The following is a 72,089-nucleotide window of genomic DNA, read 5'->3' as shown; positions in this document are numbered from 1 at the left end:
GCTTAAATGGCATGTGCGCATCTAGGAAGCGACGTTCCTTGATGGAATTCAACATCTACCAAGGCATGTGCCCATCATTCGTGGCGTGTGTGCAATCAGCTTGGCAACATTTGTATCGGCCAACGTCAGGAAGATTCAGCTAGGCTTGTGTACTTTGGGAAAGCGACATTTTCCAACAACAAGTACCATCCACCAAGGCCTGCACGCATCATCCATGACGTGTACGCATTGATATGGTGATTTTGGTTTTGGCCAACGGAAGCCAACATCAGCCAAGGCCTTTGTGCTTTGGGCATGGGATATCGACCGATGTCAAGCGATATCGTCCAGGCGACATTGGTCGTGGACTACCTCATCGGCTGTTGCCTATGCACTTCGCTCAGTCAACGTCGGGCATGGACCAACAGCATTGACCTTGTGCTGTGCACATCACTCAGCAGTTTTTGGGATTGACCTTCGCGTATCGCCCTTGTTCTACCCACAATGTCTAGCCGATATCGGACATGGGGTGCTAGCACCGGCCGTAGCCTACATCTTGCTTAGTCGATGTCGAACGTGGACTACTCGCATCGGTATTGGCTTCAATATATCACTCAATCGTTGTTAGGCGTGGACGGGCTGCATCGCCCTTGTCTTGTACACTACAGTTAGGAAACATCATGCATTGCCTTTCCCCATCGCCTTTGGCATGCACAATAGTCAGTCAACATTGAGTGTGGTCTTCCCGCATCACCTTTGGCCTACTCAAAATGGATAGAAAACATCAGAAGTGATATTCTCGCATCGCCTTTGGCCTAAAAACAATGGTCAGCCACATCGATTGTGGCTTCCCCGCACTGCCTTTTTCATGCAAACAATGGTCAATCAACTTTGGACGAGGGCTGCAACTATAATCCGTGGACTGTGCACATCACTTAGCTATCGTTAGGCTTGGAATTCCTGCATCCCCCTTGGCCTGCACACAGCCACTAGCCGACGTCAGATATGGGATTCCCTAATTAGTCGTAGCCTGCACAATGCTCAACCGACTTTGGTGTGGACTACCCAAATTTGTCTTCTTTTGTCCACATCGCTCAGTCATCATCGGGTGTGGAATTCCCACATCTCCCTTGACTTGCAAACTACGATCAGGCAATATCAGGCGTTTCCCGCCCCCATATCCTTTGGCCTGCACATTGATCAACCGACGACGAGCGTGGACTTCCCACTTCGCTTTTGGACTTCACAAAATAGACTGTCGACGTTGGATGTGGCCTTTATACATCACCTTTGGCCTACACACAATGATCAGCTTTTATGGGATGAAGCCTGCCCGCATCTCCATTTTCATGAACAAAACGGTCGGCCAACTTCGGATGTGGGCTGCAACTATCATCCGTGGTCTTCACACATCGGTCAATTAATGTCAAACGTGTCCTTCTAGCATCGTCCATAGTCTTCACACATCTCTCTGCTGACGTCAGACTTGGCCTACCAATATTGTGTGTAGCCTACATACATTGGTCAACCAACGTCAAATGTGGCCTAGCCGCATCACTTATACCCATCATATTCGGTCTATTGACATCGCATGTGCCTACCTGAATCATTGTTGGCTTGCACTTGGTAGACGAGCAATGTCGCATGCGACAAAATTGTTCGAGGTCTAGTAAAAAACATGCAGATGTACATGCCGTACAAAAATCAAAACAGTAAGAAACACCGATCTTGTAAAACAACATATTCATGTATTTTCCATCATTTATTCTCAACGTTTCTATCGTGCGTGGTTCATTCGTACTAATTACATTTTATTTACGATTCTTACAATATTAAAACATCTCTTATTCGTACAAATATGTACTCCAACATAAGTTTCACATGTTTAGAAGTATTTTTGAACATTTTCTTATTTTTCCAATTTTTCCCTTTTTATGACATATTATAAAAATTAAAATCTATGAAATTGTTAAATTTAATGTTACTATATTTATTTGTAAATCTTTTGCTTTAATTTTTTAATTTTTTCAAAATTTTCTATTATTGATTAATAAATTACCCATTCACGGGGTTTACCAAACAAAAATAAAAATTTAAAAATCATTGAAATTGTTGAATTAAGATTACTATATCTATTTGTGAATTTTTGTCATTAATTTATTATGTATTTTTAATATTTTTCCTTATTTTTTATCAATAAATTACCCATTTTGCAAGATTAACCAAAAAAATAAAAATCTTAAAAAATTGTTGAAAATGGTGAATTTAAGGTTAATATATTTATTTGTGAATTTTTAATGTAGGTCTTTTTTCCTTATTTTTTCCTTTTTTATTCACGAATTATTCATTTTATAGATTTACCAAACAAAAATTAAATTTTACAAAAATCAGGGAAATTGTTGAATTTATGGTTATTATATTTATTTGTCAATTTTTGGCGTTAATTTTATATTTTGTCATATTTTTCTTAATTATCATACATCAATTATTCATTTTCACAAAAATAGAAATTAAAAAAAAATTGTTGATGTTGAATTTAAGGTTACTATATATATGTATTTGTGAATTTTCGACATTATTAATCAATTAAATATTTTCGGGATAAACCCAAAAAATACTAAAAATATTGTTCAAAACTATTTTTATATATGCAAAAAAGTTATTTGTGGATGCTAGTGTATGTTTGTACCTTAGAACGTGCATCTTTTGGTTTTACATGTTCATTATGAATTTTTTTAAAAAAACGATGTCAACTCCTCAATGTTAGAATCAAGAGATCCAACTAATTACGCATCTCATATGGCATGTGGGAATTGGGCAAGTGATGTCCGTAACCTACAGGAGATATCAACAAAGGCTTGCACGCATCAGACGTGGCACATGTGCATCTGGCAAGCGAGATCGGCGTCGACCAACAGTAGGCAACATCATTCTTAGCTAGTGAATATCAAGGAAACAATATCGACCAACGACAGGCAGCATAAACCAAGGCTTGCACACATTACATGTGGCTTGTACACATCGGGTAGACGACATCACCCTCGCGAACCGACAGGCAACATCAGCCAAGACATGTGCGCTTCGGGAAACCGACGTCAACTAACGCCAAGAGGCATAAGCTAGACAACATTGGTCATCGACTACCCACATCAGTCGTGGCATGTGCACATAGCTCTACTGATGTTTGTTGTGGGTTGCCCTCATCGTCCTTAGCTTGCGCATGTTGCCCAATATTTATTGAGCGTGGATAGCTCGCATCGCCTTGGTCTGCACACAACAATTAGCCAACGTGGGGCATTGCCTTCTTGCATCACCTTTGGCATGCACACAATGGTCAGCCGATGCCTGGCGTGGCCTGTCCGCATCGCCTTTTGCCTTCACGCATTGGTCAGTTGACATCCGACGTGGTATGCTCGAATCTCCTTTGTCCTGCACACAACGGTTGGCCGACATCAGAAATGGGCTGCAAGCATTGTCTGCAGCCTGCACACATCAGTCTGTCGACGTTGAACGTGGCCGCACAACATCGTCTGTATCCTGCACACACCTGTCTACGGACATCAAATGTTTCCTGCCAACAGCTTCTTTAGCCTGCACACATCGTTCTGCAAACATTGGATGTGCACTGTTTATATCGTCCGTAGCCTGCACACATCGGTCTTCAAATATCGGCCAACAGCATCCACCATCAGCCAAGGATTGCACACATCTGGTATGGCATGTGCACATCTTTCAAGCTACGTTATCCAATGACATACGACTTCCGCCAATTCCTGCACACACGCACATGAAATATGTGTATCTGGCAAGTGACGTCGTGAAATGGCATTCACATCAAACAACGGCCTGCATGCACGGATGTGGCATGTGTGCATCTTCCAAAGCATTGTCGGCTAACAGAATGAAACATCAGCAAAGGCCTCCACGTATCAACCATGTCGTGTGCACATCAACTGGGCGACATCAGTAGCAGTTTGAGCGCATCAAATAGGCAACATAGGTTAATCTGCATAGGCCAAACGACATTTTCCAACGAGATGCATCAACATCAAAGATCTATACAAATCAGTCGTGGCGTGTGTGCATCAACTCGCCGACATCGGTCGTGGCCTGCGCATTTGCGAGGCGACATCTACCAGTGACATGCTGCTTTATCCAAGGCATGCACGCATCAGTCATGGCGTGTGCGTAACAATTAGGAGACATCGATCGTGGCTAATATGCATCAGCCAGTCGATATCAGCAAATGACATACATCAACCAAGGTCTTCACACATATAAAGGGCTTTATTCAAATCTAGAAAGAGACATCAGACAACGTCAGGCAACATCATCCAAGGAATTGATGCATAACACGTGGAATGTGTGCTTGGCTGAGCGATATCGACTTCAGCCAATGGCAGGCACCATCAGCCAAGACTTTTGGTCTTAGGGAAAACGAGTTCGGCCAACAAAAGGCATCATCAGTCAAGGCCTACACACATCTGACTTGACATGTGTGCATCTAGAAAGTGACGTTAACCAATAGAATGCATCATCATCAGAGTTATGCACACATCGTTCATGGATTGTGTGCGTCGGCTAGGCGACAATTGCACTGGCCAACGTCGGGCAGCGTCAGCCAAGACATGTGCGCTTTGGGCAAGTAACATTGGCCAATGGCAAACATCATCATCAAGAGCCTGCAATCCTCAGTCGTTCTGTGTGCACATCAGCAAGAAGAAATCCGCGTCAGCCAACGGTAGTCACCTTCAGCCAAGGGATTTATGCATCAGGCAAGAGTCATCAGCAAATGACAAGCGACATCGGCCAGAAGATATTGGTCATGGACTGCCGCATCGGTCATGGCCTTGTTATATCACTCGTTTGTATCATCCATGGCCTATGCAAATCACTTATTGTTCGTCGGTCTTGGACTTCGCACATCACTCTTGGTCTGCACACAATAAAAATCCAATATCGGACGTGGGCTGCCCGCATCGACCATAGTATGCACATTTCTCAGTCGGCTTCAGTCGTTGACTTGCTGCATCAAACATGGCTTGTGCACATCTCTATGATAGCGTCAGACAACAGAAGGAAACATCATTCGTCGCTAGTGCGAATTAAACAAGTGACATTTGTAAACGACATGGAACATTAGCCAAGGCCTATATGCATGAGTCATGGTGTGTATGCATCGACTGGGCGACATCACTATCGGGGAACGATAGGGAGTATCTTTATAGGAAAGTACACTTAGGGCAAGTGATGTTGGCCAACTACAAGCGGCATCATCCAGGTGACATTAGACATTGACCGCCCGCATCGGTCGTGCCTTGTGCATGTCGCTCAATTGATATTGACTTTGGACTTCTCACATCGGTCGTGACTTGTGAACATTGCCCAGTCATTGTCAGGCATGGACTACCCGTATCTCCCTTGACCTATATATGATTGTAAATAAAAATTGTGTGTTTCCTACTCGTATTTCCTTTGTCCTGCACACACTGATCAGCCGATGTAGACCATGGCCTTCCTATATCGCTTTTAGCCTGCACAAAATGGTCAGCCTACGTCGAATGTGGTATTCCCTAATTGCCTTTGGAATGCACACAATGGTCAGTCGATGTTGGACGTGGGATGCAACTATCGCCCACAGCCTACACACAATGATATGCCGTCGTTGAATGGTTCCTAAACACATCGTCCGCAGCGTGCACTCATTGGTCTTCCGAGTGGCATCCAAACATCATCGTAGCTTTCGCATATCTATCAAGCGATGTCAGATGTGGCCTGCTTGCATTGTATGTAGCTTGCACACATTGGTTTGCTGATGTCAGCCAAGGGCAGGTCGTATCAGCCAAGGACTGCACGCAGCAAACCGACATGTGGGCATCATGCAAGGGACGTCGACTAATATCATGCGACCTTAGCCAAGTCCTTCAAGCACATACGTGGAATGTGTGTATCCCGCAAGCAACGTCGGCCAATGGCATGCAGAATCAGCCAAGGCTTCAATGCATGGACATGGCTTGTACGCATCTTGCAAGTGATGTCGTCCTATGATATGCAACATCAGCCAAGGCCTGCACGCATCGGCTATGCCGTGTGCACATCGACAAGGTGATATCGGCGTGATCCTATGGAAGGCAGCAACAGCCAAGGCTTCTATGCTTTGAGCATGCAACATCAGCAAATTGCAAGTGACATCAACCAGGCAACATTTGTCGTGGACTACCGCATCAGCTGTGGCATGTGCACATCTCTGAGTATAGGTCGAGCGTGGACCTGTTGCCTCGGCCATGGGTTGTGCACATGACCCTTTTCCTTGAAACGATGGCCAGTCAAAGTAGAATATGCGATACCTGCAACGGATGTAGCCTACATATTGCTCAGTCAATGTCATCCGTGGACTGCCCACATCGGTCAAGCTTGTGCATATTGCTCAACCGTCATCAAGAGTGGACGGCACGTATCACCCTTGTCTTACAAAGAATGGTCAGCCAATGGGGGAAAGCAACATCTGGCATGGCCTTACCGCATCGCCTTTGTTCTGCACCAGAATGATAGCCAACGCTGAACATTGCCTTCCCGCATCTCCTTTGGACTAGATACTATGATCATCCGCATCGGCTATGGCTTGTGCACATCACTCAGCATCGTCCATCTTGGATTTCCCCCTCGCCCTTGGCCTGGACTCAACGGCAAGCCAACATCAAATGTGGGTTACCCTCATCAGTTGTAGCCTACACACTACTCAGCCAATATCGATCGTGGACTGCACGCATCTGCTGTTGTTTGTCAATGTTAGTCATCGTCAAGTGTTGACTGCTCGCATCTGCCTTCTCATGCAAACGGAAATTTTTCCTATAACACAGTCACACGAGGTCACACGTTTCCTGCCTCATCACTTTTTGCTTGAATAATGGTCAGTCAATGTCGAGCATGGCCTTCCCGTATCACCTTCTTCTTGAACATAACGGTCAGCTAACTTCAGACGTGGCCTTCAAGGATCACCTTTAACTTGCACACAATGGTCAATTGGTGGCGTGCATGTATTTCCTGGGCGACATCGACGTCAAAAAATGATAGGCAACATCAACCGAGGCTTGTGCACTTCAGGCAAGCAATGTCAGCCAATGGCATGAAACATATGCCAAGGCTTGCACACATCTTACATGGCATGTGTGCATCTAGCAAGCAATGTTGGCCAACGGAATGCAACATCATACAATGCATACGTGCATCAGTCATGGAGTATGTGCATAAGTCTGGAAACATTTGCATCCGCCAACGTTAGGCAGCATCTGTCAAGGCCCGTGTGCTATGGACAAGCAACGGTATAATAACATAGTCATCTATTTTTCATCATGTATTGTCAACATTTCCATCTCACATGGTTCATTCGTACTAATTTTATCACGTTTATGGTTCGTATGATATTGAAACATCTGTTATATGTAAAAATATGTAAGTTATCATTAGTTTCACATGTTTTGAAGTATTTTCGAGCATTTTTATATTGCTTAGCCAGGACACATCAATCTGTCAATGTCTAACATATCCTACCACAATCATTCATAGCATGTACACATTGGTCTGGCGACATTGGATGTACCCTCCGAACATCGTCCATAGCATGAACACATCGGTATGCAGATATCGGCAAATGGCAAGAAGCATCAGCAAAGGACTGCATGCATCTGGTGTGGCATATGCGCATCTAGAAAGAGACGTTAGATAATGGTGCAACTTTAGCAAAGGCCTACACGCACGGATGTGCAATGTTCGTATCCAGAAAGCGTATTGGCCAAAGGCATGCGGCATAAACAAAGGCCTGCATGCACATACATGACATGTGCGCATCTAGAAATTGACATCGGCGAAGGACATGCAGCATCATCAAAGCTTGCAGGCATCATCTGTGTCATGTGCTCATCAGATGTACAACTTATATTGTCATCTAAGCACATCAGGCTAGGAGACATTAGTTGTGGAACGCACATCGGCCAAGCCACATCGGCCAACAGAGAGTTGCATCGGCTAGGCGACATTAGCCGTGGACTGCCGCATTTGTCCAAGCCTGTGCACATCACTCAGGCGAAATTGCGCATTGACCAGCCGGATCAGTCGTGGACTGTGCACATCACTCAGTGGTCATCAGGTTTGGTCTTCCTGTATCACCCTTGTCCAGCAAACAACAATAAGCCGACGTTGGACGTGGGCGGCCACCATCATTCATAGCTGGCGTCGCGCGTAGACTACCCGCATCTACCGTGGCTTGTGCACATCGCTCCGCATCGTTGGGCATGGACTTCGTGCATCACCCATGGCCTGCAAACAACAGTCTGGCAACATCCGGCATTGCCTATCCTTTTTGCGTTTGGCCTGCACACAACAGTCAGCCCACGTGAAACACTGCTTTCCAGCATCGTCCACATTCTGAAGACATCGGTATGTCGAGGTCGAAAATTACCTGACAGCGTCGTCCGTAGCCTACACATATCGGTCTACCTACGTCGAACATGGCCTACCAGCATCGTTCATAGCCTTCACACATTAGTCTACTGACATTGAATGTTGCTTGCCAGCATCGTGCATAGCCTGCACAGATAAGTATGAAGATGTTGGCCAAAACAGAAAACATCATCCAAGACTTGCATGCATCTGGCTAGGCATGTGCGTATCTGGCAAGCGACGACGGCCAATGGCATACAGCTTCAGCCAAGACCTTCACGCACAAATGTGGAATGTGAGTATTTGGCAAGTGACGTCCGCCAATGGCATGAAGTATCAACCAAGGCATGCATGCAAACGTGGCATGTGTGCATCTTGCAAGCGATGTCGGCCAAATGCATGAAGCATCAGCCAAGGCCTGCACGCACCAACCATGTCTTGTGCACATCGACTGGGCGACTTAAGCTGTCTGCTATGCGCATCGACCTTGCATCATTGCATGTAGTTTGCGCGAATAAGCCAAGAGACATCAGCTAATAGGAGGAAACAACACCCAAGGTCTACAGGCATCAGCCATGGCATGTGCGTATTTACTTAACGATATCGGTCTTGACCTACGCATTATAGAAAGGCAACATCAACCAATTACAAGAACCATCAGTCAAGGACTGCACACATATGTCGAGGCATTTCCGCATTGACTGGGTGACATCGGTCGTGGCCTGCATACATCGCCCAGGCGACGTCGTATAATTACAGGAAGCACCAGCCAAGGTCTTCATGCATCTGACGTTGTTTGTGCACATTTATCAAGCGAAGTATGACAATGAACAACTTTATCATCCAAAGGTATGCACGCATAATCTTTGGCATATGTACATCGGTTGAGCGACATAAACGTTAGCCAGTGGCATGCACCATCAGCCAAAGATTGTGCGCTTCAGGGAAGGGACGTCAACCAACAACAGGCAACATCAGCCATCGATAGAACACCTCTTAAATGGCATGTGTGCATCCAAGAAGCGATGTTCCCCAATGGAATGCAACATTTGCCAAGGCATGCACCCATCATTCATGGAGTGTGTGCAATTGGCTCGGCGATATTTGCATCGACCAATGTCAGGAAGCATAAGCCAGACTTCTGCACTTTTGGCTAGCGACGTTGTCCAACAACAAGTACTATCCGCCAAGTCCTACACACATTACCCATTATGTGTATGCACCGATATGGTGATATCGGTGTTGGCCAATGGAATTCAACATCAGCCAAGGCCTCTGTGCTTCGTGCATGGGATATCGGCAAATGGAAAGCGACATCCGCCAGGCGACATTAGTCATGTACTACCGCATCGCAAGTGGCTTGCATTTGGTAGATGAGCAACATCGCATGCGGCGACATTTATCGAGCTCTAGTAAAAAACATGCATATGTTCATGCCGTACAAAAATCAAAAGAGTATGAAACACTCTTCATGTAAAATATCATATTCATGTAATTTCCATCAATTATTTGCAATGTTTCTGTTTCACATGGTTCATTCGTACCAATTTCATTTTGTATACGGTTTGTAAAATATACAATTATATTTTATTTGTACAAATATTTACTCCAACATAACTTTCACATGTTTAGAAGCTTTTTGAGCATTTTCTTATTTTTCCAACTTTAATCATTTTCTAAAATTTATTTTATGGTTTTTTTATTTTTATATCACATTTTAAAAGTTAAAATATATGAAATTGTAAAATTTAAGGTTACTGTATTTATTTATGAATTTTTTACTTTAATTTTATAATTTTTTTAACTATTTTGATTAATTAATTACCCATTTACGGGGTTCACCAAACATAAATAAAAATTTAAAAATTGTTGAATTTAAGAATACTATATCTAATAGTGAATTTTTGTCATTAATTTAATATGTTTTTTCATTTTTTTTGTATTAATAAATTACCCATTTTGAAGATTAACCAAAACAATAAAAATTTAAAAAAATTGTTGAAATTGGTGGATTTATGGTTAGTATATTTATTTGTGAGTTTTTTACGGTGGTTTTTTCCATATTTTTCAGTTTTGTTATTTTTGAACTATACATTTTTAAGGATTTACCAAACATCTTAAAGTGACAGGATACTTCAGCCAATGCATGTGCGCATCAGTCGTGGCGTGTGCACAACGATTGGGCAACATCAATCGTGGCCTACATGTATCAGCCCGTTGACATCAGCAAATGGCAGGCAACATCAGCCAAGGTCTTCACTCATTTAATGTGCTTTGTGCGAATCTAGAAAGCAACGTCGGACAATGCCAAATAACATAATCCATGACATGGACGGATAACACGTCGCGTGTGTACTTGGTTGAGCGACATCGACTACAGCTAACGACATGCATCATCAGCCAAGACTTTTAGCCTTCTGTCAAACGACGTTGGCCAACAACAGGCAGACTCAGTTAAGGATTGCACACATCTTATTTGACATGTGCACATCTAAAAAGTGACGTTGGCCAATGGAATGCAACATCAGCTAAGTAATGGACGCATCAGTCACGACTTGTATGCATCGTCTAGGCGACTTTTTCACCGGCCAACATCAGGCAACGTCAGCCAAGGCATGTGCGCATTGGGCAAGTGACGTTGGACAACGACAAGCATCATCACGAAGGGTCCGCAAACCTCAACCGTGGTGTGTGCACATCAGCAAGGAGACATCCATGTCTGCCAATAGTAGGCACCTTCAGCCAAGGGCTTTGTGTTTTAGGCAAGCATCACCGGCCAAAAACAAGCGACATCGGCAAGACGATATTTGTTATAGACAGCGACATCTGTAATACTCTGAAAGTCTAAAGCCTAATCTGGAGCCTAACATGAAATTCTAAGGGTTGTAGAACCGTTTTCCGGTCAAATACACTATATATAAGTCATTAAGGAAGTTTTAGAATCAAAGCATCAAGAAATGTCTATGACGTCCGAAAACTAGTTCAAGAGGTGCTAGTATACCTTAGCCTATTTGATAAGGTTTCAGTAGTTGCGATTCAATGAAATTTGGTGGTGATGTGTCTAACACGTATTAGAGTTAGTTTATAGTTGAAACGTTTGGGTACGACTCCCTAAGGACCAACCAAATGGTCCTTGGGGAGGACCATTGCAATTTGGTAAAAAGTTGTCAATTCGACAGTGCTCACGTACGACCTCAATTGACGGGGCGTGGTAGGATGGATGGAGCATCAATTCCTACGTTGACCAACACTTAGAGAATTTGTACAAGGGCACATTAGCAATCTCTGTCACTAACCACGGATGTGCAGGACGGCAGGGGGCAAGTGCGTAGGTTGACCTACGAACCGTTGATCGAGGTCTTGTAGGTCCTGCCACTGTTTTGCTGCCATGGTTTAGATTAGTTAATTAAATTAATTAGGTGATTGTTTAATTAGTTAGGGGTTAAGTAAGTTATAATTAAGTTATTTAATGACCTATATAAAAACCCCAACCTAATTAAAATAACCCAACCCTCATAATTACCAAAACACAAATTTCTCTTCCTTCTCTCTTCTTTCTCTCTCCCAAATAGAAGAACTCCATTGAAGGCTAGGTCAAGGTATAAGGGCTGCAAGAAGGGGGATTTTTTCCATCAAACTTCATCAATTAGAAAGGTATGGTATTCCTTTCACCTTTGGGATCTCTTTCCCGAAAGGGTTCCTCCATATTGATTGCAAAAAAAAGAGTTCCAAGTGGGTTTTCTTCTATTACATATTTGACATTCTACATTTCCTTGTTTAGGGTTTTTTAGATATTTATGATTATATTATGATGTATTGTAATTCATTATGCTAGTTCTTGATTAATTATCCTATGTTGTGAAGTAGATCATGAATTTGACTTAAATCCCTAACCCTAGGCTATGAAATAGTGATGAATTGTTGGGTAATGATTCAATTGACTTTATTATTTTGTTGATTACTATTGTATGATTATATTACTCCCTTTAGTGGGTTGAATTGGACGGTTGATGGTAAAACCTTGATGATGGCTTGTGAAGGAGATTGGGTAAGTCTTGTGATCTCAATCCTTTACTTAAATTATGATTTATTATATTTCATTATGAAGTTATATTGAAGTATACCTTATGAGAAGATTAATTAGGGTTGGTATAATGTTGAATTGTAATGTCTTGAATTATGGTTTGTGAATTGTTGGCTAAGATGTAAATGTTATAAGGATGGTGATAACTTACCAATGTGTTTTATTATAATGTGATATGTAAATGTGCTAATCTACATGTGTAAATTGAAATGAAACAAAAATACTCAGGAAATTCCTATTGAGCTATTATGATTATTATATATGGGATAGACCCTATTACCTAAACTAAGATATGATAATTAACAAAGTCTTAAAGACATTTCAAAAGGGACTCTAGCTTATCACTGAGTGAACTAGAAGTGAGGAGTGTCCTTTCCCACATAGGGAAGGTAGGATCACTATGGTACTCATGAGATAGGAGACTATAATGCATATAGCATAAAGAGGGTCCCAAATACATCTCCTATTTCTTGAACTATGTTGCCCCAATAGGAATACTAGTTAGTGGATCCACATAGATGTTATGTTTATGTTTTGGTACTACCATGGTAAGTAGTCCTCCTTCTTTTGGTATAGGGTCCATGACATCGGATTCCACATGAGCTCATGTGGTCTATGTCGGTTAAGGCAGGATGTTCCAAAAAGGTAAAATGAAGTTATGAAGTGAACTGCAAGTAGGATGAGCTAACAGTTTTAGCTTATTCTAGGTATGAGTATGGAAATCTACCTATACATTGAACTAGTTAGGCTTGAAGGATGTTCTTATGCCTATAAATGTAAATGATGTGTATGCGATGATCTTACATATCAATAACACTATGTGATGTTGGTTTCACTTATGAACATGTGTTTGTTCTCTATTGCTAAAGTATGATGATGTTTACTTTTAAAGATATAGTATGTGAAGTTGGGCATTTCTTATGGTTCTTGTTGGGTCTACTTTGTTGAGTGAGGTTATGGGGCCTTACTTAACCATTGCACTAGTGGACTTAATAGGGGTTCATAAGTAATGATATTGCTTTGGTTATGATGTTAGAAACTCTTATACATGCTTGTTGATATTATAACTTGATGATAGAGTTGTCTTGATTATGTACTCAATTATGTTGATATGCATGTTGACTTAACTAGACTTAGTACTGTTGGTCCTATGATGTACATGTTCTTGACTTAATAAATATGTAATATTGACTTGTATTGGTTCTTGAATGTGCATAAGGATTTTTCAAGAAAATTTGCATGCTTTAATGAAATGTCCCTTTTTATAATGATTTCTATGTTGTATGTGCATCTGGTCCTATACTTAGAACAAGAGATGTGCTAACCCCATTTCTCCCTTTTCCCCCAACTTTTTAGGTTCCGCTATTTGAAGTGTTCGTGACAACTTTTGAAGGAAGACTTGGATTTTCATTCTCCAAGTTGGGTAGGTCCTCACCACTTTGAGGACAATGCCACTTTCTAGCATTGAATGTTAATTAGTCTTAAAGACAATTTGTTCATTCTTTTTCATTTGACTACCAAGATTATATAGCCTATATGTGGATTTTATTGTATTGATATATGAGATATGCCCAATTGCTATACTATTAATTAGAATATGTTATCTTCGTATACGGAGGGTCTATGTATACTCGATATAAATATATTATGTGTATGAAAGAGGTCTATATAATCCTCATTATTGATATAGAAGAAAAGTTTTAAATTTTCCGCTTTTTTAACCTATTAATGTAATGATGAATGCTAAAAGACTAGTCCTAGTCCTCTCCACGGCCGCTGCCGCTTGTTACGTCTAGGGGGTACTTTCCGGATGTGACAGCATTGGTCGTGAACTGGGAAAATCGCTCAGCCGTATTAGCCATGTCATGTGCACATCACTTATTGTTCGTCGGTCTTTACATTCCTGCATCACTCTTGGTATTCACACAACAACAATCCAATGTCGGACATGGGTTGCCCGCATCGACTGTAGCCTGCACATTGCTTAGTCGGCATCAATTGTGAACTAGCTGCAAACAACAGGAAACATTAGCCAAGGCCTATGCACATGAGCCGTAGCGTGTGTGCATCGACTGGGAGACATCAACATCAAGTAACGATAGGGAGTATCTGAATAGGAATGTGCAATTCGAGCAAAAAATGTCGGCCAACGGCAAGCGGCATCATCCAGGTGACATTAGTCATTGACCGCCCACATATTTTGTGCATTGTGTATCTCGCTCAGTTTATATTGACTGTGGACTTCTCACATCAGTTGTGACTTGTGAACAGCGCTAATTCATTGTCAGGCTTTGACTACTCGTATATCCCTTGGCCTGCATACGACCATCAATTGAAATTGGGCATTGCCTGCTCGTAAAGCCTTTCTCCTGCACACATTGGTCAGTCGACGTGGAGCATGGCATGCCTGCATTGCCTTTGGCCTGTACACAATGGTCAGCCTATGTCGGATGTTGTCTTCCCGCATTGCCATTGGAATGAACACAATGGTCAGCCGATGTCGGACGTGGGCAACAACCATCGCCCGCAGCCCGCACACATCGGTCTACCGACGTTGAACGGTGCTCGACCGCATCGTTTGTAGCCTGAACTCATTGGTGTTCAACCGTCTAACGTGGACTCCAAACATCATCCTAGCTTTTGTATAGCGGTCTAAGTACGTCGGATGTGGCCTTCTTGCATTGTCAGTATCTTGCACACTTTGGTTTGCTGATTTCATCCAAACAAAGCTAGTATTGGCCAAGGACTGCATGCATCTGGTGTGACATGTGGGCATCTGGCAAGCAATGTAGACCAATGGTATGTGGCTTCAGCCAAGTAATGCAAAAACAAACGAGGTATGTGTGTATCCCGCAAGCAACCTCAGCCAATGGCATGCGGAATCAGCGAATGCCTCCATGCACGGACATGGCATGTGCGCATTTGGAAAGTGACATCAGCCAATGACATGCAACATCACCCAAGGCATGCACACATCGGACATGGCGTATGTACATCGATAGGGTGATATCGGCGTCGTCCAACAAAAGGCAGCATCATCCAAGGCCTCTATGCTTTCAGCATGCGACATCGACCTATGGCAAGCGACATCAACCAAGAAACATTGGTCGTGGAGTACCGCATCAGTTGTGGCCTGTGCACATCGCTCAATAGATGTCGAGCGTGGACCGGTTGCATCTGCCGTGGGTTGTGCACATTACATAGTGGTCATCGGGCTTGACCTTCCTGCATATCCCTTGTTCTGCACACAACGACAAGACGGCATAGAATGTTAGATGCCTGCACTGGACGTAGCCTGCATATTGCTCAGTCGACGTCGTTTGTGGACTACCCGCATCAGTCGAGGCTTGTGCATATCGCTCAACTTGTCATCAAGCGTGGACGGCCCGCATCGCCCTTGGGTTGCAAACTATGGACAGGTGAAATCAGGCATTGCCTTCCCCCATTGCCTTTGCCCTACACATCGGTAAGCCGACGACGGTCATGGCCTTACCGCATTGCCTTTGTCCTGCACCAATATGATAGCCCACATTGAAGGTGGCCTTCCCACATCTCCTTTGGACTCAACACAATTATCAGATGCATCAGCCCTGGCCTGTGCACATAACTCAGCTTTGTCCATCTTGGCTTTCCGACATCGGCCTTGGCCAGCACACGATGTCAAACTAACATCAAATGCGGGCTACCCGCATCACTACAATATAAAAGGGATTTAGAGGCAAATAAAAAAGGCATTATCTTCTATTACTATTGCTATAGAGCCATTAACAACCAATGTACTTTTGCCACTATATCAAGGCTCGGCAAAGGGTTTTGCGGCCTTTTGCACAAAAGATGGTATAGCAAAGCTCTTTTTCCGTTAAAACTAATTTGAATTAGTGGAAATTTGATGTGGGAATTTATAAGTATGCTAAATCCAATACTAAGCAGTTAGTTATTCTCATGTAGGGTCCATTTGTATAGCCGGTACAAACAACTAAATTTCCAGCAAAACACATATGTTTTAGAGGAATTTTAGATGGTAGTTAAATCCAATAAAATAGTTAGTCTAATTAGGTTAAGGTATTTATATAGGTTGTTACTTAACTTAATTAGACCTCCCCTAACCGTTGTTATATCAACAAAACTTATAGATAGAACTAACAACACATCAACTGTTGGAAGCAATTTGAGATAACATTCAAGTGATGTAAAGGCATCAACATGAGTACTCTCAATTGAAAAATGCAAAAACATTTATGGAAGTTATGTTTTAAGAAGAATAGACTTTGGATTGAATATATTCATGCCTACAACATCAAAGATATGAATATATCGAATATTATCTCAAGACAAGGCTAATGGTTTGTTATTACAATTCTCACAGCTAAGGATTACTTCACTGCTATTGCATTACATATGAGTAGGTGATGCATATTGAAAACTTCTCTATAGAGTATATTTTCATGAGAATCAGATGGAAGCTTTCTAAAGGTTCCATGGAAAAAACTTTTCTGTAATAATCTTGTATGTCCTAACCGTCTAATACGCCGAGGTTTGGAATACACTTAAGGATTACGTAGATGACTCACATTGGGTGCATAAAGTGACTAGATTATGGTTATGTTCCACGAACCTGCGACAATTTAGCAACCTTTTTTTAAAAAAATCAAAGATATAGTATCATTTGGTATTGACTTTTCTAAGATGCGTGAAAGTTTTCCAAATGTCTATTTGCTAGTAAAATAAGGATAATTGGGCGTTACAAAATTCTAGAAGAAGTTCTATTTAAGTTGAAATCTTAATTATATTAGTAACAGATTGTGTTTACCATTTATTGTTTAAAGAAACCATAAAGTGAAAGCTTGTAAATTAAAGACTTTTTTTAGAAGGGTTGCTCAAAACATTCATGTTCGAGAAGAAATTGCAAAACCTACTGCAATTTGTAGTGGCTCCTACTTTCACATTCAAACATTTGTTAGTTAACCATACAGAGCTTCTCATTGTAATAGACTTAAGGCTTACGTAGATGGCTAAAGTGGGGTGTAAAAACTAACGTGATTGTGACATGATTATATGTTATGTACTAGAAACCAGAGACAATCGAGAACCTTTTCTAAAAGTTCCAATATACTTCTATCATTTGGCCTCAACTTCTATGATGTCTAAGAGTATTCAAAATGTTTATGGGTTGGTCTGGAGGCTAGTTGTCCTATAAAAATTTCTATAAGCAGTTTTGTTTGAGTTGAAATCTTACTTACTAGAAGATTATATCTACCATTTTAGTTTTAAAAAAAACATTTAGGTATAACTTGCATAGTAAAGAATATTCTAAGAGAGGTTGTTCAAGATATTCATATACAAAGAGAGATTACACAAACCACATATTATTTTGTAGCTCCTACTTACAAATTTAAGCTTCTTAATGTTCAAGTATTCAATTATTTTTATTGAAATAAACTTAAGGCTTACCTAGGAAACTGAAATAGGATGTAAAATGTGACCTGATTGTGTGTGATATAGAAGGAACCTGAGATTATGTCATTGCCATGCAACTCAAATATACAGAATGATTTTAACATGTAATTTTTGTGCTTATGGAAAAAAAGGAAACATTGGTGTTTTGGTGGAATTTCAACTCCTAACCACTCGCTCAAGCTAAATGTTTGTTCAGTATGTTTTGTTAGTCCAACCACTCTTATTTGAATAGTTCTACTTCTTTCTTTGATTCTATTAGCTCTTTAACTTCAGAAAAAAGATAAGGCTTCAAAAATAATGGAGATACACGTTTATGAATAGTTGATGGATAGTTTCTCTAGGTTGGGGAGTCTAAGTAGACTAAGGAAAAAACCTTGATTCACATACTAGAAAAGGAAGAGACAATAAGAAGGCAGGGGACTTAGCAACCATTGAAATAGTAACTCTAGATTATATTGGTGAAGCTACAGAAAAATTGAAGCAGTGATATTTTATGTGGTTGGTACAGAACCAACGATTGCTGCCCTTGAATGGTTTATATCTTCCCAGTGGAATTTCACAGCAAAACAAGAGATTTACTATCACAATGTCCGCTACTTTATTGTGCTATTTGACAGCATGGAAGACAGGAATGAAGTCATATACTCTTTCAAGTATACTATGAATAATAGACCTATCATTGTTAAACTGTAGGCTGCTCAATTCGATTTCTATGGTGAGGGCTTTAAAACTATCCTGTTATGAGTCCAATTCCCAAATTTACCACTGAATTGTGGGTCTAAGAAGATACTTTGTAAGGTTGTTGAATATGATTGGATACCACTATATTACAATGATTGGTTGAAGGTGGGACAAAACTGTGGTAAGGCTATGTAGGAAGGAATAATTAAATTACACAAATCATATCCAACTAAGAAGATAATAGCATCACCTAAGAAGATATCACATAAACAAAAAACCAAGCAGTGGCGACATAAGAAGGATAAAAAACCAAAACATATTAAAGGGCAAGTTGTTCACATTAAGGAGCTCAGATCTAATGGGGTACCTTCCAACACCGATATATACAGGATTGAAGAAAGTGAAAGATAGAACAACCAGTAATGGAGATATAACTCCTCCTAAAGATGGGGTAAGCATTACGACCACTAACGGATTTACTATCTTAACCACGGGAGGACAAACTAAAATGGAAGTCTGACAAGGAAGTGGCCAGTATGGAGATGATGGAGGAAAAAACGCTCACTCACCTAAACGTCTATAAATATACTAAGGATACGGCCAATGGAGAAGCTGGCTACAAAACATAAGGCTTCAGAAATAATGGAGGCAACATAAGAAACGACTCAAGCTAGTGAAAACAAAGTTAGAGGGATCTTCTAGCAACCATGTCCTAAGGTGTTTCTGATGTTCTATTGAACATTTTCCATGGATAATATTTATGAAGATCCTAATGTCACATAATACATAACATCATATCAATAGGTTGCCTAGTCTACTGTTTTTTAACATTCATGTATTTTTAATTTGTTTCGCGATGTATTCAGATTTAGCTACTTGTGTATCTTGTGTTTCAAAGTAGCGGGTTTGTTTTATTAAATACCCCCCCCCCCTTCTTCAATGGGATATAACCTATAACTAGATGATGATTTGGTCTACAAACTTGTTGCCTTTTAACTATAAGCAGATCATAGATACTCCAAGGTGTACTCTTTCATTCGTTGTATGGTAATGTTTCATATTTTATGGACAAAAAAATTTCTAATAACCTTTTAATAGAAAATTAAATGAACAACAATGTATTAAACAGATGAATCAAGGACAAATGATAAACCTACTAAAAAAAACAGACCAGAAGGCTTAAAAGTGCTTTCATTACAAACAATCTAAATAACCGAGTGATCCTTGAGTCAAAATTTTTTTTTTGTACTAACATGACTTTACACAATAGTGAATCTATGTATCCTGAACTGGATAAATAGATCTTAATTATTCTCTTCACAATAGAAATTTCGAATGATAATAAGTTACAGATGAACGAAAAACCGCCCGCCCTAATATATTAATAGCCACACACCTTAATATAAGAACCATACCCTTTAAAGTATATTAACAAATAAATCGATTCATTAAATTGCAATAAAAATAAGAGCAGCTAGAGTTTACAAACACAAAAACATCACTTTTACGAATCTCAAATCACTTAGAAATCATAGCTAATACCTAAATATTGATTAGTTCGTCATGTGTATTTTATGTTTTCTTCTTAGTTAATGCGTGAATATTGATTAATAAACATAATAGATAATAAATATTAGGGTTAAATTCACAACTAGGATGTACATATCAACAAGGGTTACATAACTTGATACAAATAGAGGAATGTAGATAATTGACCTACAGACCTGTAAAGTTCGTTTTTCCTGGACATATTTCCTGCTGGAAGTCGTTGATGGATGTCGCTGTTGGTAGAAGTCGTTGCTGCTAGAAGTCGCTGCTATGAAAGAATGTATGGTTCATAGTGTGCAACTCTAATTGATTTGGGATGAAGAATCCTTATGTGTGTGAGAAATATTTTCAGGAAAATTTTCTTTATTAGCAGCGTATAAAGGGTTCTGTTCATAGTAATGTTTTCTTTATTTCTTAGGAATTCTTTTTTTTTTCAGAATTTGGAGAATGGCGGAGAAAAATATTTAGAGAAAGTTTGAGCTTTTAATTTTAGAAATAAAAAGGTTTTTTGGCGGCTATTGTTTGGAATTGCTACTAAAAGTGTACTTTTTACTGGCCATTATACATTAGCCGCTAATAAATTGCCTCAAATGAATACATTAGCGGCAATTTTTCTATTGCCGCAAATCAACTGTCGCTAAAGTTCATTTTTGTAGTAGTGCATCAGCCGTAGCCTGCACATTGCTTAGCCAATATCGGTTATGGACTGCCCGCATCGCCCGTGGTTTGTCAACATCGCTTAGTCGTCATCGGTGTGGACTGCCCACATCTCCCTTCTCATGCAAATGACTTTCAAGGACATTGGATGTTTCCTTCGCCCATCAACTTTGGACTACAAAACGACCACAAGACGTCGCACATTTCCTGCCCCATCACCTTTGGCTTTCATAATGGTCAGCCTACGTCGAGCATGACCTTCCCGAATCGCCTTCTTCGTGCACATAATGTTTAGCCAACGGTGGATGTGGACTTTAGGGATGACCTTTGGCCTACACACCACAGTCAACTTGTGGCGTGTATGCATTAACTGTCGAATTGACATCAAAAAAATACATGCAGTATCAGTAGAGGCTTGTGCACTTTAGGAAAGCAATGTCAGCAAATGACATGCAGAATCAGCCAAGGCTTGCATGCATCAGACATGGCATGTGCGCATCAGGAAAGTGACGTTGGCCATTGGAATGCAACATCATCCAATGCCTGCGTGCACCAGTCATGGCGTGTGTGCATCGGTTGGGAAACATATGCATCGGCCAACGTCAAGCAGCATCTGCCAAGGCCCGTGCACTACAGTAAAGTAACGGTTGCCAAAGACATGCATCATCATCCAAGACCTGCGCGCATCAGCCGTGGTGTGTGAGAATCTACATGAAAACATCGGCGTCGACAAACAAAAGACAACATCATCCAAGTCCTAAGTGCTTCGAAAAAGCAACATTAGCCAATGACAAGAGGCTTTAGAAAGGCGATGTTGAACGTTGACTATCCCATATATCGTGGCCTATGTACATCGCTCAATCCATGTTGGGCATGGAGTAGTCGAATCGGCCTTGGGCTGTGTAAATCACCCAGTGGTTATCAGACTTGGGCTAACCAAATTGCCCTTGGCCTAGATACTTAGGGCAGCCGACTTCAGACATGGTCTAACTTCATCGATTATATCCTGCATATTTCTCAACCTACGTTGACTGTAGATTGCCTGCAGCGGTTGTGGCTTGTTCACATCACTAAGACACCGTCAGGTGTGGACTGCCCACATCACCCTTTGTAAGACCCCCAAAATGAGTTAGGTTTTCTAGAGCCTAATATGTTAGTATTAATGTTCTATGGTCCTAAAATGACTTATAATATGGTTTAGAGTTAGTGTATAAATTTTGATGTGATTTGGAAGTCAAACGTCAAGGGTCGGCCGAAATGTTCGACGATTAAGTCACTTAAATGCCTCGTATGTGGTTCGATGTGATTATGTGTGATGCATGAGATTATGAAGTCTTAATGTTATATAATTATGTAAAATTTTAGTATATGAAGTTTATTTTGTTTGGAGGTCAAACGTCCAAGAACGTCAAAGACGTTCGAAAGATAGCCTAGAGACATGTATGTGTCTGTCTAGATGGGGCCTTGCTTGTTTAGACGAATTGTAGGTGTTTTTTGGGTGAAACTTTTGTGGAATGCTAAAACATGTGAAGGCTTGTATTTACGTTGGAAACGTCAAGGTACAACCTCTAAAGTGCCCCGCAAAAGGGCCCACAGGAAGGACCAAAAGTTAGCCGAGACACTACCTTTGGAGTGTCAATCGACGGACCAAACGACGGCCAGTTGGTCAACCAACGGCCCGTTGGTGAGGTCTTGTCAATTGGTACTTAGCTTTAGCAGGTCTCAAGACAAAAATTGGCTAAGTACCATACGACAGAACCCCAGGCATGGCCAGTCGACTAACCTACGTCAAGTAGGTTGGTCTATCGATGGTGGCATGTGAACTGAAGCCTGTGCACAATTTTGTTAAAGGGGTGAATGGAAAATTCACCCCACGTCCTAAACCAACTCTAATTAGATTATTTAATTTTGGGAGTATATAAGTCATTCAAAAGGTGATCAACCCATTCCAAACCCCATACACACGTAAGAAATGTTCACTCTAAAAACCTTCTCCCTAGAGACCACCATTGTTGGTGAAGCTCAAGAGATGCTTGGATCTTTGATTTACGTGGATTAATCATCAGGTTTTAAAGGTCTTCATGAATATTAAGGTATGGTGATCTTCATCTCTAGTTATATTTTCATCTAGAGAGTCAATCTCTAAGATTTCAAACAAGAAAAATATGATCAAACAATGTCTTCTTCAATAAGCCATGGGTTCTTTCTAAAAAGGTTTTGAAAGATTTAATCATTATTCATTGAAGTTATTATAGAGGTTTTAATGTGAATTTTACTCCAATTGCATGATGAACCCATGCTCCATCGCCCAAATGTTTTAGCCTTGCATGTGCTTTGAGATCTTGAAATGCTATCGATTAAATTATGATTCTATTACGTTGAAATGGTTGTATCTACTATTATTTGCATGAATTAATGTTTTATTGATGATGAAATATCCATGAGGAACAATGTATGAAGATTTCAACATGATTACTATATGATCTATGTGTTCATGGCAAGGTTGCCCTTATGTCGATTGTAAGACTTGAATCGTGTTAGGTTGGTTGTATCTGCTGTTTTGGTTTAGTATCATGATTAAATTATGGATATGAATCATGTATGATTGTATTAAAGATGGCTTATGTGAATTGATCTAATCTTTTCTAACCTATCGATTGATAATACTATGAATATAACGTGATCTTGAATTATGGATAGATGAAGCATGTTTCCTTTGATGTATTGATCTAACTAGCTTCTGCCTAACATGTACATTATTGTTAATATATGATTGATGATCAAGGCCTTAGATAATCAATAGTGTTAGTTAATTCCCTCTCCATACTCTAGCAAATTGACAAGTCTAATGCCTATGTTGTAGCTTGATCTTTAAGTGCTTTAAGCATGATTTTTTATGATTAAATATATGATTATCTACTGCATTAGAGATTATTTGTGATATATGACCTATAATCAATGCAATGAAATTGGCTAATGGTCTATGTTCTTCTACCTTCTAGTATGCTAAGGTGTTTTGCTAGTTTATAGTAAAAACTGTTAGTAGCTTATGCATGACTTTGTATATGATTAGTATGTTTTAGATACTGCCTTATACTTTAATTATTTATGAAAGAGTAGTAAAGGTTAATGATGACCCAAGACTAAAGGGTTGGTAAGAATTGCTCTATTCTTCTACTTCTCTATTCTTCTATAATAATGTTGATGAATCCTTGTATGGTATTGTGTGGTATGGTCCACTTATGGTGGCGATTTTTACTTTATGTAATTATATTTGTGTGACCATGGCCTTGAAGGCAATTTGATTAATATATGAAGGAGTGTTTATGATGACTACTTTATGTGTAACTTTTGCCTAGTCTTCTATTATAGTTGTGAATCTAGGTTATGTTTCCATTGTTTTGTGAATCTAGGTTATGTTTCCATTGTAATGAGCATGCCAAGGGTTGTGTAATATCCAGTGTAGGTACTGCTATGTCTTAGTGATAATGGTTGATCATCCCTACCCATGTAGCCCTATGTGAATGTAAAAATAGGTAATGATAGGAGTCTTAAAGTGTTCTATGAAGTTAACTTGTCTCCTATGCTATTGTGTGTTGTATTGTCTATGCTTGAAGAGTGTTCTGGTCTAAGAGGGTGGCTGCCTCAATGAATTGTTGATAGCTATCGTTTGATCATGTTGACCAATGTACACACACTCACACTTCATGCATGCTTACAATGTAGTAAATGTTCATAGTGCGTAAATGAAAGGTTGTTCTCATATTCACTAGTGTCTACTATTATACATCTAAAGTATATGTATGTGAAGCATGTTATGTATAACTTTACTAGGATGTCTTGTTAGGTGTACTAGTATGGGAAAGGGTACGGGATTTTGTCTATGCATTGCACATGTGCACCTTGATAGGATAGTTCCTAGGTATGGTTTCTATGTGCATGAATATGAATGTATGCTCATGTGTGGTCGTAATGTGTTATGTGAAAGGTTTGCTAACATATATGTATACACACACATGGATGATGATCTAGTAAATGAGAGGGGCCTTGATAGAGGTATCAAAGATTACTCTAATTCTAGATAGCTGCTTGAATATGCTATAAGCATATGTGGAATGAGTATCTCAAGCCTATGTTTTACAAAAATATAATTAAAGGCTTTTCAATAAAGGAAACTTATCTTAGCACCGAGTGAACTTGACATTAAGAGATGTTGACTTTCTCTTGAGGAAAGATTCACCATATGTCCCTTATAGAGTGTTTACTTCCCATTGAGGAATATTCACCTATGGACCTACATGAGGTGTTGACTTCCCTTGAGGAAGGGATCACCCATGTTTTCTCATGAGATGAGGCCCCAAATACCAAATGGTATGCAAAGGGAATACCTATCTCTTAGTTCCATAAACTATGCTTGCCATATAGGATCTAGAAAAGTGAATTCACTTAGGATGCTAGGATATATGTTAATGTTCTACCTTGGCTAGGTAGGGACACATTCCATTGGTGAAAATCTCTACAACACCAAATTTCATGTTTAGCACCCATGGTCTTAGTGTCGGTGAAGGCTATAATTTCCCTAAAGTAAAAATGAACAATGGAAGTAAAGGAATAGGATCCTAACTAGGAGGACCTAAGGTAAGTTACTTAGGATAGGTGGAAGTAATGAACCCATCTAGACATTGCACAAGTGGCTCCTTAGGAAGTCATAGGAAGGTGACCTAATGTGTATGATTATGTTTATGTCCATATGAATGACTTTGTAGTATTGTACTACTTGTTATGAAGATGTGATTGATTGAATATATATGATGTCATCTATCCTTATGTGCACTCTGTTGGTCTAAATGACTATATGATGAAGGTCTTGTATTGACATAAATGAAGTTGTCTTTACTTGTGGCGTTGATGTATGAAGTGGTAAGGTTGTGGTCTCATGAAGAGTCTACTAAGTATGTGTGACGTTATGGGGATTCACATGTACATTGCACTAGTATATTACGTCTAGGATTATGAGTAAGGTCTTATAAGGTACCATGTGAAGTAAAATAAGTGTATGTGCATAATGACTAACAGTTCACTGTATTGTCCTTTATAGTTTGGCTTAAATATGTCTATGTTGTACTATACTTCTATGATGGTATGTGTTGCCTTGTATATATTATATGTATGTTTTTCCTTGTGTCCTTAAGGTGATGCATTGCACCAAGTATCATTAGAGGTTACTTGGAAAGTTGATGAGTAAAAAGGAAAAAGGGTTCACTGTTAAGGTAAAGGTAGCTTACTGTAAAATGGCATAAAATGTAATAAATCCTATATGTGATCCTATGAAATGTTAGGCATTTGAATATGTTTATATGATGTATGTGAATGATATAAATGATATTGCTTATAGGTTTTATAGAGATTTACTAAAAAAGCATGAAGTATGATTTTGAAGAAAATGTCCCTTTTAATTGCATGTTTTTGCATGGTTGCCATACATAGTATATTCTTGTGCTAATCTCAGTCTTCTCTACTCTTTACACAAAGTATAGGTTATGGATGCTTAAAGGATGTCTTGCATGGTGAAGAGCTTGCTAGATGATTCCCAAGATCAATGAAATGAATCCTTATAGTTTAAGGATGTCCTACTTATGTCTTTAGTGTAAAGTCTATAAATATTGTATAGTTATGTAATGTGTCTTATGGGTCGTGTCTCTAATGTACTCTAATGTTGTTGAGTCTATGTTGTCAAAGAGACTTAAGGTCTATAAATGTATTATGGTTTACGTTATATATATATATGAGACAAAGTTTCTAGCATATGATGTGCTATGAAAAGTTTTAAATTTTCCGTTAAATTTACTATGTCAATGCGATGAATGATGACTATGGGCTTGTATAAGACCTCCGATAGGTCAAGTATGCCATATTACTTCTAGAGGGTGCTCCCCGGATGTAACAAACGTGGTATCAGAGCATAAGATTTATAAAGTGGTTTTAGGTTTTAAAAGATTCATATTGCCACGTCTATTAGAGTCTCGTAGCATTGGTGGTGAGTCGCGACACATCAAATGATACGGGAGGCTATAGGATGATAGAGTTTCCCTTTTTCATCATTCTTATATCGTGCCATAGAACTTAACTCTATAAGATCTCTCACTTACATTTTCTTGTCCGGTGGTCTTATAAATATGATTGCTTGGATGAGATTGTCTTTATGCTTGAGGGAAAACAGGTGAGTTAATGCTTAACTTTGTTTTATGGTTTTATGAGTATGTTTGAAGGTGTGTTTTTGACATGTTTTGAGGATATGATGCCATTTATGGATATGAGACTTATGTGAAATAGCATGTTATGTTGAAGAGTGCATATCATGATATAGTTAAAGCATGTTAGAAGTTATTATGGTTGACATGAGTTTCTTTTGAAATAGTGTTTTACTAAATGATTTTACATGTTTGTAGCTTAATGTTATGATTTCAACTTGAAATGCTTAGTAACCATCTATGAATGAATGCTACCTTAAGAATATGTGTTTTAAGGTGTTCAATAAATCGCTTTGAATATATGCATGATATTTTTTCAAATGTTGCCTTACTTGGGATTTATTAACATTCATGATTACCTAATATGGATTGGAGTCCTTTCTATACACTTGATCCTAGGTGTGAAGGTAGTATGCATGTATTGTTAGGGTGATGATGTGCGTTTTAGTGACCTAGAAGTCACCTTACTGTAATGTCCCTGTAAAAAAAGAAGAATTTTTATGGCTAAGTCTCCTTGTTGTTTTCTTCTAATGTTGAATGACATTAATGGCTATTTTAATGTATAAACACCTTGTGTGGTTGAATGAGATGACCTAACTAGATGTTTGGGGAGGAAATGCCTATGTAATAAAGTTTAGAACACCTTTGGAGCCTTATGGTATTTTACTGTAATTCTTTCTAAGGTGATAATCGCTTTTAAGTGATGAAAAATGAATGTTGTAGGTTAAGATCCTCTTAAAATTGGGTTAAGTTCCTCTTAATTGGGTTTACCCTAAGTGGGTGGTGGTGATGGAATAGTAAGGTTATAGGAATTCTCTACCTTGACCTTCTATTTTTGCATGATCTTGAATCTAATGAATTCTTGATGAGCTTTTTCATGAATAGAGTCTTGCATAAAGTATAAATTGTATGAACTTTATATGTTTGGTATGTATTGATTGATATCATCTTAAAGATCTTATGAATATTCCAAAGTACATGAATGAAAATTTTGATGAAATACATGTTTCTCATGAGTATTGTACATCCTAACATGCTAATGGTACACTTGACTTCATGAGATAAGTAGGAAACTTGGTTTTAGTCACTTGTGAGATGTAATGTTTAGCCTTGTAATGAAAATTTGAGTCTCTTTAAAATGAAATATGTGGAGTCTCTTGAAATTATGTGATTTGTATGGTTCGGAAAGCATGATTTTAGGCTCACTCTTTAAAAGTGAAAGCATTTGTAGCTTAGTATTCATGTATGTGCCTATAATTTGTATTGTTGTTCCTAATCGATGCTTGCTGTGAAGGTGGGTATTATATTATGAATTGAAATTTTGTTAAATAGTGTCCTATTTATCGTGATGTGCTTGGTGTGATTTACCATCTAGACTTCACTAGGAAGAAATAATGATCATGTCTTAGTTTGGAGGCTGAGAAATTCTCATATTACCTTAAAGATGGACTTTGTGCATTTTTTTGGGTGTGATCTCATAATACATGTAATTGTGTTAAGGAGATGGACATTCCTCCATGGACACAACTAAACATGGTATGGTTGAGTATGACCCTCATAGCACTAGGTCTAACTTAGGAGAATCCATTGTCAACCTATCTTACTCAAGTCTATGTGCATTGAAGTATGAGTGCTCAAATAAGTTTTGAGTATATGTTGTAATCTGCCTGTGTGTGGCCTTACGAGATGATCTATTAATGAATCGAATTGTTATGACCATGTTATGATTAGTAGAAGGATTTTCCTCCTATGAACATGATAAGAGACTCTTTTATTAATGCATTAAGGGGTGAGAGAATTGAAGTTTTGCTTGCTTGTGTGCATTGAGTGCTAAATCGTGTGAAGTTGTGTTCCTTTTAAAGTTTGGTGCATTGATTTATATGTGATTATGTTATGAATAAGATGAACTGCCCTATGATGCATTGAAGTCCTTGTTGTGGTTAAAGTGTTCTAAGTGTCATTCGAAGAAGAATGTTCTCAAGTGGGTGATATTGTCAGACCCCTAGGGTGTCTAGATCCTAACGTGTTCGTCTTGATGTTCTAAAGTCCTAAAATGACTTATAACATGGTTTAGATGCAGTGTATAAAGTTTGAGGTGATTTGGAAGTCAAACGTCAAGGGTCGACCAAAACGTTCGATGACTAAGTCACCTACATGCCTCATATGTGGTTCTATGTCATTATGTGTTATGAATGATCTTATGAAGTGTTAAAATGGTTCATAATGATGTAAAATTGTAGTATATGAATTTTCGTGAAGTTTGGAGGTAAAACGTCCATAAGTTTGAAAGATAGCCTAGAGACATGCATGTGTGTGTCTCGACGGGGCCTTGCTTGTTTCGACGATTTGCAAGTGTTTGTTTTGGGTAAAACTTTTGTGGAATGTCTACAACTGTTTAATGGTTGTATTTATGTTGGAAAGATCCAGGTACAACCTGTAAAGGGCCCCGCAAAAGGTCCCACATGAATGACCTAAAGTTGGCTGAGACACTTCCTAGACAGTGTCAATCGCCTGACCAAACAACGGCCAGTTGGTCAACCAACGGCCCGTTGGTGAGGTATCATAGATTTTTACTTAGCTTGGGCAGGTCTCAAGCGAAAAATTGTCTAAGTACCAAAACACGGAACCCCAGGCATGGCTCGTCGACTGACGTACGTCCAGTACGTTGGTCCGTCGATGGTGGCCTATGAACTGAAGCCTGTGCGCTGTTTCATTAAAGGGGTGAATGAGAAATTCACCCCACGTCCTAAAACGACTCTAGTTGTATTATTTAACTTATTTTGGGTGTATATAAGTCATTCAAAACGTGATCAACCCACTCCCAACCCCATACACACGTAAGAGATCTTCTCTCTAAAAACCTTCTCCCTAGAGACCACCATTGTTGGTGAAGCTCAAGAGTTGCTTGGAGCTTGGGTTTTCGTGGGTGAATTATCAGGTTTTATAGGTATTTATGAAGATTAAGGTATGGTTATCTTCATCTCTAGTTATCTTTTCATCTAGTGAGTCAATCTCATAGATTTCAAACAAGAAAAATATGATCAAACAATGTCTTCTTCAATATGACATGGGTTCTTTATAAAAAGGTTTTGAACGATTGAATCATTATTAATTTAAGTTATTACAGTGGTTATGACATGAACTTTTCTCCAATTGCACGATGAACCCATGCTCCATCACCCAAACATTTTAGCCTTGCATGGGCTTTGTGATCTTGAATTGCTATCGATTAAATTATGATTCTATTACGTTGAAGTGGTTGTATCTACTGTTATTTGCATGAATTAATGTTGGATTGATGTGGAAGGATCCATGAGGATCAATGTATGAAGAATTCATCATGATTACTATATTATCAATGTGTTCACGGCAAGGTTGGCCTTATGACGATTGTTGTAAGACTTGAATCGTTTTAGGTTGGTTGTAGCTGATTTTTTAGGTTAGTATCATGATTTAATTATGGATATGAATCATGAATTATTGTATTAAATATGGCTTATGTGAATTGATCTAGTCTTTTCTAACCTATCGATTGAAAATACTATGCATGTAACGTGATCTTGAATTATGGATAGATGAAGCATGCTTCCTTTGATGTATTGTTCTAATTAGCTTCTGCCTAAAATGTAAATTATTGTTAAAATATGATTTATGATCAAGGCCTTAGAGAATCAATAGTGTTTCTTAATTCCCTCTCTATACTTTAGAGAATTGACAAGTCTAATGCCTATGTGTAGCTTGATCTTGAAGTGCTTTAAGCATGATTTCTTTATGATTAAATATATGATTATCTACTTCCTTATATTGATATTAATGTTGAAATAAGATCTATAATCCATGTAATAAATTGTCTAATGGTCTATGTTCTTCTACCTTCTAGTATGCTACGGTGTTGTGCTAGTTTGTAGTATTGACTTGTAGTAGCTTATGCATGACTTTGTATATAATTATTATATTTTAGCTACTGCCTTATACTTGAATTATTGATTAAAGTGTAGTAAAGTTCAATGATGACCCAAGACTAAAGGATTGGTAAGAATTGCTCTATTCCTCTACTTCTCTATTCTTCTATTATAATGTTGATGAAGTCTTGTATGGCATTGTGTTGTACGGTCCACTTATGGTGGCGGTTTTTACTTTATGTCATTATATATGTGTAGACCATGGCCTTGAAGGCAATTTGATGAATATATTAAGGAGTGGTTATGATGACAACTTTATGTGTAACTTGTGCCTAGTCTTCTATTATAGTTGTGAATCTAGGTTATGTTACCATTGTTATGAGCATGCGAAGGGTTGTTTAATATCATGTGTAGGTACTGCTATGTCTTAGTGATAATGGTTGATGATCCGTACCCATGTACCCCTATGTGAATGTGTGAATAGCTAATGATAGGAGCCTTAAAGTAATCTATGAAGTTAACTTGTCTCCTATGCTATTATGTGTTGTATGGTCTAAGATTGAAGAGTGTTGTGGTCTAAGAGGGTGGATGCCTCAATGAATTGTTGATAGCCATTATGTGATCATTTTGACAAATGTACACACACTCACACTTCATGCATGATTACAATGTAGTAAATGTTCATTGTGTCTAAACGAAAGGTTGTTCTAATATTCACTAGTGTGTACTACTATGCATGTAAAGTATATGTATGTGAAGCATGTTATGTATTCCCTTACGAGGAAGACTTGATAGGTGTTCTAGGGTAGGCAAGGGTATGGGACTTTGTCTATGCATTGCACATGTGTACCTTGATAGGATAGTTCCTAGGTTTGGTTTGTATGTGCATGAATATGAATGTATGGTAATGTGAGGTCGTTATGTGGAAGGTTTAATCACATATATGTATACACACACATGGATGATGATCTAGTAAATGAGAGGGGACTTGATAAGGATGTCCAAGATTTATCTAAATCTAGATAGGTGCATCATTATCCTATAAGCATATGTGGAATGAGTATCTTAAACCTATGTTTTATAAAAATATAATTAAAGGCTTTTCAATAAAGGGAACTTATCTTAGCACCGAGTGAACTTAACATTGAGAGGTGTTGACTTTCCCTTGAGAAAAGATTGACCATTTGTCCCTTATAGAGTGTTGACTTCCCATTTCGGAATATTCACCTATGGACCCACATGAGGTGTTGACTTCCCTTGAGGAAGGGATCACCCATGTTATCTCATGAGATGAGGCCCCAATTACCAAAGGGTTTGTAGAGGGAATACCTATCTCCTTTTTCCATAAATTATGCTTGCCACATAGGATCTAGCAAAGTGAATTCACTTAGGATTCTAGGATATATGTTACTGTTCTACCTTGGCTAGAGAGGAACACCATTCATTGGTGTAAGGCTCTACAGCACCAAAATTCATGTCTAGCACCCATAGTCTTAGTGTTAGTTAAGGCTATAGTTTCCCTAAAGTAAAAGTTAACAATTGAAGTAAAGGAATAGGATCCTAACTAGGAGGACCTAAGGTAAGTTACTTAGTATAGGTGGAAGCAATGAACCCATCTAGACATTGCACAAGTGGATCCTTAGGAAGTCTTATGAAGGTGACCTAATATGTATGATTTTGTTTATGTCCATATGCATGAATTTGTAGTATTGGTCTACTTGTTATGAAGATGTGATTGATATGAATCTATATTATGTGATCTATCCTTATGTGCACTATGTTGGTCTAAATGACTATATGATGAAGGTCTTGTATGGACATGAATGAAGTTGGCTTTACTTGTGATGTTGATGTATGAAGTGGTAAGGCTTGTGTTCATATGAAGAGTCTACTAAGTATGTGTGAGGTTATGGGGATTCACATGTACATTGCACTAGTATATTAAAACTAGGATTATGATTAAGGTCTAATAAGGTACCATGTGAAGTAAATTAAGTGTATGTGCATAATGACTAAGAGTTCAATATAATATTGTTTCTAGTTTGGCTTAAATATGTCTATGTTGTACTAGACTTCTATGATGGTATGTGTTGCCTTGTATAGACTGTGCGTGTGTTTTTTCTTGTGGACTTAAGGTGATGCATTGCACCAAGTATCAATAGAGGTTGCTTGGAAAGTTAATGAGTAAAAAGGAAAAAGGGTTCACTGTTAAGGTAAAGGTAGCTTACTGTAAAGTGGCTTTAAAATGTAATAAATCATATATGTGATCCTACGAAATGTTTGACATTTGATATCTTTACATGATGTATGTGAATGATATAAATACTATTGTTTAAAGGTTTAATGGAGATTTAACCAAAAAGCATGAAGTATGATTTTTAAGAACATGTCCCTTTTAAATGCATTTTTTGCATGGTTTCCACACTTAGTACATTCTTGTGCTAATCCCATTCTTCTCTACTTTTTACAAAAAGTGTAGGTTATGGATGCTTAAAGAATGTCTTGCATGGTGAAGAGCTTTCTAGATGATTCCCAAGATAAATTTAAGGAATCCTTTAAATTCAAGGATCTCCTACTTATGTCTTTAGTGTAAAGTCATTAAATATTGTATAGTTATGTAACGTGTCTTATGGGTCGTGGCCCTAATGTACTTTAATGTTGTTGAGTCTAAGTTAGCAAAGAGACTTAAGGTCTATAAATGTATTATGGATTATGTTTTACCTATATATGAGATGAAGTTTGTAGCATATGATGTGCTATGAGAAGTTTTATGTTTTTCAGTTAAATGTACTATGGCAATGCGATGAATGATGACTATGGGCTTGTATAAGAGCTCCGAGAGGTCAAGTACGCCATGTTACTTCCAGAGGGTGCTCCCCGGATGTGACACCCTTGTCCTGGAAATAATGGTCAGGCGACATCGGGCATTGCGTGCACCCGTCACCTTTGTTCTTCAGAACGGTCAGCCGATGTCATGCGTTGCCTGCCCCTACCGCCTTTGGCCTGCACAACGGTCGTCGACGTTAGTCGTCGCCTGCCCCCATCACCTTTTTCTTGCTCAATAGGTGTGACCTTCCCACATAAACTTTGTTTGGCATGCAACGTCAGATGATGCCAGAGTGGCCTTCCCTCATCGCTATTGGCCTACACACAATGGTCAGCTGACATCGGACATGGCCTGCCCTCATAGCCTTTGTCCTGCACATAATCGTCAACCAACGTCGCATGTGGGCTGCACCTATCGTCTGTGGCCTGTACACATCGGTCAGTCGATGTCATACATGGCATCCAGCATGGTCCGTAGCCTGTACACATCAATATGCCGACATTAGACGCTTCCCACGTGCATCTCCGTAGCATTCAAATATCACTCTGCCAATGTCAGACGTGGCCTGGACGTTTCACCTATATACTGCACATTTTGGACAGCTAATGTCGTACATGCATGCGCGCATTGTATGTGGCTTGCACTTGTCAGACGAGCGACGTTGCATGCAGTGACATTGATGGAGGTCGAGTCTACAACAAGCGTATGTTCATGCTGTACAAATATCTAAAGAGTGTGAAACGCCCTTCTGGCATTATAACATATTCATTTATTTTCCATCATCTGTTATCAATGTTTACGAATCATGTGGTTTATTCATACTAATTTTATCACGTTTATGGTTCGTATGATATTTAAACATCTTTAATATTTACAAATATGTACTTTATCATTAGTTTAACATGTTTAGAAGTATTTTCCAGCATTTTTATATTTTCGAGCATTATTATTCATTTTTACAATATATTTTTATAGTTTTTTTATGTCACATTTTAAAAATTAAAATTTATGATATTGTTGATTTAAGGTTACAATATTTATTTATGAATTTTTGTTGTTAACTTTTTAATTTTTTCATATTTTTGCTATTTCTTATTACCCATTTTTGGGATTTACCGATCTAAAACAAAAATTTTAATAAAAACTGAAATTATTGAATCTAAGGTTACCATATTTATTTGTGAATTTATGGCGTTAACTTTATATTCATTTCATATTTTCTCTATTTTTTATTAATGAATTACTCATTTTGAAGATTTACCTAACAAAAAAAAATGTTGAATTTAAGGTATATTTATTTGTGAATTTTTGGTGTTAATAATATTTATTAATAGTTTTCCTATTTTTTATTCATGAATTACAAATTTTTGAGATTTATCGAACAAATATAAAAATTAAAACAAATTGTTTAAATTGTTGAATTGAAGGTTACTATATATATTTGTGAATTTTTTGCTTTGATTTTATAATTTAATAAAATTTTCCTATTTTTAATTAATTAATTACCCATTTACGGGGCTTACCAAAAAAAAAAATTAAAAATCGCTGAAATTGTTTAATTTAAGATAATGTCTATTTGTGAATTTTTGTTCATTAATTTAATATGTATTTTTCATATTTTTCTTATTTTTTGTTAATAAATTACCCATTTTTCAAGATTAACCAAAAGATAAATATTTTTTTTTTAAAGGAGTGAATTTAAGGTTAATATATTTATTTGTGAATTTTTGGCATTAATTTTTTTCTATATTTTTTGTTTTTTAATTCATGAATTATTCATTTTTCAAGATTTACCAAATAAAAATAAAAATTTACAAAAATTAGTAAAATTGTTGAATTTAAGGTTATTATATTTATTTTTGATTTTTTGGCGTTAATTTTATATTTTATCATATTTTTCTTATCTTTCATACATCAATTATTCATTTTCAGGATTTACTAAACAAAAATAGAAATTAAAAACATGTTGACATTGTTGAATTTAAGGTTACTATATGTATTTGTGAATTTTCGACATTATTTTATATTTTACCATATTTTTGCTATGTTTTATTAATCAATACTCATTTCCGGGATAACCCAAAAAAATACTAAAAAATTGTTGAAAACTATTTTTCTATATATATTAAAAAAATATTATTTGTGGATGCTAATATATGTTTGAACCTCAGAATCACTGGAAAAAGCAATGTCTACTCCTCTAAATTAGAATCTGCGTTGCGGAATCAAGAGCTCCAACTAGCCACACATCAGATATGGCATGTGGGAATTGGGCAAGTGATTCCGCCAACTACAGGCGATATAAACCAAGGCTTGCACACATCAGACATGGCACGCGTGCATGTGGCAAGTTACATCGGCTCGACCAACGATAGGCAACATCGTTCGTAACTAGTGAACATCAGCGAAGCGATATCGACCAATGACAGGCTGCATCAGCCAAGACTTGCACGCATTACCTGTGGCGTGTGCTCATCGGTTAGACAACATCACGTAGGGAACCGACATGATGCATCATCCAGGACATGTGAGCTTCAGGAAAGTGACATCAGCTAACACCAAGCAGCATCGGCCAGGCAATATTGGTCATGGACTACCCGTATCGATCGTGGCATGTCGCTCGATGGATGTTAGTTGTGGACAACCCTCATCGACCTTAACTTGCACACATTGCGCAGTCATTGTCGAGCATGGATTGCCCGCATGAGCCTTGGTATGCGCAACGGTCAGCCAACATTGAGCATTTCCTTCTTGCATCGCCTTAGGCACGCATACACTGGTCAGTCGACGCCAGATGTGTCCTTCCCGCACCGCCTTTGTCCTTCACACATTGGTCAGTTGACGTTAGACGTAATCTGCTCGAATCACCTTTGGCCTGCACAGAACTGTCAGCCCACGTTGGACATGGGTTGCCAGGATCGTCTGTAGCCTGCACATTAGTCTGTCGACGTTGAACGTGTCCTGCAACATCATCTGTATCCTGCACACATCTGTCTGTCTACGTCAAATATTTCCTTCCATCAGTTTCCGTAGCCTGCACACATTAGTCAGCAAACGTTGGATGTGGCGTGTCAGCATCGTTCGTAGCATGCACACATTATTCTTCAAATGACGGCCAACGGCATGCACCAACAGTCAAGGCCTGCATGCATTTAACGTGGCATGCGCAAATCTTGCAAGTTACGTTAGCCAATGGCATACGACTTCAACCAATGCCTGCACACATATACGTGAAATTTGTGTCTCTGGCAGTTGACGTAGGGAAATGGCATGAACATCAACCAAGGCTTGCATGCCCGGATGTGGCATGTGCGTAACTCTTCCAAGCAATATCGCCTAATAGAATGCAGCATCAGCGAAGGCCTGCACGAATCAGCCATGTCGTGTTCACATCAGATGGGAAACTTCAGCAGAGATTTGAGCGTATCGGACATGCGATATTAGTTGATGCGTATTGGCGAAACGACATTTTCCAATGACACGCAACAACATCCAAGATCTGCACGAATACGTTGTGGCGTGTGTGCATCAACTCGTCGACATCGGTCATGGCCTTCGCATTCGCAAGGATACATTTAGAATGAAATGCTGCCTCAGCCAATGCATGCACGTATCAGTCGTGGTGTGTGCGCAACATTTAGGCAACATCGATCGTGGCCTACATGCATCGGCTAGTCGACATCAGCAAACAGTAGGAAACAACAGCCAACATTTTCACGCATCTAATGGTGCTTTTTCCGAATGTATAAAGCAACGTCGAACAATGTCACGAAACATCATCCAAGGCATGGATGCATAACACGTGGCGTGTGTCCTTAACTATGCGCTATAGACATCAGCCAATGGCAGGACCATTAGAAAAGACTTTTGGTCTTCGGGCAAACAACGTCGGCCAACGACAACCAGCATCATTCAAGGCACATATCTTATTTGACATGTGCGCATCTAGAAAATGATGTTGGCCAATGGAATGCAACGTCAATAAAGTAATGCATTCATCGGTTATGGCTTGTGTGCATCGGCTAGGCGACATTTGCACTGTCCAACGCTGGGCAGCGTCAGTAAAGACATGTGCACTTTGGGCAAGCGACGTTGGCCACCAGAAAGCATCATCATCAAAGGCCCACAAGCCTCACCCGTGGGGTGTGCACATCAGCATGGAGACATCGGCGTCTTCCAACGGTAGACACCTTCAGCCAAGGGATCTCTTCTTTAGGCAAGTGTCATCAACAAAGGACAAACGACATTGGCCAGACGATATTGGTCATGGACTGCGGCATCAGTTGTGTCCTGGGTACATCGCTCAGCCGTATCAACCATGGCCTGTGCACATCACTCATTGTTCGTCGGTATTGGCCTTTCCTTATCACCCTTGGTCTGCACACAACAGAAAGCCAATGTCGTACATGGGCTGCCCGTATCGAGTGTAGCCTGCACATTTCTTAGCTGGATTATGTCTTAGACCGGCTACATAAACCATGTCATGTGCACATTGCTAATTTAGCATCGTCCAACCGAAGGCAACATCGTCGTCGCTAGTGTGAATAGGACAAGTGACATCGGCAAATGACAGAAAACATCATCCAAGGTCTATATGCATGAGTCGTGGTGTGTGTGCATCGACTGGGAGACATCAGCATCGGGTAATGAAAGGGAGTATCTGTATTGGAATGTGAACTCTGAGTAAGAAATCTCGGCCAATGGCAAGCTGTATCATCCAGGTGACATTAGTCATTAATCGTCCGCATCGGTCGTGCCTTGTGCATGTCATTCAGTAGACATTGACGGTAGACTTCTCGCATCGGTAGTGACTTGTGCACATCTCAGAGTCATTGTCAGGCGTGGACTACTCGTATCTCCCTTGTCTTGCATATGATGGTAAACATAAATCGAGCGTTTCCTGCTCGTATTGCCTTTTTCCTCCACACAAAGGTTAGTCGACGTCGAGCATTGCTTGCCTACATCGTCTTTTTCCTGCACACAATGGTAAGCTACGTCGGATGTGGTATTCTCGCATTGACTTTTGAATGCACAAAATGGTCAGTCGATGTCGGACGTGGGCTGCAACCATCACCCACAGCCTGCACACATCGATGTGCCGACATTGAACAGTGCTTGACCGCATCGTCCGTAGCCTACACTCATTGGTCTTCTGACATCAAACGTGACCTCCAAACATAGTCGTAGCTTTCGCATATCGGACTAGCGACGTCGGATGTGTCCTGCTTGCATCGTTCGTAGCCTGCACACATCGGTTTCCTGATGTCGTCTAAGGGCAAGTTGTATCAGCCAAGGACTGCATGCATCTGACGTGACATGTGGGCAACTGGAAGGCGACGTCAACCAATGGCATGCTACTTCAACCAAGTCCTGCAAGAACAATCGTGGAATGTGCGTATCCCGCAAGTAATGTCGGCCAATGGCATGTGGAATCAGCCAAGGCCTCCATGCACGGACATGGCATGTGCGCATATGGCAAGTGACATCGGCCAACGACATGCAACATAATCCAAGGCCTGCACGCATTGTCCATGACGTGTGCACATAGACAGGGTGATATCGGCATCAGCCAACGGAAGGCAGCATCATCCAAGGCCTCTATGCTTCGAGCATGCGACATTGGCAAATGGCAAGCGACATCATCAAAGAAACATTGGTCGTGGACTACAGCATCAGCTGTGGCCTATGCATATCTCTCAGTAGATGTCGAGCGTGTACCGGTTTCATTGTCCATGGGTTGTGCACAACACTTAGAAATCATCAGGCTTGACCTTCCCACATCTCCCTTGTCCTGCACACAACGGCAAGCCAACGTAGAATGTGGGATGCCTTCACAAGATGTAGCCTGCATATTGCTTAGTCGACGTCATCCATGGACTGCCTGCATCGATCGAGGCTTGTGTATATTTCTCAACCATCATCAAACGTGACGGCCTGCATCACTCTTGGCTTGCAAACTATGGTTAGGAGACATCAGGAATTGCTATCCCCCATCGCCTTTGCCCTACACATTAGTTAGTCGACGTCGTGCATGGCCTTACCACATCACCTTTCGCCTGCACCATAATTATAGCCAACATTAATTGTGGCCTTCCCGCATCTCCTTTGGACTAGACATAATGATATTCCGCATCAGACGTGGCGAGTGCACTCAACGTCTTCCATCTTGGTTTTTCTGCATCGCCCTTGGCCTGCACACAAAGGAAAGCAAACATCAAATGTGGGTACCTGCATCAACTGTAGCCTACAGATTTCTCTTCCAATATCAGTCGTGGACTGCCCACATGGACTACGGTATTCAACATCGCATAGTTGTCATCGGGTGTGGACTTACCATATATACCTTCTCATTCAAACGATTGTCAGAGGACATCGGGCGTTGCCATCCCCCATCAACTTTGGCCTATACAACGGTCACATAACGACGTATGTTTTCTGCCCCATCACTTTTTGATTGTATAAGGGTCATCCAACGTCGAGAATGGACTTCCCGTATCGCATACTTCCTACACACAACGATCAGCCAATGTCGGACATGGACTTCCAAGATAACCTTTTGCCTGCACACAACGATCAACCGATGGCGTGTATGCATTGGGTAGGCAACATCAATGTCAAAATAGAGGCTTGTGCGCTTTAGGCAAGCAATGTCAGCCAATGAAATGTAGCATCAGCCAAGGCCTGCACGCATGTGACATGATATGTGCATATCTTGGAAGCGACGTTAGCCAATGGTATTGAAATTCATCAAATGTCTGCGTTCATTGGTCATGGAGTATGTGTATCGGTTGGGAGACATTTGCATCCGCAAACGTCAGACAGCATCTACCAAGGCCCGTGCACTACGGGCAAACGTAGGTTGCCAATGATATGCAGCATCATACAAGACCTGCACGTATCAGCCGTGGTGTGTAACAATCTACATGGCAACATCAGTGTCGGCCAACAGCAGAAAACTTCAGCCAAGGACTAAGTGCTTTGGAAAGCAACATCGGCCAATGACAATCGGCATTAGCAAGGCGATGTTGATCGTTGACTATCACATAGATCGTGTCCTATGTATATCTCTCAATCCATGTCGGGCGGGTATTAGTCGAATCGGCCTTAGACTGTGGACATCACCCATTGGTCATCAGGCTTTGGCTTCCCCCATTTCCCTTGGCATGCACACGTTGGCTAGCCAACATCGGACATGGTCTATCTTTATCGATCGTAGCTTACATATTTCTCAACAGACGTTGACTGTAGATTGCCTTCTGTGGTCGTGGCTTTTTCACACTGATAAGAAATCATCGGGTGTTGTATGCACACATCGCCCTTGTCCTAGAAACAATAATCAAGCGACATCGACCTTTGTCTACCCCAATCACCTTTTGCATGCACAACCATGAGCCGACGTTAGGAATTGCCCGCCCCCATCCCCTTTGTCTTACTCAATAGGTGTGACCTTCCCACATCGCCTTTGTTCAGCACACAATGTCATTCGATAACAGAATGGCCATCCAGCATCTCTATTGGCCTGCAAACAATGATAAGCCGACGTCGAACATGGCCTGCACGCATAGACTTTGTCCTACACATAATGGTCAGCCGACGTCGCATGTGGGCTGCACCTTTCGTCTGTCCTGTACACATCAGTCAGTCGACGTCATAAGTGGCTGCCAGCGTCGTCCAAAGCCTACACACGTCATTCTGGAGACATCGGATGCTGCCCATGTGCATCATCCGTAGCATTCAAATATCTCTCTGTTGATGCCAGACGTGGCCTGGACGTTTAACCTATGTCCTGCACACTTTGGTCAGCCAATGTGAGACATGTCTGCCTGCATTGTATGTGGCTTACACTTGTTAGACGAGCGACCTTGTATGCAACAACATTCATTGAGGTTGAGTCGACAACATGCGGTTGTCCATGTTGTACAAATATCAAAAGAGTGTTAAACACCCTTCTAGCATAATGACATATTCATCTATTTTCCATCATCTATTAACAATGTTTTTATCGCACGTGGTTCATTCGTACTAATTTTATATTGTTTATGGTTCGTACGATGTTGAAACATCTTTTATATGTACAAATATGTACTTTATCGTTAGTTTCACATGTTTAGAATGATTTTTGAGCATTTTTATTTTTTTGAGCATTATTAGTCATTTTTACAATATATTATTATAATTATTTTACGTCACATTTTAAAAATTAAAATTTATGATATTGTTGATTTAAGGTTACTATATTTATTTATGAATTTTTGGCGTTAATTTTTTAAGTTTTCAATATTTTTGCTATTTCTCATTACCCATTTTTGAGACTTACCGAACAAAAACAAAAATTTAAAAAATTATTGAAATTATGGAATATGCAAGGCAACATCGCATCGACCAAGGGAAGGGAACATCATCCAACGCTTGTGTAGTTAGGCAAGCGACGTCGGTCAATGTTCAAGGCGACATTGGTCGTTGACTGCCGCATCAGTCGTGGCTTGAGCACATCACTAAATCGATGATAGGTGTGGAGCGGCAGCATCGTCTGTGGCCTTTGCGCATCACTGAGTTTCTTTTGGGCTTGGACTTCCCGCATCGCCCTTGTCCTTCACACAAACACCAGCTGACGTCTGATATCGGCTGCGCTCATTGGTCGTAGCCTGCACATTGCTCAACCGACTTTGATTATGGAATGTGGACTATAAGAATTTTATGTGGCTTGTGCACATCGCTCAATCGTCATCGGGCTTGGACTTCCCACATCACCCTAGACTTGCAAATTACGATTAGGCAGCATCAGACAATTCCTGCCCCCATCTCCTTTGCCTGCACATCAATCAGCCTACGTCAAGCGTGGACTTTCTGCATCGCCTTTGGCCTTCACAAAACATTCAACCGACGTCGAACATGGCCTTTCTACATCGGCTTTGGCCTATACACAATGGTCAGACAACATAGGACGTAGCCTGCCCGCATCGCCATTTGCATGGACACAATGGTCAACCGACTACGAATGTGTTTCAATTATTGTCCATGGTCTTTACACATCGCTGAGATAACGTCGAACTTGTCCTTCTAGCATCGTCCATAGCCGGCACACATCAGTCTAACGACGTCGGATGTGGTCTACCCACATTATCCGTAGCCTGCACATATCAGTCTGCTGACGTCAAACGTGGCCTGGACGCATCGCTTGTGGCCAGCACATTTGGTCTGCCAACATCGGATGTGCCTACCCACATCGTTTGTCGCATGCACTTGGTAGACGAGCAACGTCGAATGTGGCGACAATGATCGAGGTCTAGTAGAAAACATGTAGATGTCCATGCCGTACATAAAACAAATGAGTGTGAAACACCCTTCCTATAAAGCAACATATTCATGTATTTTCCATCAATTATTTTCAATGTTTCTGCCTCACGTGGTTTATTAGCATCAATTTCATTTCATTTACGGTTCGTACAATATTAAAACATCTTTTATTTGTATAAATATGTACTCCAACATAAGTTTCACATGTTTAGAAATTCTTTTGAGCATTTTCTTATTTTCTTGACTTTTATTCATTTTATAAAATTTATTTTTACGCTTTTTCATACTTATGTCACATTTGAATAATTAGAATTTGTGAAATTGTTGAACTTAAGTTTATATTATTTATTTGTGAATTTTGGGCTTTAATTCGAAAATATTTTTGAATTTTGCTATTTTTGATCAATTAATTACCCATTGTTGGTGTTTACCAAATAAAAATAAAAATTTAAATATTGTTGAATTTAAGATTACTATATCTATTTGTGAATTTTTGGCAGCAATTTAATATGTATTTTTCATATTTTTCTTATTTTTTTTAATAAATCACCCACTTTTAAAGATTAACAAAAAAATAAAAATTTAAAAAAAAAATTCAAATTGATGAATTTAAGGTTAATATGTTTATTTGTGAATTTTTGGCATTAATTCTTTTTTCATATTTTTCTCTATTCTTATTCATGAATTGTTCATTTTTAAGGATTTACCGAACAAAAATTAGTGAAATTGTTGAATTTAAGGTTATTATATTTATTTGTGAATTTTTGGTTCTAATTTATATTTTATCATATTTTTCTTATTTTTAATACATCAATTATCCATTTTCATGATTTACTGAACAAAAATAGAAATTAAAAAAATTGTTGAAATTGTTGATTTAAGGTTATTATATGTCAGGATTTACCAAAAAAAAATAACAACAAAAATTAGCGAATGGTGAATTTAAGGTTATTATATTTATTATTGACTTTTAGGCGTCAATTTTATGTTAAGTCATATTTTTCTTATTTTGGCTACATTAATTATTCATTTATGGGATAATCTGAACAAAATAGAAATTAAAAAAATTGTTGAATTTCAGGTTACTATATGTATATGTGAATTTTCGGCATTATTTTTATATTTTATCATATTTTCCCTATGTTTTATTAATCAATTATTCTTTTTCGGGATAACCCAATAAAATACTTTAAAAATTGTTTAAAACTATTTTTTTATATACATAAAAAATTTAGTTGTGTATTCTAATTTATGTTTGTACCTTAGAACGTGCATCTTTTAGTTCTAAATGTTCATTATGGGAAAACAATGTCTACTCCTCTAATTTAGAATCTGCATTATAACATCAAGAGCTTTAACTGGCCACACATCAAATGTGGCATGTGGGAATCGGGGAAGTGAAGTCCGCCAACTTCATGCGGCATCAACCGACGCTGGCACGCATCAGATGTGGAACGTGTGCATATGGCTAGCAACATTAGTGTCGATTAACGGTAGGCAACATCGTTCGTAGCTATTGAGCATCAGGGAAGCGATATCGGTTAATAACAGGCAGCATCAGCCAAGGATTGCAGGCATTACCTTTGGCGTGTGTGCATATGCACTTCGGGCAAGCGACGTCAACCAACGGTAAGCGGCATCGGCCAAGCAACATTGGTTGTGGACTATCCGCATCAGTCATGGCCAGTGCACATCGCTCAGGTAACGGTAGGCACCATAATCCAAGACTTTTGGTCTTTAGACAAATGATATCTACGTCAACCAAGAAGGTCAACTGACTTTTGATGTGGGATGCAACTATCGTCCTTCACACATTGGTCAGATGACGTTAAACGTGTCCTTGTAGAACCATCCATAGCCTGCACACATCGGTCTATGACGTCGAACGTGCCCTACCAGCATTTGTCTGTAGTCATCACACATCGGTCTGCCGATATCAAATGTGGCCTGGCCGCATTTCTTGTGGCCAGCACATTCGGTCTGCCGACATTGGACGTGCCTACCTGCATCGTCTGTGGCTTGCACTTAGTAGATGAGCAACGTCACATGCGGCGACATTGATCTAGGTCTAGTCGAAAACATTAAGATATCCATGCCGTACAAAAAACATATGAGTGTGAAACACCTTTCTGTAAAAAAAACATATTCATTTATTTTCCATCATCTATTCTCAACCTTTCTGCCTCACATGGTTCATTTGTACCTATTTCATTACGTTTATGGTTAATTCGATGTTGAAAAGTATTTTATTTGTACAAATATGAACTCTAGCATTAGTTTCACATTTTCAGGCATTTTTGATCATTTTCATATTTTTACGACTTTCCTTCATTTTTTTAAAATTTATATTTATGGTTCTTTTTTTTTTGTGTCACATTTTAAGAATTAAAATTGTTGAATTTAAGGTTACTATAATTATTTGTGAATTTAGAATTAGTTTTAAAATGTTTTCATATTATTCCTCATTTTTTTATTAATGAATTATCCGTTTTTGGGATCACCGAATAAAAACAAAAATTAAAAAGATATTGAAATTGATGAATTTAATGTTGTAATATTTATTTGTGCATTTTTGGCATTAATTTCATTTTTTTATATTTCTCCTACTTTATATTCATTAATTACCCATTTTCTTTATTTAACTAACAAAAATAAAAAGTAAACATATTGGTGAATTTGTTAAATTTAAGGTTACTATACTTATTTATTAATTTTTGGCATTAATTTTTATTATTTTTTCATATTTTTCCTCTTTTTTATTAATGAATTATCCATTTAAGGGATTTGTCAAATAAAACTAAAATTAAAAGAAAAATTGTTGAAATTGATGAATCTAAGGTTACTATAATTTTGTGTTAATTTTAATTTTTTTTAATATATTTTTCCAATTTTTCATTCATGAATTACCCATTTTTAGTTTTATCGAACAAAACTATAATTTTAAAAACAATTGTTGAATTAATTTTACTAAATTTATTTGTGAATTTTGGCGTTAATTTTATATTTTTACTAATTTATATTCATCAAGTACTAATTTTCAGGATATATTGAAAAAAAAAAAATTAAAAAACCTTTTGAAATTGTTGAATTTAAGGTTAATATATTTATTTGCGAATTTTTGGTGTTATGTTTATATTTTTTAATTTTTGCTATGTTCTATTAAAAAATTAGTCATTTTCAGGATTAATGATTTTTTTTAAATCATTGAAAACAACTTTTTTATATATATCTAAATTTCAGTTTTAAAATCATGTTATTAACCTATTTTTCTTTTAGTTAACCCTTAAACTTGGATAGATCCATGAGAAATCTGATTAGATATTATTTAAAATATTGTATAGATCAAAATGGGACACCAAAAGAATTGACTGCTGAGCCGTATGAGGTAAGAAATTATATAAAAAAAAGTTGTTTGTGGAAGCTAATGTGCATTTGTACTTTAGAACGTGCATATTTGGGTTGTACATCTTAATTATGAATCTGTGGAAAAAAAAGATATCTACAGCTCCAAGTGGTACTCGGATAAGCGACGTTGACCAACTATAGGCGACATCAACCAAGGCCTCCACACATTGGACGTTGCATGTGTGCATATGGCAAGCAACAAAAGTATCGGCCAACAGCAGGCAGCATCTCCGTAACCAGTGCGCATCAGGTAATCAACGTCGGCCAAAGACAGGCAGCATCAGCCAAGGCCTTCAGCATGAGCTATGCCGCATGCGCATCAACTGGGCGACATCGGTGTCCGGCAATAATAGGCCGCATCAACCAAGAGATGTGAACTTCGAGAAAGCAAAATCGGCCAATGTCAAGCGACATCGGACTGGAGACATCGCTCAACCAACATTGGTCGGGGACTACCCGCATCGGTCGTGGTTTGTGCACATCATACAGTTATTGTTGGCCTTGAACTGCTCGTAATGCCCTTGTCCTGCACACCAAGGTCAGCCAATGTTGGGTGCTGCTTGCCTGTATCGCCTTTGGCCTCCACATAATTGTTAGCCAACATCGGGCGTGACCTTATTGCATCTCCTTTGTCCAGAACACAATGTTTAGGCGATGTCGGACGTGGTCTGCCAAATCGCCTTTGGATTGCACCCAAAACTCAAGCAAAGTCAGACGTGGGCTGCCAGCATTGTACGCACCCTACACAGATCGGTCTTCTGACTTTGAACGTGGTCTGATATCATCGTTTGTCGTGTGCACACATAGGTCTACGGACCTTAAAGGTGTCCTGTGTGTATCATCCCTAGCCTTCACACCTCGGTCTGTCGACGTCGGATGAGGACATCCAACACCGATCGTAGCCTGCACAAATCATTCTGTAAATGTTAGCCAATTGTAGCAGCATTGGCTGAGGCCTACATGGATTGACGTGGCATGAGCGCATTGTCAAGCGACTTCGTCCAATGGCATGCGGAGATTAGCCAAGGCCTACATGCACAGACATGGAGTGAGCGTATCAGGAAAGTGATGCCAACTAATGGAATGTGGTATAAGCCAAGGCCTGCACGCATAGACATAATATATGATGTCGGCCATGACATGCAACATTAGTTAAGGCATGCACGCATCATCCGTGTTGTGTGCACATCGTCAAGGTGACTTCAACTGTGGTTTGATCGCATCGGCAGTGGCCTACCCGCATCGGCCAAGAAACATTGTCTAACGACACGGAGCAACAGCCAAGGACTGTAGGCATGAGTCAAGTCTTGTGCATATCGACCGACGACATCGGTGGTGGCATACACGCTTTGTCAAGGCAACATCGACCAATGGCAGGCAACATCAGCAAAGGTTTGCACGCATCAGGCGTTGTGTGTGTGCATCAACTAGGACATGGTTAGACCCACCTTATAATAAGATGTGTCACCTGACACTACTTAAACAAAGTTTTTATATTTGTATCATATAAAACCTAAAAAAACAGAATATGCATACTAGTAAAATGAATCATATTAAATGAGCACATAAGTGATCTTGGCTTATTGGTTTGGTGCATAGATTTTTGTGTAGGAGGTCTTGAGTTCGATCCTCAACATACCCTTTTTTTATGAATTTAATTTCATGAAAATGTTACGTTAAGAGTTGCAATAATTTTCTGAATTTATGTTTATTAATTCGTCTTAAGTAATGTTGTTATATTTTTTAATTTATGTTTATTAATAAGTCTTAATATAATGTTGTTATATTTTTTATTTTAAATGTCGACACCATCTACACATAATTTTGCATACGCTACTGGACTGGGCGAGATCGGTCATGGATTGCGTGCATCATCTTGTAAACAACAGCCAACGATAGGCAACATAAACCAAGGTCTTCACGCATCTAACGTGGTTTGTGCGCATCTGGAAAGTAACGTGGACAATGGCATGCAATATAAGCAAAGGCATGCATGCATAACCAGTGGCGTGTGTGCATTGGATGGACGATATCAACATCGGTAAACGACATGCATTATCAGCCAAATCTTGTGCGCTACAGGCAAGCAACATCGGCCAATGGCAGACAACATTAGCCAAGGTCTGCACGCATCTTACATGGAATGTTTGCATCTGGCAAGATTCAATAGCCAATGAATTGCAACAACGACCAAGGCATGCATGCATAAGTCATAGTGTGTGTGCATCGGCTGGGCAACATTTGCATCAGCCAAGGCCTTACACTTCAGTCAAGCGACGGTTACCAACGATAGGAAGCATCAACAAAGGCATGTATGCATCAGCGGTTATGTGTGCACATCGACATGGCAACATCAACGTCGTCCAACAACAGAAAAAATTAGACAAGGTGTATTTGCTTTGTGAAAGAGAATCACCCAACGACAAATGATATTGGCCCGACGACATTGCCCGTGGACTCCCGCATTGGTCGTGGCCTGTGCACATCGCTCAGACGACATCAGGTGTGGACTTGCCGCATTAGTCTAAGCTTGTGCCCATTACTCAGCGTTCATCAGGCTTGGTCTTCCCGTATTGCCCTTTACCTACACATGATTGCTAGCGGTCGTCGAAAGTGGGATACCTTCACCGGCCGTAGCCTACATAATTTTTAGCCGACGTAAGGCGCAGACTGCCCGCATTAGTCATGGCTTTTTCACACCGCTCAACCGTCATCGGGTGTAGACTGCCCACATCGCCCTAGAGCGGCAAATAATGGTCAGGCAACATCGGGCGTAGCCTGCTGTCCTATAAAATAGTCAGCCAACGTCTGGCGTTGCCTGCCCGCATCGCCTTTGTCCTTCACAATGGGTGTTCCCGCATCGACTTTGTCCTACACACTATGTCAGACGTGGCCTTCCAGCATAGCCATTATCCTTCACACAATAGTTAGTCAACGTCGGACATGGCCTGCTTGCAGAGCTCTTAGCCTGCACATAACGGTCAGGCGACGTTGGATGTGGGCTGCACCTATCGTCTGTGGTCCGTACACATTGTTAGCCAACATCAAACGTGGCTACCAACATCATCCGTAGCCTGAACACATCATTCTACCGACGTCGGACAATGCCTACCAGTATTATCCGAACCCTTCACACATCGCTTTGTCGACGTCACACATGGCCTTGCAACATCACTTGTGGCATGAAAACTTTGGTCAGCCAACGTCGGACGTGCCTACCGGCATCTTCCATGACTTGTACTTTTAGACGAGAGACATCGCATGCAGAAACATTGATCGAGGTCTACTCGATAACATGTGGTTGTCTATGTCGTAAAAATATTAAAAGAGTCTGAAACGCCCTTCCGACATTATAACATATTCATATATTTTCCATCATCTATTATCAACATTTCCGTCTCACGTGGTTCATTCGTACCAGTTACATTATTTTTACGGTTCGTACGTTATTAAAACATCTTTTGTTTGTAATAATATATACTCCATCATTTGTTTCACGTGTTTAGAAGTATTTTCGAGCATTTTAATATTTTTCAGACTTTTATTCATTTTTAGAATATCGTATTATAGTTTTTTTTCACATTTTAAAAATTAAAATTTATGAAATTATTTAATTTAAGGTTACTATATTTATTAATGAATTTTTGGCGTTAACTTTTTAAATCTTTTCATATTTTACTATTTTTTATTAATTAATTACCCATCATCAAGATTTAATAAACAAAATTTAAATTTTTAAAAATTGTTGAGATTTTTGAATTTAAGGTTACAACATTTATTTGTGAATATTTGGCATTATTTTTATATTATTTTCATATTATTCCATTTTTTTATTAATAAATTACCCTTTTTCAAGATTGATGGAACAAAAAATATATATTTAAAAGAACTTTTTAATTGTTAAATTTGAGATATATTTAGTGTGAATTTTTGCGTTAATTTTGTATTTTTAATAATATTTTTCTTATGTTTTATTCATGAATTACCCATTTTCAGCATTTACTGAACAAAAAAAATTAAAACAAATTGTTGAATTTAAGGTTACTATATTTATTTGTGAATTTTGAGATTTATTTTTATATATTTTTTTCGTATTTTTCATTTTTTTCGAATGCATTTCTCATTTTCTAGATTTACCGAATAAAAAAAAAAATTTATAAAATGTTGAAATTGATGAATTTAAGATTACTATATTTATGTAATGTCTACTAGACAATACAAGTACTACTAAGATAGAGTGTGTGGTAGCATCCTCGAACTAGAGGGCATACCCAAAACCTGGAGAGTCTAGTACAAGCCTTCTTACTTTATCCTTAAAAAATACTTCAACGACCCGAACCTACAATGTTTGGGGGAAAAGGGAAAAAATATGAGTTAGTACAAACCACATGTACTGAGTATGGTCCCTATGCATAAAAATCATTAATGCATGAGAAAAGGGACAATGTAGTCAAAACTATGCAAATTGACCAACAATTCAATAAACGTATAAGGAACATCATAATTATATCAACATTTAAGTAGCTCTAGCAACACTTGTGCAATGCCAAGAATAAATCCCCATAACCCTGTCCAAGGCTAAATATCACAGTAAGCAACACATTTCATGCTCACAACATATTCTCATATATAACATGTTTCATATATCAACACTAGTCATATCTTACCAACAGAATCAAAATCATAGTTGTAGTCATAAAACAACACTACTAGAATCATCCTATTGGATCCACATGTGCAATGTGTAAGAGAAGTCTCATACCCTGCCTCACACTTTGTAGTAACCATTATGATAACCCTAATAGAATTTCACCTACATAACTTATTCATACTTTTGCATTAGGGAAATAAGAACCATAACCTACATGAGACCACGTGAGCTACATGAATTCCGGTTTTCTACTATCACACAGGAAAGAGAGGGTCAAATTTCCTAAGGTGCAACCATTGTACATAGCTATTCTAGGTGGATCAACTAAGATACTGTCCTATATGGGCACATAGTAAAGGAAAAGGAATATTGTTTCTAGAAACCTTGAATACTAATCGTGAAGGTTTTCATCTCATGAGACAACACATATCTTGGGAATCCACACTACTAGTCGTGAAGAAACCCATGTGGGAGGCCAGACTTACAAATGTGAGACCTCCATCTCATTTACATGCCTTTTCAGTGCTAAGAAATTATTCCCTTTAGTAATCATCATATATCATCATAAAAGTTCACATTAGTCTTTTTTATACCTTTAAGTAAACATTTTCTCATATAGCTCATAGGTGATCATAAGTGAGAACTACCGTTTCACTTTTAGACCTAATATGATAATCCTGAGAAACTACATTCAATCATAGAATGATCATGAGATAACATAATTACATACTTCAAAGGTAATTTTATAGATCTAGGGTTAGGGATGAGGGATACTTGTCACCAACATCACAAAAACACAGCTAGGTATATCATCATTATCACATAAGTAGATTTCACCTTATATAATTGAGATAAAAGGAGAATCAAGATCATACCTCATTGCCCTTCATGGGACTTCATATTTCAATACCCAATAAATCACAACAAAAATGTTAAATAGGTAAATTCATTATGTATTAACATATCTAAAATCAAAGTAAATAAGTTACATATTCGTCACCCTCAAAAATTCACCTTAATCAATCCCAGAAATTAGGGATTTAGGGGAAAGACATGGTTCAAGGGAAAACTCAAAGGAATTTATCACTTAAACATTAAATAATGCTTGAACAACATTAGTTCATCATAATTCATCACAATTATTTCACAATTTCATTTTAGAAAGAAGACCCATGTAAGGAGAAAAACCCTTGTTTTGGAGGATTTAGAAATCATCTTTTGAAGGACCTCTTGGGGAAAGGATCCCCAAGAGTGAAAGAAACCACACCTTATAGAGGATAAATCCACGAAATTGAGTTGAAAAACTTGAAGGCTTTATCTTCTTCTTGATCTCTAATGGTCTTCAATGGAGTTTTGGAGGAATAGATAATTTTTGAGAGAGAGAGAGAGGGATTTTTTATTTCAACTTGTGGGACTTGATTTGATTGATAAAACTGACCTAATACTGAACCTAATACATTATATGGTAACTAATTAAATTACCCAAAAGACCCCTCACTTAAAAGTGTTTATTTGTGATGTCAAAACACCCAAAATACAACTTTTACGATATCTAAGAAGTAGATGCGCGTCGCGGGGATAATTTTTCCAATTTATTTTCGATCTATGAGCTGAGGCAGTGAGGTCCATTTCTACGTGAGAACGCCTCTCAAATAACGAGGCAGCGATCTGCGTGTCAGGCTCACATCGCAAACGTTGTATCCAATTCTACTTGCAGGCAGACTGCCAGGCAAAATCCCCACCGATGTTTGGGTCCTCCTTAAGGACCCTTCCAACTGTTCTTTGGGTGTTTTTTTTGGACTTTTAAACTCTATATACAACACTATACCTAACCAAAGTCTTTTTTCTGGTTTTAGACTCCATATGATCCTCCAAATCCTTCACCAAACATAGGTACGTAAACATAGTTGAATTTCGCTAGTTTTCGGACGTTAAGGCTTTTCTTTAATCCTATTGCTCCGAAAATTCTCAAACAAGTTATTTAAACTTATTAATGTCTAAAACCATCATTAGTCAACATATTAATCTCTATTATAGGTCATGGAATTTATGGCGTGTTACAATATCCCCCCTTATGAACATTCTTCCCTGAATGACGCCTTAAACCATCTATTGGGAAAAAGGAAAAAGACTCAAGACTAGTAGCCAACCAACCAACAATATCATAATGAGTCACAGAACAAAGGAGGAAATTTCAACTCCTTTCAACATATAAGCATAGCAACAACGAATAGGAACTTAATCCACAACATATCATAACACGGCAAAACTTTTCATATCACATATGGAGGTACTACATTCTCCATTTCAATATGAGATCCATATTAACACTAAAAAGTTGACATATTGATTTCTTATCAAAACAATATCAACTATGATCATTATAACCTTTCATGAAAACTTATAGCACACGACACACTCAAGTGAAAGCCAACATAAAAAACATATTTCATGGAAAGACAAGAACTCAACTTAAGCATGAATTTGTACTACAATATGCACATATTTTAGAAAACATGATAAGTTAAAAATTATTCATAATAGTCATAAAGGAATTTATAACCATAATATTGGATAGGAGTAGTGGGAAATAGATGAGGATAGCCGGTCTTCATATCAAGCTCGGCCTCCCATGTTGCACCCTCAAGAAGGTGGTTCCTCCATAGCACTTTTACGGAGACAACCTCCTTATTCCTCAATATCTTATTTTGATGATACAAGATCTCAAGCGGGACCTATTTATAAGAAAGGTCCTCCTTACCCCTAATCCTTCTAGAGGAATAATGGAAACCGGATCACCTATACACTCTTTAAGCATAGATACATGGAATACCGAATGAATCATGGACAACTCATTTGGCAATTTCCACTCATAGGCAACACTCCCGACCCTCTTAAAAATTTCATATGGCCCCACATAACGGGGACTAAGTTTCCCTTTATTTCCAAACCTCATCACCCCTTTCATAGGTGAAATTTTCAAATAGACCCAATCCCCTACATTGAATTTAAGGTTCCTCTTTCTATAGTCGGCATAAGACTTTTGTTGACTAAAAGTCATTCTAAGCCTCTCCCTTATGAGTCGAACCTTCTTGGTGGCCTCAAACAATACTTCAGGACCCAGAAGAGCAAATTCACCCACTTCGAACCATCCAATCGGGGACCGGCACCTTCTACAATAATGTGATTCAAAAGGTGCTATACCGATACTTGCATAGTAGCTATTGTTGTAGGATAATTCGATTAAGGGTAGATGATCATCCCAGTTACCCTTGAAATCAATCACGCAAGACCTTAACATATCCTCTAGAGTTTTGATGGCGCGCTCCGCTTGTCCATCCATTTGAGGGTGAAAAGTGGTTCTAAGCTTTACTTTCGTACCAATTCCACTTTGGAAAGATCTCCAAAAGTGTGAAGTGAATTGGGCTCCTCTATACAAAATGATTGACAATGGGGCCTTATGTAATTTCACAATATCTCTAACATACAATTTAGCATACTCCTACGCCGAGTAAGAAACCTTTACGGGAAGAAAATCGGCTGAATGTGTCAACCATTCCACTATAACCCTAATGGAATCATATTGTCTACGTGTTCGAGGAAAACCTACCACAAAGTCCATGTTCACATCTTCCCACTTCCAAGTGGAGATATCAATATCTTGGGTTAGGCCACCCTGGCATTGATGCTTATCTTTAACTTGCTGGCAATTTGGGCACCTCGAGACAAAGTTAGCTACATACCTTTTTATTCCATTGTACCAATAGATGTCACGAAAATCATGATACATCTTGGTGGTCATCAGGTGGATGGAGTATCCGGAGCCATGAGACTCATCCATGTTTTTATCCCTTAAACCATCCACATCCAACACACATAATCTTTCTTAGTTTCTAAGTAACCTATCCTCCCCTTGGGAGAAAGAATCATTATTTTGTTAAGGACTGTCTCTTTCAACTCCGTCAATAGGGGATCAAAGTGTTTATTATACTTCACATCCACCACTAAATATGACTCATACTTACAACGAACCATACAACCACCTTTCAACGATTCTTCTAGTCGAACACCCAAATGGGCCAACCTATGAAAATACTTGACTATTTCCTTTTATTCATTATTAACATGAGCCACACTACCCATAGACACTCCACTCAAGGCATCCGCCACCACATTAGCTTTTCCGGGAAGGTAAAGGACACTCATGTCATAATCTTTTAAAATCTCTAACCATCGTCTTTGGCGTAGATTCAAGTCTTTTTAGGTGAATACATATTGGAGGCTTTTGTGATCGGTGAATACATCTACATGCACCCCATGAAGATAGTGTCTCAAAATTATCAAAAAAAATACCACGGACGCAAGTTCAAGGTTATGAGTTGGATAATTCTAATTCTTATCATGTGACTTGAGTTGTCTAGAGTCATAGGCTTTGACTTTTCCATGTTGCATGAACATGCATCCTAGACCCACTCGGAAGGCATTACAATAAATCACAAAGCCTTTAGTACCCTCAGGTAATGTCAATACCGGAGCAGAGGTGAGTCTATCTTTCAATAATTGGAAATTCTTCTCATAAGATTCCGACCATTCCAACTTGGACTTCTTTGTGGTTAAGGCTGTTAATGGAGATCTGATAAATGAAAATCACTCAAACCACTTCTGGTAGTAGCCAACAAACCCTAGAAAATTTCAAATATCGGTAGGACTCAAATGTGTCGGCCAACTTTTTACCACTTCCGTATTTGTTGAATAGACCTCTACCCCTTCACTAGAGACAATGTGCCCAAGAAATGCAACCGACCTCAACCAATACTCACACTTGCTAAATTTAGCAATAAGTTGGTTATCTTTGAGAACTTGCAAAACTATTCTCAAATGATCCATATGATAATCCTCACTCCTTAAGTATATCAAAATATCGTCAATAAAGACAATCACGAACAAATAAAGATACTTTCTAAAAACTCGATTCATAAGGTCCATGAATGCCGCTGGGGCGTTAGTAAGACCCAATGACATCACTAGGAATACAAAGTGAATATCTTTTTTGGAATGTCGTTATTAGAATATCAACCTCCCTAACTCTAAGTTGATGATAATCCAACCTCAAGTCAATATTTGAAAAATGACTTGCTCCTTGGAGTTTATCAAATACGTCATCAATCCTAGGGAGCGCGTACTTATTCTTCAAAGTGATTTTGTTTAATTGTCAATCATCGATACTTATTCTGAAGGACCCATCCTTCTTCTTCACAAAAAAAACCGGGACACCCCATAGGGATATGCATTTTTTAATTTAAACCCTTATCTAGCAGATCTTTGGGTTGAGCCTTTAGTTCTTTAAACTCAGAGACATATGATAAGCAGGGATTGAAATAGGTTGTTTATCTTTTAATAGATCTATACCGAAGTCAATCTCTCGTTCGGGAGGGATTCAAGGAAGATCATCGGGAAAGACCTCCGAAAGCTCTCTTAACACATGTACCGACTCTTTGGGATGCACTTCGGATTCAAGTTCCCTAACTCTTACTATGTGATATAGACAACCCTTTGCAAACAATCTGAATGCTTTTAGACATGAGATTATCTTACCCATAGGATTTGGGTTTCCTCCCTTCCACTAAAAAAGGGTTTCATTTGGAAATTGAAATTTTACCACCCTAGTCCTACAATCAATAGAGGCATAGCAAGCATCCAACAAATACATTCCCAATATGACGTCAAAATGAAGCATATGATGTTCTATCAAGTCAACTAATGTAACTCTATTCGGTACGTAAATTGTACAACCTCTATAGACTCTATTAAACACTACGGAATCATCCACCAGGGTAGAAATAGAAAAAGGTTCGTCTGATATGTCTGGTAGTATAATAAATCTCATGGCTACAAGAAGGGTCACAACTGAAAAAGTAGCTCCCGGATCCAACAAATCATATACATCAAAGCAAAATAACTTTAACATACTGGTGACAACGTCCGATGAGCTCTCTTCATCACTTCGGGTGTTACATTCCAGAAAATTAAATGTCTAGTGAAGAGCCCAATGGGTCTTTAAGAATGAGTATTTGGGATACATAGGAATTCCAATGCCCAATATTGAGAAATATTGGGCATAGTATAGAAAATTGACTAAGGGAGATTAGCCGATTTCAATATAATACCCAAATAAGCAAAATATTGGGCATATTAGAAAATATTGGCTTAAAGGGTGTTAGACAAATTTTGTAAGTATTAATGAGATTTTTCAATAAATTTACTTGCAATGAAGACCCTAAGCTAAATTTTTTGACTTTATATTAAATACAATATGTACTAGTCATCCAAGTGTCCAGCCCAGTACCATAGCACATGACCGTTTAAAATAATCATGTATATTAAACAGTGCCCATGGACATGGTGAGGGTCCTTGGGACGATAAGTAAACATTCCCAAATGAACCATAAATAATAGTTAGTTAGGAAAGTGCAACCAACCCATGTGCAAGCAGATGTGAAAGACATGGGACGAAGCTTCCAAAGGAGGGGACCACCCTAACAGAATTCGGTTAGGGTAGGTGGGGGGGGGGGGAAACGTGCACAAGGGACCACTCAATGTGGGGAATAACCTCCCTACCAATTCTAGACTCTAACCAACTGCCCTAAATTACTAAATAACCTAATACTAACCGAATTATACCCATTAGTTCAGCCGACAATCTAGGACCAAAACTGGGTTGACACTAACCTAGTACTAGTTAAAGATAACCTAGTACCTAACCTAGGATAGTCCAAAAGGTTATTTATGGTCCTAAAAACCTAGGGGTACTTTAGTAATTTTCCCCAAGGTTACCAAATTAATTAATTTAGAAAATTAATTAATTAATTTAAATGGTCTAAAACCGAAAATAAAAGGAAATTTTCATATTTCGGTTAAGACAAGAAAGGGATAACCTAGTACCTAACCTAGGATGGTCCAAAGAGTAAGTTAAGATCCTAAACACTTACGGCTAATTTAGTAATTACCCTAGGCTACTTATCAATTAGTTTAGAAACTTAATTAATTAATTTTAAATGGGCAAAACCAAAATCACAAAGCAATTTCCAGATTTCGGTTAAAATAAGAAAAAGACAACCTAGTACCTAACCTAGGATGGTTGAAAGGATTAGTTATGGTTATAACGACTTAAGGTTAATTTTGTAATTATCCTAGGCAACTTAATTAATTAAATTATCCCTATAATTAATTAAATTTAAGGGGTCAAACCGAAATTCATACAATAACCTAGTACAACTCAAGAAACATCCTAGTACTAAACCTAGGAATGTCCAAAAGGGTTAATTTTTGTTTTAATGATTTAGGGGAACTTTAATAGTTACCCTAGGTACCTTAATTAATTAAATTAGACCTTAAATTAAGTATTTAGAGGGGCAAAACGAAATTCTTTGGAAAAATTTCATACTTGACCAAGTATTGTGTTTTCCTTGTTTTAGTTAATAGAGGAAGGGCTTTTTATTAATTAGTTAATTAATTTATCTAATTAACTTATTAAACCCCAAGTTGAATGAGTAAAGATAAGTTCTTAAACCTAAAAATCCGTCCATTGGGGAAAAAGAACACAGGCAAAGAAACCCCAAAAGAGGATCATGAGTTGGGCTACTCAAACTTCACCCTAGCACTCATTTTCCATTTACCCCACCCCCAACAAAAAGATATGCAATTATCTTCAATGAATAAAAGAATCCAAAATAATAGAGTGGTAGGTGAAGCAAACCTGAGGCGGAAAGCACCGGCGATGAACAAGTCGGTAGGTCTGGTGTCCCAGAACCCACTCCCTCTTTAGTCTGGACACCCTCAGTAGTGTTCTCAGCATCAACAGCACCCTCAGTAGTGCCTCTCTCAACAATCGCAGCACCATCAGTAGTGCGCTTCTCCACCTAAACAACTCTGTAGCTAGACGCCCCAACAGCAAACTAAATAGCCCTCAACTGACGGGCCTCCTCATCAGCAATCGAGGCTTTCCTCGCAGCCTCCAACTCTAGGTGCTCCCTCTTCTGTGTCCTAGACTTATCCGTATTATGACCTCTACGCCACTTGGCATGGTCTCGTGGTGGAGGTGGATGTACTGCATCAGTGGATAATAAGGCCGCCAAAATAGTATCCTCGGCGGGCTGTGCAGAATGGGCCTCAGACTCGGGCACCCTAGCCTCAGAATCATGTCCAAGTCCACTCTCAGACTCACTATCGCAGCCTGAAGGGTCGACATGTCTCCCAGAGGGGCTGGACGGGATAGCACACGCAACTCAAAAGCGTCTAGGCAAAGATGAACCTCCATGATCTTCCTCTCCATGTGTTGGGCCATCTTCCGCTCCATGCGCTTCTCTGCCTCAGGAATAGACCTATGCATCTAAGGATGGATGTGATGCAGAAGAGTGGCCATTTGGGCCTCAAGTTTGTGGACCCTAGCAAGTGGGACTAGAGTGGCAGAGGGAGTCGATCAAGAGGAACTTGGAGTGGTGCTACCACCAAGGATAGACTCGATTGGGGTGGTGTCAGTAGGCTCAGATGTAGACTGGGTAGCCGCTTGAGCTTGCTCTATAATATCTGCAAGGTTCTCATAAAGCAGAGGTACCTCCGAGTGGGGCCCTTGGTGTGGATCCAACTCATTGGCCTCATCCCTGATAAGGCCTATATCAACAGTGCCCGGCGGGGTCTTGATCTGATCTATGTGCCAAATAGGCACACCTACAACGTTCACAAAGCAAACACCATGCACGGAAATAGGTAAGTAGTAATTACCTTGAAGGCCCTATCATGAATGACCGCCTGAACAAGCCAAGAAAAGCCCTCCTCGAAGCCTGCTATCATCGCCACCATACAAATTGCGGGATCCCATGTGACAAAATTGTCTGCAGTAGTGGGGGAAAAGCAGTGGAGGAATATTAACCATAAAAACTTGTCCGTGAAGGTAAGGTTAGCCTTCTTTATGGCTCCCTTAGGCTTTAATACCCAGTCACCAGTCTCTCCATCAATGGACAAGTGCCATGCAATTCACCTCTTGGTGGTCTCTCTCAACTCTGGCTCACGCAGGAACTGTGCATCTTTAACTAGTTTCCATCGGTAGTCGAACTCGGCAGTAAGAGGATTCCAGGTGGCATCAATATTCTCATCGTATAGATACGATAGGATGGCTGGCAAAGAGATTTCTACCCGCTTGCCGCGGACTCAGATGTGATCTAGCGGGGCATGTTTGGCGGGGGCAACACGCCTGTCTATCTGGGCTCGGAGAGTCACCACATATGAGGCGTAGAACACTCTGACCAAATACTAACAGTATCGGCCTAAATCACGAGCCGTCCATTCTAGCCGATGCCTGGTGAAGAAGGCATGGTGAGGACACTCCCCGTAAGGACCCGCCTTTCCAGTGTAAGGGTCCGGGTCATAACCCCCTTATCATTCGACAACATGGCATCTGTGTACACCTGAAACTGCCCCTCAACACACCACCGGTTGGGCTGGTCGGCAAACGGGGTAGGACTCCAGTCAGTGGTGCTGGAGTGGAATCAGCACTATCGGCCTCATCAAACGAGGCGGACTGAGATGCAGTGGCTGGAGCAGGATACTCCTTAGACCCGGAGACTCCTTCTGAACCCGATACTTCCTCAAACATGAAGCATTCATGGAGTTTGTAGCAGACCCAGAAGGAGTGCCAGTCAGTATAAGATCCCCTTTAGACTAGGAGGCAGTGACTATGCCGGGCGCCACCTTAATAGGTGTGACTCAAGTGGTGCGTATAGCCCGCGCAGGAGTGACAGTGCCTGGGGGCACATATTCGTGGTCACGCTCATTGTCAAAGACAATGACCAATCGGAAAGATGGGGCGACGGACTTGGAACACCCACGTGAGTATACTCAATCTTGGTTTGGTGCCATGAGTGTCAGTAACTGCATATAACAACAATTGGTACCATTAGAACCAAACAAGACATGGGTAGAAGAAAATAAAAACGGAACTAGCAGTGTTGCAGTTGCAGTACTGCACGACGAACCCATCGAAGGTCCATCGTAAGAGTGATGGACCGTCATGGGGGTCCTTCATGAAACACTTTCAAAAATAAAGTCTACGAGAACCTTGATGGTAGTGCAGGACAGACCGTCATAGGAATGAAGGTCCGTCGTAGAGAGCCATCGAGGGAAACTTGAGAAAAATATTGAGACTCTAAGAAAGAAAGTGTATGACAATCGTGATGGTTGTGCAGGACGGACCGTCGCGGGTATGACGGTCATTCATAAGTGTCCATAGGGGGACACTTGGAAAGTATTTTGAGACCCTCAAAAATAGGGTATGACTGTCCGTCATAAGTTCCCGTAAAACTGGGGGGAAAATAAAAAACTGGGGCTTGGTGTGACGGACCACATGATGGTCCGTCGTGGGCACGACAGTCCGTCATCGGCACGACGGTCCGTCATCGGCATGATGGTCTGTCATCGGCACGACTGTCCGTAATCGAGGTCTCGTTCTTTCTTACAGTGAAAAAGTTGTGAAGCATAATTCGCCCCCTTCATTTGCTAATATGAACTAAACTTATCCACACAATTTCTAACCAATTTACCCATCATTCTATCATTCCTATGGTAATGATTTCTCGAGTTTTATCATGCAATTTTGGAAAACCATCAACCTATGTCAGAAACAAATATCAGAAGCAGACACCCCCCGTTCGATTTAGTTAACACAACAACCCCATTCTTTTTACAATAATAATGGTATAAATGCACTTAGTATTGTTGGGGTGAAGTCTTAGCATGCACTAGGGGTCAAATATCAAACATCCACACATTCAGAAACATGTATTTTAACATGGAAAAATAAGAACAGAATGTAGATGACTAATATAGCAGAAGCACATACCTGATATTGAAGTCAATGAATAATAAATGCAACACCACAAAGTGACGAGTAGAGCACTAAACCAAGACTCAAACCGGAAAAGAACGGGAAAATACTTTGGGAGTTTGGAGAAGAAGGGTTTTGGAGAATGTGGGTAAAGGAAGGAAATCAGAAGATCAGAGAACAGAAGAGTGATTGAGGAGATAAAAAGTGAGAAAATGGAGGAAATGAGAGAATGAAACGTTTTGAATAAAGTGGTGGGAAGTTAATACATTTTAAATCTTTTTATATTCGCCGGTCGGGTTGGGTCAGGTGTATGGGTTTTTACGCGATGAGTCCCCATCGACAGTCCGTCACAGGCATGAAGGTCCGTCATGCATGCCCTAACTTAGAAAAATTGGAAAAACATACCTGGGCATGACGGAAGCTTGCGACCGTCCGTTGCAAGCATGACGTAGGACATGACGTAGCACACTTGATTACTCAGACATTATTAAGATGTTATACCTCTATCACTTCATTCGCCTTTTTAGCGTTCCCTAGAGAGATTTTGATTCGATGTCCTTTCACCTTAAACCGCACACCCTCCTTGTTCTCCAACTCAACCACTCCATGAGGTAATAGTTGGGTGATCAAGTAAGAACAAGTCCATTTGGACTTGAGTTTGCCCGGAAACAAACGTAACCTAGAGTTGAATAAAAGCACCAAATCCTTAACCATAAATCGCGTTTGTCAATCATTTGGTCATGGTACTTCTTCATCTTTTCTTTGAAGAGAGATGAACTTTCAAAAACTTTTAGGAAAAATTCATCAAGCTCATTAAACCCATTTAACCTCTGTTCAGCAGCTTCATTCCAATGTATTTTCAACCTTTTCATTGCCCACAAGGCTTTGTGCTCTAATTCAACCAGTAAGTGACAAGCCTTACCATATACAAGTTGGTAAGGGGACATACCTATGGATGTCTTGTATGCTGTACGGTACGCCCAAAGAGCATCATCAAACCTCCTTGACCATTCCGTTCTACTAGCATTCACCCTTTTTGACAAAATCTGCTTAATCTCCCTGTTTGACACCTCAACTTGCCCACTAGTTTGAGGATGGTAAGGAGTGGACTCATTATGCCGAACCCCATATTTCTTCAATAATTCCTTACACAATTTGTTGCAAAAGTGTGATCCCCCATCACTAATAATAGCCCTTGGGGTGCCAAATCGGGAAAATATATTCTTTTCCAAGAACGAGGTGACACTCTTCCCTTCATTATTTGAGAGTGCGATATGACACACCCATTTAGACACGTAATCGACCGTTACTAGAATGTACTTTATCCCATGAAAACTCAGAGAAAAGCCTATAAAGTCAATACACTACACATTAAATAGCTCAATAACAAGAATGGGATTTAAAGGGAGCTCTTGCTTTCTCGATATTCCGCCATCTCTTTGGCATCTAAAACATGCCTTAGCGAACTCATGAGCATATTGATGGATAGTTGGCCAATAGTAGCCACATTGCAAGATCTTGTGAGCGGTACGGATACCACTATGATGTCCACCTAAGGGTGCTGAATGGAATGCCTCCAAAACACTCAACATCTCAACTTCTCGGACACAACGCCGAATAAGCCCATCAGCGCAACTTCTGTACAAGTATGGATCATCCCAAAAAAACTTTTTCACATCATACATGAACTTCCTTCGATGAAAATACAAGTCGGGTGGGATGATATCGCAAGCCAGATAATTCGCATAATCTGCGAACCATGGAATCAAGTCTTGAGAGGCGGCCAATACATGCTCATCGAGGAAAGTATCATCAATTTCAGTCTTATCCCCCAACTCTCTCATTGATTCATCTTATAAACGGGACAAGTGATCAGCAACTTGATTTTTGGTCCCTTTTCTATCAATCACCTCAAAGTCAAATTCTTGCAATAGTAATACCCAACGAATAAACCTCGGTTTCGCATCCTTCTTTGCTATCAAATATCTCAAAGCAGAATGATCAATATGCACTATAATCCTAGTGCCAAGCAAATAGGAGAGAAATTTCACAAAAGCAAAGGCTACAACAAGGAGCTCTTGCTCAGTCACGGTGTAGTTCTTTTGGGCTTCATTTAGGGCTTTACTAGCATAGTAAATGGGGTGAAGGATTTTGTACCTTCTTTACCCCAATACCACACCAAGAGAAACCCCACTAGCATCACACATTACCTCAAATGGCTTTCTCCAAGGCGGCGAAATAATTATAGGTGAAGATACCAACTTTTCTTTCAACTCACCAAATGCCTTAAGAGAGGATTCATCAAAATACGATTTACACTCTTTCTCAAGCAATTTGAAAAAAGGATGCGCAATTTTTTAAAAATACTTGATGAACCTCCGGTAAAAACCTGCATGACCAAGAAAGCTTCTCACACCTTTGACAGATATAGGTGGGAGAAGTCTCTCTATAACCTCGACTTTAGCTGGATCAACCTCTATACCCTTCTTCTGAATGCGTTGACCCAATTCAATACCTTAATTCACCATGAAGTGAAATTTTTCCCAATTTAGTACTAGATTGAAGTCTCCACACCTGTTAAGAACCTCAGACAAATGACTCAAACACCATTCAAATGATTCACCAATGACAGAAAAATCATCCATAAACACCTCAATAGTTTCCTCCACCATATCGGAGAATATCAACATCATACATCTCTTAAATGTGGCGGGTGCATTGCACAACCCAAACGTCATTCTCTTGAATGCAAAGGTCCCATATGGACAAGTAAAGGTGGTTTTCTCTTGATCTTTTTGTGCAATAGAAATCTGATTATACCCCGAATAACCATCAAGAAAACAGTACCACCCCTTTCTGCAAGTCTATCCAACATCTAATCCATGAAGGGTTAAGGAAAAGGGTCTTTTTTGGTTCATGCATTTAATTTCCGGTAATCCATACACACCCTCCAACCAATCACCGATCTCATTGGAACAACCTCATTTTTCTCATAAGGGACCACAATCATTCCCCCTTTCTTAGGTATACACTGAACAGGGCATACCCAACTACTATTAGTGTTGGATATATAACTCTGGCATCCAACCACTTAATAATTCTCTTCTTCACTACCTCTTGTATAGGTGGTTTTAGACATCACTGATGCTCAACACTTGGCTTATGATCGGGCATGAGTTGGATTTTATGAGAACAAATACCGGAAGGGATCCAAACAATATCTGCAATATTCCACCTTATAGCTCTTTTGAACCTTTTTAACACTTTCACAAAACTCTCAACTTGATGCACATTCAATATGATGCAATAATAACCGGCAAAGTGTCATATTTTCCCAAGAATACATACCTCAGATGAGGTGGTAAAGGCTTAAGTCATAATTTTGGAGCCTCCGAAATAGACGATTTCGCGGGTGGAGATTTGCAATGTTGCATATCTAACTCAAATTTCTTTGGTTTAAAACGAACATAACCTTGATCAAGTGGCCCGAACAATGACCCATTCTCTTCAATGCCATCACAATCAAAATTCATGATCACTGCCGCCAATGCTTCTACACCCAGATGCTCTTCAATTTGTACCTTAGATGATTCCTCAACTCTGTAGGATATAGTAGATACCGATTAGAGCTCACCACTCCGCCTCATGGACCTACAAATGTTGAAGGTCACTTTTTCATTGTTAAATCGGAAGTTCATCTGCACCTATTCCATATCAACCAAGGATCTACCCGTAGCAAGGAATAAACTCCGTAGAATAATAGGCACCTCAAAATTGGCCTCCTAATCAAGATTAACAAAATCGGACGGAAATATGAACGACTCCACTTTTACTAGCACATCGTGAAGTATACCAATTGGCCTTTTTACCGTTCTATCGGCCATCAGTAGCCACATCGCAGTGGACTTTGGGTCACTCAAACCCAACTTCCTGTAAATCGAGAGGGCATGATATTTATACTTGCCCCAAGATCACATAATGCTTTTACAAAATGTAATAACCCCATTATACAAAGAATAGTGAAAGCACCCGGATCTTCTTTCTTTTGCACTATAGATGTTTTAGTAATGGCACTACAGTGCTGCATTCTTTCATTATCCTCAAAAGTGACTGATCTTTTCTTTGTAACCAAATCTTTCATGAACTTGGCATCACCGGGAATTCGTTCAATAGCTTCTACCAAAGGGACATTGATAGAATGTTATTTCAATATCGTTATAAAACGCCAGCATTTACCATCCTAAGTCTTTTTTACTAACCTTTATAGGAAAGGAGGTGCTGGTCTAGGCATGGGGTTCATCTTTTGGGGCACCATAACATCTTTTACCATTTTATCTTCTAACTCACCTCTAACCTCAACCACTTTATCATCATCTCTTATGACCTTTTCTTCACCAGAATGCATAGGTGGATCAATGGTTTGCTTACCACCCCGGGTAGTGATTGCCATACAATGCCCATCATTTTTTTGATTTTGGATAGTATTGCTAGGAAGAGTGCCCGGTTCCCGTGTGTTTACAGTTGCAGACAATTGGTCCATTTGCAACTCAAGATTCTTAATCGAGATTGCATGTGTATCAAACTTTTGCCCTATACCTGCTAAGTAATTCCTTAACTCTTTAGTGTGCTCATCACTAGCATCGAACCTCCTCATCATTTTATGCATCATATCCTCAACTCGCATCATTCTACCCCCACCATCCCTAGGAGCAACTTCACGATTTTGAGTTGGAACATAGGGCCCACTCATATCATTTCTATTACCATAGTTACCTCGGTTGAAGTTATTGTCGCGGTTGTACTTCCCATCTCGTACATAGTAACCTCGCAGTTATAATTACCATAGTTCCGACCTTGGTTTCTTTGACCTTAGTGCCAATCATCCTAATTAGATCCTTGGGTGTTCGGTTAGAAACACCGTGTATGATCATTCACCGCATCGGAGTCCTCCTCATAGTAATATTCATCATTCGGCAGCGGTGGTTTAGACAAGTAGTTCAACGCATTTACCTTTTCCTCACCCCCAGCAACAGCTTTCAACAGCAACCCAAGCTCAATTCTCATTTGAGCCATCTCCTCACGAAGATCATCTGTGACTGAGTTGTGTTTGAAATGGATTGGGAAGGTGTTTCTCCCAATATCTGACTTTCTAGTACTCCAAGCTTTATTATTTCGGGAGATTTTCTCTTACTTTTAAGCAATCTGGACATAAGGACACTCCCCATAAGAACCACCTGCTATTGTATCCAACACCGCTTTGTTACTATCATCTTGTCACTGATAAAAATACTCTTTCAGAGACTCATCATCTATGCAGTGATTTGGGACACTTCTAAAGAATGAAGTGAACCTATCCCAAGAACTACTAACTGACTCTCCCGGTAGTTCCACAAAGTTGTTCACTTGTCTTTGTGGTTTAGTTTCTGAGACACCAGGTAGTAGCGTGCTAAGAAAGAATCCCTCTCTTGATTCCAAGTTAAGATTGAGTTATAGGAGAGCTCAGTAAACCACATAGCAGCCTCTCCCATCAGAAAGAGAGGAAAAACTCTTAGCCCGATTACATGCATATTCAAATCGGGCCTCTCTACACAACTTTTGCACACTTCCCTTACCTTAGCGTTGTGGGCATGTGGATCCTCAAATGGTAGCCCTAAAAACAAACCTCTGGCAGTGAGAATTTGCATCAGAATACTAGTTACCACAAAAGTGTGGCCGTGTGGAAGAGGGGGCCAGAGGAGTGGCCCGTCAGAGTTTGCTATATTTTACATCCCCTATAGTACTCTTCAGGGCGTGGAGTGGGAGGTTTTCTCCGTATTTAACCTTCCCCATGAAAATAATGTAATACACGGTCTTAAGCATCGACCAATGGTGGAATTTGCGGGTCGATCTCATCACATTTGATGCCTAAATTCAAATTCATTCTTCTTAAAGTACGCTCTAGTTCGGGGTCAGGTTTAATAACTCGTATTTATCTACTCTGTGTATTCGGCATGTAAGGAAGTTAGACTTGCAAGAGACAAAAACAAAAACAAAAAGTAAAATTAGGAAAATGTTGACTAAACTTCGGTAACAAGCTTAAAGTTAATCTAAAAGCCACTTTCCCCAGCAGCGGTGCAAAAACTTGATCCGCTAAAATTTACTTCTCGAAATGAAGTAAAAGCGGTCGCATCAAGTAAAGAACCCAACTAGTGAGGTTGGGATTGTGTCCACGAGGAAAATGGTTCAGACTTAACTTTATTCTATTATTACTTCTATTTAGTCAATTATTTGTCAAAAATAAATAACCTAAAGGGGGTTTTGATTAATGAAACAAATTAGATAAACTAAAGTAAACCAGTGCAAGGTTCATGTATTGGAGTTTAATCAAGTAATGAAAGTAACTAGGGCGTAAGTGTTCCCCAGAGGCTCCTAACTCGGTAATTCTATCTATAACAATCCTTTCCTTGTATCTTGCATGCAAAGTGATAAGTTAGGCATTTCTAAATCCTTGGTCTGGCATCTAGTGAATTTCACTCCCCACCTTGGTCTGGCTACATGTGTTTCTTTAATAAACCTTATATTTACCTTATATTAAGCATCATATTTGATATTTGCATAAGTTGTTACCTCGTACCAACAACCACTAGCCTATTAGATAGTATACACTAAATCTATGTTGATAATTCTTTTCCTATTATCTACCTCCATGGCCTGTCAAGTAGCAATAAGGCGATTTCTAACGTTGGCCATCCATTAAAAAAACTTCTAAGAGAAAGAATTATCAATACATGCAAGACACTATTCTCGAATTGTTATTTTAGCTATGTTTTACCTTGTTATTTACCCATGGTTCCTACAACCCTAGTTATGGAGTTTAGTTACCCATGCTAATAATCACACAATTCATATTGATAATATAAGAATTAATGCACTACTTTTATGAAAATAAATCAAATCCACTGATTTACTTGAATAAATCACAAAACACCAATAATCAATTCCGGAAAAGCAATATCAAATCCCAAAGTTGAAAGTTCAATCTTAGACAATAAAACTAAAAAATATCCAAAGGTCTAACCCCAAAAACGAGGTTTTTAGGACTATTTATAAGAGACAAAACCTAATAAATGAGGGAAATCTAATTAAGGAAAACTCTACCAAAAACATGTCCGAGTCGACAACCCTTGTGACGGACTGTCGGGAATACGATGGACCGTCATGGTTTCGGTCATTCCATACTTAGCACAAATCTATGCTGCTTTCTTCATCAACTCTCTGTTATCCTGGACGGACAGGTATGACGGACCATTATGAGCACGACGGTCCGTCCAGGGGTTCCGTTCCACGACACTTAGAATCTTCTGAAGTTGGGTACTGGGACTACTCTTTGTTAGCATTGACGAATGTGCATGACAGACCGTTGTGGCTATTATTGTCCGTCGTGAGCTTCCGTGGTCCCACACTTGGTCAAAATTCCCCAACTTCCTTCAGCTGCCAATTTCTTCTAACGGCGGTTGACCCCTACGGACCGTCACAGTCACGACGAATCATCGTGGGGTCCGTAGGTGGTCACTTCTGCAATTTCAGGTCAAAATCTCCGCGTTCTCCATTGGATAGATTTCCTGGAAATAAATAGAAACTACATCGAAAATCAATACAAAAAGTCTTTAGAAATACACTAAACTTAAGGAAAAGACATTGAATGTACCGTGAAACCCCGGTACATCAATATGTAACTCATTGAAAGAAGTGCTCATCATCCATAAACGATGAAATGAAGCTACTACACTAATGTAAAGAAGTAACGTGAGTTATAAAATAATTAAAGGGGTCAAAATTAAATAGTGACCAGAATGGAGTGTTAAAGGAAGTGCGACAATTCTTACTTACACCTAAGCCACTATGTTAAAAGAATACTCACGAATGAATGTGTTAGAATGTGTGAGACTAGTTCATTAACACCTAAGGATGATATGTAAGGACAATTCACATTTCATCAATGTAAATTAAAGATGATATGTAAGGACAATTTACATATCATCAATGTAAAGTAAGGATGATACGTAAGGACAATTCACATTTCATCAATGTAAAGTGAGGATGATATGTAAGGACAATTCACATTTAATCAATGTAAAGTAACGATGAAAAGTCATCAAAATAGTAAGTAAATCTCAATCTAGAAGCAAGCTTCCATAATGCTTGAGTCAACCCTAGAAGATAAAGAAGAAATGAACATTCACGTAATGAGGTGAGTAATTATGTTAGTCTATGATGCTAATGAAAATGGTGACAACATGATAAGAGGCTAATGTGAAAGATTAGAGCAATCTCAAAGGAGCCTAAGTAAATGTTACCAAAAAGTACTCACTTGTGAGAGTGTAAGGTTAATGAAGTGACCAGTCTCTAGGAACACTCTAATGAAAGTATTGAAGTTAATGCATACTTAATACTAATGATGAGATGAGAAATCATCTAATCAGCAGTGATGTCCTCGTGCTGAAGCCAGCTTCCATCACGTATGATTTGAATGTAATGAAACTTTATACTAAGTACCGATAGGCTAGATTTGAGCAGTGATGCCTTCCTTCGGTAAGGGCAGAGGTTCACGTAACTCTCATGAGATGAGACTGTCCGGCATGCCGGGTATTGTTCTACTTTTATCTCCTAGTCTTTGAACCTATACTGCTTATATAGGGATCTAGAAGGGTTCGACTCCCTATATACGATAGTATGTTCGGGTCACTTTGGCCGGTGATTCCACCTCTTTTCGGTGTGGGGTAGACACTGGATTTCATGATGCTCACATGACCTATGTAAGTTAATGTTAATGTTCCGAAATAAATAATAAGTCCAGCCTCAAAGTATGAAAGATAATGAAACGAACGATACCTAGGTGTTTGTGCAAGACAATCAGGAGGTGAAATCAGATTCAAGTAATGACATTAGGTCATTCTTGGCCATTGCGCTTCATGATCCCGATGAGAGTCTTAATCTTCATTCAAGGTATATATGGTGTTTACATCAGCTTACGAATGAATGAAATGAATAATGTGAAGCACGAATTAACCAATGAAGCAGACTCTGTCTTTGCAAAAGAAGGCCCTCGGGTTGAGGTCCCATATGTTGGGCCCTCACTTGAGATGTCTTAATTCTACATTAATGATTCAAAAGTCTCGTGTATATGAAATGTATAATATATAAAACATGAAAGTAATGACTCACTATGAGGTAGGGAAATCATTCCTTAGTCCTTGGATTACTTACATCGATTCATTGTGGGTATGGGACTACAATGAATCATTTCTCTTGTAAGTAAAACAAAGGACCAAAAGAATTATAGAAATACTATACAAAAAAAAAGAAAAATAATCTAAGTTTACAAAGAGGAGATTCGGCCTAAGAGGAACAAAAATCTCAAATCTTCGCCCGAGTTGTTCTAAAATTATGTTGATGATACTAATGTTATGTAATCATATAGAAAATGAGTTGTTTTCTTTGAATGCATTAAAATACATCATATTCATACCACAATTCACAACTAACAAATTTTGAATGTCTAGGGACTAGGCTTTCTAGAAATAGCATGTTGTCTAGGAAGAGCTTTCTCTGATCATACATAGTCTTATGTGTATGTGTGCATACACCCATACTTAGTATATGTGGTGTAATAATCCCTACTATTTACTATTTTCTAGATGCAGGTTAAGGGACAGATTGATGACTCTTGCAACTGTTTGGACATCAGCGTTTCTCCAGACCATTTAGTAGGTCCTCTTGATTTCGAGGATGCTACAATTTTAGTCTAGCGTTAGTTTTAGACAAATCTAGTGGATGTTGTCCCTAGAGTTTCTTTCGTACTTTCATTTTGAAGCTTTTGTAATAAGGCCACGTTTGGCAAACGTATTTATGATATATTCTTATTCTATTTCAACTTGATTCTTATGATAGATGATTGTTATATTTATGTTGCGCTTAGTATATGATGAATTCATGAAATAACTATATGAATTCTATGTATACTTCATATGTTTAAAAGTTTTAAATTTTCTG

The sequence above is a fragment of the Solanum pennellii genome, chromosome 9, assembly GCF_001406875.1.
Source record: "Solanum pennellii chromosome 9, SPENNV200".
In the NCBI taxonomy this organism is placed as follows: domain Eukaryota; kingdom Viridiplantae; phylum Streptophyta; class Magnoliopsida; order Solanales; family Solanaceae; genus Solanum; species Solanum pennellii.
The sequence above is the reverse complement of the archived record's forward strand: the minus strand, read 5'-3'. Positions refer to the sequence as shown.